Source organism: Xenopus laevis, chromosome 9_10S (assembly GCF_017654675.1).
Source record: "Xenopus laevis strain J_2021 chromosome 9_10S, Xenopus_laevis_v10.1, whole genome shotgun sequence".
NCBI lineage: Eukaryota > Metazoa > Chordata > Amphibia > Anura > Pipidae > Xenopus > Xenopus laevis.
Genome location: NC_054388.1, coordinates 79,799,002 through 79,871,090, shown reverse-complemented (window position 1 = coordinate 79,871,090; position 72,089 = coordinate 79,799,002).

Genomic DNA, 72,089 nt, shown 5'->3' with positions numbered 1-72,089 from the left:
GATGTGGAAGGCAAGGAGGGCATGATAACATCTGCATTTTTTTCAGTGCAACCACTGCTTTAGGGTTGCCATCTGTTTTGACCTGGTCAGCCCAGTTTTCGGAGGGGCTGTCTGAGTCAAAATCTGCCTGCCCAGTTTTCCAAAGAAGGAAGCCTGGACAGGACTCCCATTGATTGACGTAGCGATCGACCAATTCGCAAATCAGAGCCACGCCCGAATGTCACTAGACCTGCCCCCGACGTCAGCAGCCATGCCCCCAGTGAACATCCCCAAACAGTTTAGTTTGTCATATAACAACTATATTCTCTAGGTCAGACGCTGTCTCTTGTGGAGTCAACCCTACAAGTGTATGGGTATCTGTTGGGAAGTTTTATTGGTACCTGCTGGGTTAGCAATGGAGCACCACAAGATCCATACTTACTTTAAATGCAATGAAAGGTAATGGACTAAATGCTCCACGTAATCTCTTTAATAAACCACTATTTTTGTTATTTATAATGGCACTTATTTTTCAGTCAATGTATAGTGACAGCCCATTGTATCGACAAAGGCAGATATGTCTCATAAATTATGTCTCTTTGACTAATGATAGTACATTTCAGTACCATTGTGATATAATCATAGTAATAATCACAGTACTGTAGAAAAGGGGGTTGCGTTGAAATTTACAAAGTTTTAAAGTGGACCTGTCACCCAGACACAAAAATCTGTATAATAAAAGTCCTTTTCAAATTAAACATGAAATCCAATTTCTATTTTTCATTAAAGCATTCATAGCTGTTCTAAGCCCATTTAAAAGTCTCAGCTGTCAATCAAATATTGTCTGCCCCTGCTCTATGCCATGGGCATAGAGGCGGGGCAGACAATTACTTTCACTTTCCATTCTGCACTTACTAGATTTCACTGCTCTCCCCACATTCCCCCATTCTCTTAACCATTTAATTGTGTAGCCAGGGTATGGGAATGGATATTGGGTCCCCCATTCTGGTGCACAAACAAGATTCTGAGATGATACAAGGCTTGTCTTAATAACAGTGTCCACAAAATGGCTGCTGCCTGCTTGCTCTAATTTTTAAATCCCAGACTGAAGGAAACAGGATTCAAATAATTTATATAGTGTAATTAAAGTTCATTTTGCTTGACTGATGTGATAAAATAGGATTTTGAATAATTTTTTTGGGTGACGGGTCCCCTTTAAAAGAAGTCTAAACGCGGCCATGTATGTCATGACCCCTTGCAGTATCTGACTAATTGGTTGAATGGACAGATACTGTAAAAATAAGTAGGAATGTTCTGTTCTGGTCAATGGGCCAAATGACTGGAACAGCAGAAAGTGAGGAGAAGCTGTGGCTCTTTTTCACTTGCTAATGAACCCTACAATGGCAGACAGATATGATGTGATGCACATACCAAGCTTTAGCTATAGTTCATGCATATTGGCTGGAATTATCACCCCTCCATACACCTACCACACTTCATTTTGGAAAATATTATCAGTACATGTATGGCCATCTTACAGGACTAGCTTAATTTTATTCTCTCCTCTCAAACCCATTAATGATTATATTGGTGGCAAGACAAATATGGCTTACTACTGTCAGAGCAAAACCTGGAAAACCCCTAAAGGACTTAATGTGTAAAAAGGTGTAAAGAATGTGTTTATAATGCAATAAATATCCCCATATTAGTGCCATAATATGCCATATAAAATTTATATTTACAGAGCTGTGTAAGTATTGTACATGAATGTCGAGTGTAAAATTCTGGCATAAATAGAGGTGTTACTTTGAAAAAAGCCACATAACAAGAAGCAATGAGTGTTTTGCTCAGCATTTTACACCATTATTCAAAAAATGATTTCCTGTCTGAGTTTGTCCCACTGACTTCAATGGTTAAACAAGGTCTAGAGTGGTATAAACAATGCCAGAACTTTAGGCTTTAGTCTGGTGTAAAAGTAAATACAGATGTTTATAGAAATGCTGCCTTTGTAACTTGTTGTAATGGATGACTTCTTTGATTGCGAAGCATGACAATAAAATAAAATGTTTTTTGCATAATGAAAGAAAATTTAATATATTTCCACTATAGATTAATTAAGGGCGTTGTTTGTCTTTAAATTAACTTTAAGTATAATGTAGAGAGTGATATTCTGAGACAATTTGTATTTGGTTTTAATTTTTTTATTTCGTTTCTTTTTAAAATTTTTATTTGGCAGCTCTCCAGTTTGCAATTTGAGCAATCTGGTTGCTAGGGTCCAAATTACTGGGATAGAAAGATGAGCAAACAAAAAGTAGCAATAACAATACATTTGTTACCTTACAATGACCCCATTTAAAATCTGCAAAGAGTCAAAAGAAGAAGGTAAATAATTGAAAAACTATTAAAAAAAAATGTGGACCAACCCAAAAAGTTGCTTAGAATTGGCCATTCTATAACATAGTAAAAGTTAAGTTGAAGGCGAACCACCCCTTTAAAAAAGTTTCATTGTAAATACAAGTTAATTGTAAATACATTTTCCACTGAACGCAGTATCTGTCTGGTTGTTTATATTCTCTGCACTGCTGGTTCTAGTCCAGAAACAATGTAGCAAAAGCCTAAATATTAACAGACTTCTGTTCCATTGTTTCAAGGTGAAATAATCACAAGGTTTTAGTGGTTGTAAGGCACTTCTACCTACTGATGCACTTCAGCTTAAACCAACAACGGGGCCAATGATTTATAAATATCTATAAACAGAGATAGAAAAATATTTGTCAAAGACAAATTACATCTACAGTCAACTGCTCTCTAAATGGTCCGAATCACCAGGGAAATTTGTTCTGTCAATAGCCATGCTTGTTTTATGCTATTTGTGTTAGAGCTCATCAAAAAACCTCAGCAGAGTCCACTAGGATTGGAAAGTACTAGATGTTCCAGACAGTGCAGACAGAACACATCAATTTCACCTTCCAGTCCTTGCACCCAACCTGGTGTGAAATGTCACCATAATGTGATACTGGTTATCTCTGACAGCAATTAACTAAGGCTGGTTTAGTGCGACCCAGTTGTGAAGTGAAACAGCTGTGAAACAGTCAGATGAACAAAAGAAAATGTTTTTACCTTTCCCCTTAGGAAAAATCCACAGGGATTCCGGACTTGCTTAAAAATGTCTAAATCTCAAGTAACAGGAGAGGAATCCCTGTGAATCCGTCTCCGAGCAAGGAGCTATGTAATAGGCCAGATAAGTCAGAGGTTAACCCATCTTGTGCTGCAGGGATCAGGGTCATCTTGCCGACTCTGCTGGTGGTTAGAATGTTAAATGAACACAAGATGCAAATATGCCCCCAAGAAGTTATCACATTTCGAGAATGTCAACAGGGACAGGTTTTTTTTTTAAATTTTTTGCCGTTTCACAAATTTTTCGGTTAATCAAACGGGACAAATCATCTCACTAAAAATCAGTTATTAGTTGCAGATCCAGTCATTCACTCCCCTGCCATCACATGAGAGTGTCGCCTGCCCTTGCGCACATGGGGCAAACCATTGTACTAAAGCTACAAAAAGTGCATTGACTAGAGATGAGTTGTCTATTTTAAGATCCCTGGTGAACCTTACCTGAAGGACCACTACAGGTTCTAGTGACCTTGTTTGGGGTTTAATAGTAAAATATTCATCTATGAGGAACTTCATCATTTCAGTTTGAGTCTGCACAATAGTTGTTCTCTAAATACAAAAACATTTCTTTTTGTTCAGCAAAGAAAGGGACCATCTGAAGATCGTTTCTTGCCTGGTGATAAGCAAAGCAGTTGAATCGCAAACCTGGAATCTATATCCATTGTTATACATACAATGTGCGGAACACTGCATTACCAGTGACAGATTTGCCTAATGAACATGAAGGAGTGTGTTTGTTTTATTGATGTCAACAAGACATTTTTATTCTGCTTGTAACAGCCAAGGAATATAAAAGTGGCAGGAACAATGGAAATATGTGTTATGCATCCCTTCTGAGGGATAAAAACATTTTCGAATTGCAATTGGAATCGCTAAAAAGGAAGTAAATATATAATTACTAATTGCAAACTGAAATATATGCCCCTTTATATAATAATTGTTTTGGGTTGTCTGCATTTACATCCAAAGAGCAAGGCCTCAGTTCTACCACGGAAGCACTGCACTATGGACCCATCCAGTTGTGCTGGGGAACATGCCTTATAATTTAATATACAAGGTTCCTTTGCACCTTTCCCATTTAGTTCCATCCGTTTGTCAGAAAGTGAAATTACAGCATTATTCCTCAGAGAGCATGGTGTTTTTGTTTCCCTTTATGGAAGTATAAAAGATACTAGATATAAAAATGTAATAAAATCACAACAGGACTGTCAGGGAGCCGGGAGGTCCCTCCAGGGAGGTAGTCAGGATCGAGGAGGAAGCCCTCTTGAGGGAGCAAGGTTGCGGTGTCCAAAGGGTTAATCAAAAGAGTAGTCGGGATCCAGGCAAGAGTTCACAGGCAGGCAGATATCAGCAAAGTCCAAAGTCCAGGCAAAGGGTCAGGATATAAATCAGGAACAAGATTTAGCAAAATAAGCTCACAGGAAACCCAGGATACACTTAGGGAAAGTATTCCTATACTTGGGCGCCATTCTGGCATCTAGGTCGCGTTTTTATTTTGAATTTGGCGCCATTGTGACGTCACCGACGTCCTGACGCCGGCGTCGATGCGCTGGCGTGTTTGCACCGGCGCCGCTACCCACGTGGCGTCCATGGGCGCCGCCATTTTGGGAGCGACGCCGGAAAGGATAGACGCGTCGCCCGGAGCTCCTGGAACTGCTCCGGGCGGCGTTCGTGACAGTACCCCCCCCCCACGGGGGGCCACTGGACCACCAAGACTGGGCTTCTGGGGAAACTTAGAGTGGAAATCCCTCACCAGACGAGGAGCGTGCACACCAGAGTGTCCTTCCCAGGAGCATTCTTCAGGGCCAAAGCCCTTCCACTTGATGAGGTACTGGAGAGAGCCCCTGGAAATTCTGGAGTCAAGGATCTTTTCTACCTCATATTCTTGTTGACCATCCACAGAGATAGTAGGAGGAGGAGACTGGTTCACAGAAAAGCGGTTGGAGGTAGCGGGTTTCACCAAAGAGACATGAAACACGTTGGGAATTCGCATCTCAGGGGGAAGCTGAAGTCTGACAGCCACAGGATTGATCACCTCCGAGATGGAGAATGGACCCACAAACTTCGGACCCAACTTAGGAGATGGCACCTTCAACCGAATGTTCCTGGAAGACAACCAGAATTTATCACCAACCTTGTAGGGAGGAGAGGGTCTACGTCTACGATCTGCAAACGTCTTGTGAACCAGAGCGCTCTTCTCCAAGTTCGACTTGGTTGCAGCCCAAATAGCAGACATGTGGGCTGCATGGTCATCAGCAGCCGGAACATCAGACAACACAAAATCTTGGGGGAAGGCTTGAGGATGCTGACCATACACCGACATGAACGGAGACCTTCCAGTGGAAGTGTGGCATGCATTATTATGAGCAAATTCCGCCCATGGGAGGAGATCAGACCAGTCATCTTGACAAAGGGAGACGTGATTCCTCAAGAACTGTTCCAACGCTTGGTTTACTCGTTCAGCTGCTCCTTTAGTCCGGGGTTGATAAGCGGAGGAGAACTGGAGAGTAATACCCAGGTCTTTGCACAGGGAACGCCAAAACTTAGCAGTAAACTGAGAACCTCTGTCAGAGACCACTTCCACAGGAAAACCATGCAGACGGAAAATATACTGGATGAAGAGCTGAGACAACTCCACAGCAGAGGGAAGCTTCCGCAGGGGAATGAATTGGGACATCTTGCTAAAGCGGTCAATCACCACCCAAATCACAGTGTTACCACTAGAGGGGGGAAGTTCAACAATAAAGTCCATTGCTAAATGAGTCCATGGACGAGATGGGATAGGCAATGGTTGTAATAACCGACTGGGGCGAGAATGGCTAGGTTTGGATGTAGCACAAACGGTACAAGCAGCAACAAAGTCTTTGACATCTTTTCGGATAGTCGGCCACCAGACTAAACGTCGAAGGAGTTCAAGAGTCTTTTCAGGACCAGGATGTCCTGCTTGCTTGGAACAGTGGGTCTGTTGAAGAATGGGCAGACGTAACTCGGAGGGAACAAACGCCATCCCAATGGGGGTATCAGGAGTAGCAGAAGATTGACCAGCCAGAATTTGATCAGCGAATTGAGGGTACAAGGAAGCGACGATCTTGACAGGAGGAATAATAGGCTCTTGTCTTTCAGGAGTACGATCCACCAGAGTGAAACTTCGAGACAGAGCATCGGCTTTCCGATTCTTGGAGCCAGGGCGAAAAGTCAAGACAAAGTTGAAGCGGGAGAAGAACAAGGCCCACCTGGCCTGATGAGGATTCAGTCTCTTGAGAGAATGTATGAACTCCAAGTTCTTATGATCAGTGTAAATCGTGACCGTGATTGAAGAACCCTCTAGGAGGTGACGCCACTCTTCGAGAGCAAGTTTGACTGCCAGAAGTTCTCGATTCCCTACATCATAATTCTGTTCTGTAGGAGAAAACTTTCTGGAGAAAAAGGCACAGGGGTGCAATTTCCCATCGGCAGAATGTCTCTGGGATAGAATAGCCCCAGCACCTACTTCAGATGCATCCACCTCAATGCAAAAGGGTAACTTAGGATTCGGATGACGGAGGACTGGGGCAGAAGAAAATGCGTCTTTTAGGGACTGTAAAGCTTCTACAGCAACTGGAGGCCAGGACCTGGGATTACCCCCTTTTCAGATGAGAGTAAGGATAGGTGCAATACAGGAAGAAAACCCCCTGATGAATTGCCGGTAGTAGTTGGCAAATCCGATGAACCTTTGAATAGCCTTGGTGCTCAAGGGAAGGGGCCACTCTTGGATTGCTGACACCTTAACGGGATCCATCTCGAAACCTTCTGGGGAGATGATATAACCCAAGAAAGGAATCTTAGACACCTCAAAGACACATTTCTCCAACTTGGCGAAGAGAGAGTTCTTTCACAAACGAGAGAGCACTTCTTTCACCTGGGAGCGATGAGATTCAAGGTCTTTCGAGAAGATTAGGATGTCATCCAGGTACACGACCACAGACTTTCCCAAGAGGTCCTGGAAAATGTCATTCACGAGCTCCTGAAAGACAGCGGGGGCATTACAGAGGCCAAAGGGCATCACGAGATATTCATAGTGCCCATCCCGAGTGTTGAATGCCGTCTTCCATTCGTCCCCTTCACGGATGCGGATGAGGATGTACGCCCCACGGAGATCTAATTTAGTGAAAATCTTAGCCCCTTTCAATTGGTCAAAGAGTTCAGCAGTCAAAGGCAAGGGGTACCGGTTTTTAACAGTGATCTTATTAAGGCCCCGGTAGTCAATGCAAGGACGTAGGCCTCCATCCTTCTTTTCCACGAAGAAGAAACCTGCCCCGGCAGGAGAAGTAGAGGGGTGGATAAATTCCCGCTGGAGATTTTCCAGAATATAGTCTTTCATAGCGGAAGTCTCAGCCGGAGAAAGAGGATAGGTGCGACCCCTAGGGGGCATGGTTCCTGGCAGGAGATCGACAGGACAATCGTATGGTCGATGTGGAGGAAGGAATTCTGCGGATTTCTTACAGAATACATCAGAGAATTCCCTGTAGAAGGAGGGTAGAGTCTTCAGATCAGACATAGAGATATTCACCCTCTGGAGGGGTTCAGCAGGAAGACAGTGCTGCTGGCAAAATGGGCTCCAACGGGAAATCTGTCCTGCGGACCAATCAATGGTGGGATTATGCAGGCGCAGCCAAGGGAGACCCAAAACAACAGGAACGGATGGGCAGGAAATAATTAGGAACGATAGTCTTTCTTTATGCAGCGTCCCAACCTGCACAGGTAATTCCCCAGTCGTCTTAGAGATAAATTCAGCCTCCAGGGGTCTGTCCTCAATGGCAGTAACACGAAGCGGAGTGGACAATGGGAATAAGGGAACTTCCATGTGTTTGGCGAAAAGGGCGTCCATGAAGTTCCCAGCAGCTCCAGAGTCAATGAACGCTGAGCCAACAATGGTCTTAGTGGCTAGGCGAATCTGTAAAGGAAGGAGAAACCTGTGAGTGTTCTCTTGAGACTTCGGAGTAGTGCCCCCTACATGAGTTACCCTAGATATACCTCGGGGAACAGAACTAGTGGGCTTCACCGGACAAGAGTTCGCAAAATGAGACTGTCCGCCACAATACAGACATAAGCCAGCCATTCGTCTACGGAGTCTTTCTTGTTCGGAGAGACGAGCCCTTCCAACTTGCATCGGTTCCTCTGGAGGAGAAGGAGAAGCTTGAGCAGCTGGAGTTTGCAAGAGAGGTCTCTGGAAGCGAGGTGCCAACAAGGGTTGAAATCTTTTACAACACTCCCTCTCTACTTGATGCTCTCTGAGACGAGTGTCCACCTTAATGGATAGTGCAATCAGATCTTCCAGCAGATCAGGGAACTCCCTGGAGACAAGATCATCTTTAATGCGAATAGACAGACCTTGATAGAATACGGCCTTATAGGCATCGTCATTCCAGGAAGTCTCAGCCATCAAAGTTCTAAAGTCAATAGCATAGTCACTGACACTGCGGTTTCCCTGCCGGAGTTGTAGAAGACGAGACGGAGCATTAGTGACCCGACCCGGGGCATCAAACACAGTACGAAATGCTTGAAGAAAAGCCTTGGCATCAAAAGTCAGTGGAGAATTCTTCTCCCAAAGCGATGTTGCGCACTCAAGCGGTGTGCCCACCAAACGAGACATCACATAGCCCACCTTGGAACGTTCATTGGGGAAGTGCGAGGGTTTAAACTCGAACTGGATCTGGCACTGTGTAGCGAAACCTCTGCAGGCCTGTGGGTCCCCACTGAAGCGAGGAGGCGGCGGAATACGAGGCTCACCAGACGAGAAACCTGTGGTAGACGAGACGACTGTCACGGGAGGATTTACAGCAGCTTGGGAAGCAGAAGGCGCTGGAGGCACTCGAGAGAGAAGGTTATCGAGTGCCTGCCCTATGCGGTACTGCTGGGCTTCATATTCCTCCATGCGGGATGCCAGTCCGCGGAGCGCTCGTCCGACATCAGGCGTAGCTTCCTCAGTAGGATCCATGGCCCAAGTATAATGTCAGGGAGCCGGGAGGTCCCTCCAGGGAGGTAGTCAGGATCGAGGAGGAAGCCCTCTTGAGGGAGCAAGGTCGCGGTGTCCAAAGGGTTAATCAAAAGAGTATTCGGGATCCAGGCAAGAGTTCACAGGCAGGCAGATATCAGCAAAGTCCAGGCAAAGGGTCAGGATATAAATCAGGAACAAGATTTAGCAAAATAAGCTCACAGGAAACCCAGGATACACTTAGGGAAAGTATTCCTATACTTGGGCGCCATTCTGGCATCTAGGTCGCGTTTTTATTTTGAATTTGGCGCCATTGTAACGTCACCGACGTCCTGACGCCGGCGTCGATGCGCTGGCGTGTTTGCGCCGGCGCCGCTACCCACGTGGCGGCCATGGGCGCCGCCATTTTGGGAGCGACGCCGGAAAGGATAGACGCGCCGCCCGGAGCTGGAACTGCTCCGGGCGGCGTTCGTGACAAGGACACATACAGCACCATTTCCATTCTCAAACAGAAAAACACATGGATGATTGAGATGATTCCTATCACTGAGTTTAGAGTTCTGTTGCTAAAATGTGACATTTTTTCAGTTAGTTTAGTGCATGATAGAAACACGCGGCAGTCCAACGGACTAGAGACACAATAGTGCAAAAATCGAGGGTTACTAAAGGGTACATTTTCTATGTCATGTTAACAAATGATGGACTGGCTCCAAATTTGATCAGCACATGGTGCTGTGCGCTTAAATGTATATATAGTATATTCCTTGAAGAGGTGTATACCACACTGCTGGAACAAAGTTATAAAATTCACATACATAATATATAAGAATATATATTTTAAGATCAAAAATCCCTAAAAATGTTGCCTGTAGTCTCCGAGATGGAGAATTACCCCAACGTTTCGGCAAGGGTGTCTATATCAAAGGGGAGTATCCACTCTCATATTTATGGGCTTTTTGTGCTAGGTCAGGGGGTCCCCAACCTTTTATACTTGTGAGCCACATTCAAATGTAAAAAAGAGTTGGGGAGCAACACAAGCATGAAATAAAATTCCTGCGGGTGCCAAATATGGGCTGTGATTGGCTATTGGTAGCCCTTATGTGCACTGGCAGTCTACAAGAGACTTTGTTTGGCAGTACATGTTGCTTTTATTTAACCAAAACTTGCCTCCAAGTCAGAAATTCAAAAATAGTCACCTGCTCTGAGGCCACTGGGAGCAACATCCAAGGGGTTGGTGAGTAACATATTGCTCACAAGCCACTGGTTGGGGACTGTAGCTAGGTGATATGTATATGCTCTCTTTTGCGAACATTTTCATGGCCTTGTTTAACATGTAAATATGATGCTGTATATATGTTTGGATAAATATCCTTCTGTGTTTGCAATGCGACCTTTGGGGTAAATGTACTATCCTCCGAAAATTCTCCAGCAACGGCTTCGCTCACATCGCAACACTTCGCCAGGCGTCCAGGGCACCGAACGCAGGTGAAGTAGCACTAGTGTTACTGCGGCAAGTGAAGAGAATTTGCGCTAGTGTTGCCTAATTTGCATACGGCGGGAAGTTAAAGTTGAATGGACGTATGTATATGTTGCAGCCAATACATTACACCACACAAAGCCGGGAAACCTTAATAAAATAAAATTGAGTTGTTATATTGCCCTACACATGAGCCCAGTGTATAGTTTATGTGCCATATGTTAGGTAATGTAGGGGGGGAAAGCCGGGTACCCCAGAAAAAATCTACGATCTTTTGCAGCCTATCACCCTGAAAAATGAAAAGTCGCCAGCGTTTTTTGGACTATTTTGAGAAAATCCTATCTACTCTATTGCACTTCGCCTGGTCTGAGGTGGCGAAGGCAAATCTGGCACAAGAGGTAACGTTGAGTAAAATGCACATCTTAGTAAATTTGTGTAGTTACGTCCATTCACCAGAGCGTAACTTCGCCAGGCGTAAGGGAGCGAAGTACCGCTAGAGTCTATGAAATTATTGATGTGTGAGTATGGAAGTGTTTGGGGTAACAAGAAAATGGCTTCGGCCCAGAATAACTTTTGCACAGATAAGCTAGAATATTAATTTTATGATAAGCTGTTCATCATGTAAGAGCGGGTATAAATTGCAAGTACAAAATGAGTTTACACTTCACGGATGGGCGAATTTTTTTGCCTTGCACGCATTTTTTCGTTGACGAGCATAAAAAAAATTCGCCACACGTCAACATGTTTTTTGACTTTAATGGGCATCGGCTAATTTTTGCATGCTCCAAATTTTTGCCGAATCAAAACGGGTCAAATTCGCCCATCTCTACTAGCCATTATTAAAACTGTAAGTTATCAGCTGCCATTTTCGGGCAGGCATTTATCAAGGCAAAAATAATGAATACTAAATGCTATGCCCATAAATTATATGGGCCTTTGTTGTGCATTAAATATAACTTTATGCCAAAAACAATTGAGTGCAAACACATATGTTTAATCTGACAGGGATTTCACAAACAAGCAACTTATCTAAGGGTAAAAGTGTTATTTTAACTTATGGGTGCAAAATTGCTTTTACTGGCATAGTGCCAGCTGCAATGGGTTTCTGGTTCATCATAAATGTTGCCCGTGTAGTTATGTAAACCTCCACTGACTGCCATCATCAACATAATGCTGAGATAAGAAGCTAAAAGCAAAGCAGATGTACAAAAAGGAACAGAATTATTACAGCGTTTATAACTGAAAGACTGGGAACACTTGGCCCATTACCTGACAATGCATTTTCAGCTTTTAGATTGCATATTGGACTTGGATTTGCCTGGAGAAAATGTTTTTGCAAAGTCTAATGGACATGGTCCACATTATCATTTTGCATAGTGAAGCATAAACCATGGGAGTGTTAGGTCAGGGAAAGTACGTTTCTTCTCCATTATGGATGCAGTTTTCCCTGTGCACTTACCTGGGAACAAATTAGGGACCGGGGGTAAGTAACAGCAGTGTTTCATATGTATTATCACCTGACCAGGTTTTGGCAGGGTCCCAGGTTTGTGGTGTGTGGGTCACCAGCCATTAGTCTACTCAGAAAATATTAATTTTTGCGAATTATGAGCAAATGTAGAGGAATGACATTACTTCTAAGCACCAATGCATGAGGCATTTATAATTAGTGTAAAATTCTCTTGATGCTACCCAGTTGCGGCTATTGTTGCAGCCTGCCATAGGGAGTACTGCCATGTTCTGGATTATGGGAAGGCCATCTCCCATAGAATCTATATTAAACAAATAATTCTGACTTTTTAAAATGATTTCCTTTTTCCCTGTAATTAAACAACAGTACCTTGTACTTAATCCCAACTAAGATACAGTATTATTAATCCTTATTGAAGGCAAAACATTCCTATTAGGTTTAATTACTGTTTATATGATATTTTAGTTAACTCAAAGTATGGAGATTAGTGATGGGCGAATAAATTTGCCAGACATGGGTACATGGCGAATTTCCTCGTTTTGCCGCCAGCAAATAAATTTGCAAAACTGCGGCTAAAAATTCACTGGCGAAAAATCCGCCGAAACAAAAAAAATTGCTGTATACATAAAATTTCGCACGTCAAAATTATTCGGACGCCCATTGACTTTAATGCATTTGGACAAAATATTTACGAGCATAAAAATTGACGATTGCGTCAATATTGACGCCCATTGACTTAAATGCATTTTGCAAATTTTCGCCGCTTTGGAAACTATTCTGCAAAGGGAAATGGGACAAATTCACCCTTATCCATAAAGATCGGAAAGATCGATTATCTGGAAATCCCCAGGTCGCAAGCATTATGGATAACAGGTCCCATACCTGTATTCACATGGTAATCCATGCAGAAAATTTACTCTATCTAAAACAGACAATCTATGCCAATTTGTACAGACCACAAAATAAATCTACAATTCCTGATCAACCAGTTTCCCAAGCACAAGCCATTGGGCCCATTTTCTGACCTGATTTACAATGGTGCTAGTAAAATAATAAACATTTAAAGGAAACTATACCCCCAAACACTGAAGGTCTCTATAAAAAGATATCACATAAATCAGCTCATATGTAAAACCCTGCTTCATGTAAATAAATCATTTTCATAATAATATACTTTTCTATAATATGTGTCATTGGGTAATCATAAATAGAAAACAGCTATTTTAAAAAATAAGGGCCGCCCCCTGGGATTGTACGATTCACTGTGCACACAAACAAACCAACAAACCATACATGTTAGGTCACATGAGCCAATTAACAAACAGAGTTCTGTCTTTTGCTTTCACACTTCTTCCTGTTACAGTTAGAGTTGTAGTATTTCTGGTCAGGTGATCTCTGAGGCAGCACACAGACCATCACAAAATGGTGGCTCAAGGCAAGTGATGTAAAAGCAAAGGGGGGTTGTGGGATCACTCCTAAGGCTAAGTAAAAATGTATTAAAGTATAATGGAAGTGCTACTGACTTGGCCAAAATAATCAGTGGAGAGGTAAAAGGGCAAGATTTACTTAAATATATAAACTAGTTTGGTAAGATTCTTTAATATGCCACTTAATATGATGTAAACTATCTGTTGCTTAAGTGTTCATTTTGGAGGTATAGTTTTCCTTTAATAACATTATAACATTGCACCTATTACAGTCAGTTGTTTAAGTAATGAATACACTAAGCTGCAAATCAACAGGGTTGCTACCATTCCATGCCTCGTCAGTGTTAACATTTGTGTCTCTTTAAATGAAACCTTGCCACTACTGTAATCAGTATGATGGGGCATATTTATAAAGTAAGTGCTCATGTCAAAAAGGGGGTATTTTTACCATTAAAAGGTGTGTTTTTTTGGGGGGGGTTTTACCACCAGACTAATGTTAATATTGCCTGACATAACCCACAAGTCGGTGTGACAATTTCCGGCAACACAAAATTTCTTCCATGAGAAGAAGTGTAAAATACTACAGTATGTGAAAAGCAATTGCCTTTAAAGCTCCCTTTTCAATTCTTTAACTAATGTTACATGGGGGAACACATTTATAAGCATGATTTGACACAACGTCCCTTGGCATCAAAGTGCCCTTGTCTTGTGTGTTTCATTTCCGTTGTTTTCCGCACCTTTATAAATATACCTCTACGTCTGCCTCCATCTTCAGCCACAAAGCTGGGTCTGATTACAGTCTCATTGGCAGTCCTTTCAATTTGTTTTTCCCCATATGTTTTGCATAAGAAATTCTTGTTTTTCACACATTATTTCAAATGCTTAAAATTGTATGCAAACATAAATTGTTTTATGTTTGCCAGTAACGCCAAAAGTGAGACACATGCTAGGAACCGTTGTTTAAACTCTCTAAATGCAACACACAATTTATGGGACATACAGAGGGAGCCATCAATGTCTCAATGTTGATTTCTCATAGCTGGAAAGTAAAAGCACATGCTGGTAATTGAACGTATGTAATATATTATATTGTGCACTCGAGTATGTTTTTATTTAACAAGGCTCTAAATTAGTCGGTGAAGGCTGGCAATGCCAGTAGTTGGTGGTTTTGAAATTTAAAGCTAGTGAAACAAAAATATTTGCTCAATTCTCTAAAATGATATACTTTGAATGAGTCAAGGCCAATTTGGTAAAGTGTGAAAACAAAGGCAAAGAATAGAAAGCAGTTCTGAACTTGGGCTAATGTCACACAGACTATGTTGTTCACAGTGGCTAGAGAATGTTGCCCTAAATGTGACAAGGAGCAAGCCAAGAGCGTGTTCTCAACACAAGCACCAACGTCCTACTGACTTGTTAAAGGAGATGTAAATGTTAACTAAAGAAGTAGGGAGGAAATGTTGAACATTATGTTTTAGGCTTCTGTACCAGCCCAAGGCAACCTCAACCCTTTAGCAGTAAACATCTGTTTCATGTAAGATGTCCCAGTAGCTCCCCATCTTCTTTTCTGCTGATTCACTGCACATGCTCTGTGCTGCTGTCACTTACTGAGCTTAGGGATCAATGCACAATATACTGAATCTATATCATATACATGTCACAATATAAAGCCACTAACAAAATCCAAGATGGGAATCTCCTGTGACAACTTGAAAGTCCTGGATAATTACTTGGGTGCTAAATCTTCAGGCTGGTTCAATAAGTTCAACATATACAATATGGCCTTTCTAGCCATTGACAGTTCCAACAGCAACTAAATATTCAACTATTGCTCTTCTCCTGCAGCGTAATTTTATTTATTATTAAAGGGGACCTGTCATCTGTCAAGAAATAATTCCAAATAATTTTCTATCATGTTAGTTGAGCAAAATAAAATTTACTTACACTACATTTAATATTTAATAAATGTCTTGGAATTATACAATCATATCAAGCAGGCAGGAGCCATTTTCTGGACACTGTTATTAAGACAAATTGTGTATCACCTCAAAATCTTATGTATGCACCAGAATGGGGGACCTAATGCCCATTCATAGTACCCTACCAAATTATAGAGTGTTAGAAAGGAGGCGGAATGTGTGAGGGCATTGACATCTAGGAAGTGCTGAATGGAAAGTGACTGCCCCACCTCTATGCCTCAGGCATAGAGGCGGGGCAGGTAATATTTGATTGACAGCTCAGATATTTAAACCCTTTAAAACGGGTAAGGATGCTTAACTGAAAAACATTTTTTAATGTTTAATTTGCAAATTACTTTTATTATGCAGCTTTTTATGTATAGGTGGCAGGTCCACTGTAACATATATTTATATAGGGCCAACATATTGCGTAGTGCTGTAAAGTAAATGTGATTATACAACTAAATCACATGAATTATATACATAAAACATATGGAGTTACATACATCACAATCAATACCGGTACAAAAGGTGAGGAAGGCCCTTTGCAGAAAGAGCTTACACTCTAAAGGGAAGGGAGTAATACACAAGGTGGGGGTGGGCAAGATCGCCATTTCTAAGCACTTATGAAATATTAGCACTTAGGAAATGTTAGCACTCGTGCCATGCCCCAGACACGAGAAATAGTAACAAAGACTTTTTCGTGTACTTAGCATCTGGCTAGGGCCACATAACCATATTTTAATTTGACCTTTGTACCTGTCTAATCGAATCAGTGGGTTAAACAGGATCTAAACCCCAAAATATCAATTACTGTAAACGTATTTAGAGTCATCCCCTAAACAATTTTTTTTAGAGAGATTTATGCTGCTAGACAAACTGGCTCAACAGCTCTCTTTGATGTGCCAGCCTAACTGTCTATGCATTGTCTATGCACGTGTTGGATTCAGTTAACCCTAGGATTGCTGACTCTCAGTTGAGCCAAAAGTGGCAGTCTAAAAATGCTAATACATTAAAACATTAAATAGAAAATTATCTTTACAGAGAAAAAGTAATTCATTCAAAAACACAGAATTTTAATTTCCATTGGACACTATGGGAAATGTATTGCTAGTTAATGTTTTGTATGGCTGTGGGCATTTTAAGTAATGGGTTTTTGGATAAGAGATCCAATTTCTTTTTAATATTCCCATTTCTGTATACTTATTTACCATTCGCTCCCCCACAAGCTTCTATCGAGAGTGTGCCAGGCACTTGGACTTGGCCAAATCCTTCTGAAAAAGGCAGAATTCTGGCTGAATCCGGAGCATCCCTAATAACAATACAATGTGTCTCAATAGAAACCTATAATCAGTTTTCACCCACAAATAATTGTGATAGCAAGGCACACTTGGGGGCATATTTATGATGCTGCGTAAAATTATATTTGACGAAAAAATGGTATAAAAAGCTGTGAGAAATAAATGGAATTTAGCAAGGTGTATGTAATTTTACGCCATGCGAATGCTACATTTGCTGCCATTATTTGACATTGCTTCCGGTAGAAGTTATTCTAAAAAAAAAACATGTAAGAATTTTACACAATTTTTTTACACAGCGAGGCCTGGTTTATGCGTGGTATATTATCCTGCTGTTTTTTTTTTTACACACCATATGCCCCTTGAACTTACTGTAGGTCATCATAAATCATATCCTTTTATTCAACAGTAATAACAAATAGTAGCTGGCCAACCTACTCAAATAAAATATTCCATCAAATATTATAAAAAGCAAATATATTAATATGCATAGCTAATGTTCTCAAATGTACTAGTATTGAAAATTTGTGCTGCTTAATAAATAAAAAAAATATATATATACTGTATACAGTATATGCATTATATATATATATATATATATATATATATATATATATATATATATATATATATATATATATATATATATATATATATATATATATATACACACACACACACATACACATATCCAGGGAGAGATAATACCTGGTGCTGTATAAAATCCAATTCCTCACAATAAAGGCTAAAGTCAAATTAATATGTGTTGTATTGGATGTCTGTGGGCATACTAAGTAACGGGTTTCTGGATACAAGATCCTATACCTTTTTAATATTAATAATTCCATATCTGTATACTTATTTGCTATTCACTCCCACCCCCAGCAACATGGGTATTCCCCTATACTAATCACCATTATGTGGCTGCTGTTGTATCATTTTCTGAAAACATATGACAGAACTTTCTACAATTGCACCGAAAATTGCTGGCAATAAATCAGATAAATCAGATGTAGGACTATAATAAAAAAAGTAAAAAAAAAGAAGTGAATTATCAGATATTTAAGGGCCGTTTCATTTGGACTTGAGTAGTTATTTACAAAATGCTATGCCTTTAAATTTACAAGTATAAAATGCCATTTGGGGCTCAAAATGTGTCCAAAATCATATATTTGCCTTTCTGTTTCTTGTTACTCATCTCACCCAGACGATGGGCGTGGTAGGAAAGAGCAGCAGGAGGGACTGAATACCAGCTGGACTTAAAAAAAAGAAAGATTAACCTCCTGTGGTAACAATCCCTGTTTATATTACAGCTGTCAATCTACATTTCAGTCCATACATTCAGTATCATAGTGTACCCTACTGCATGAGACATATCCAAAACGTTAGGAATAATATTGAGGCTATTTCCTTTAATCTCAGTTGCCTTGTGTAGCCCAGTTCACACTGAAGCAGGTTAGGGTACCATTTATAAAGATGTGTATTTTTATACAAATATATAAAATAAATAAATAAATATAATTTTGACCAGGCACTGAAATCACATACATACAGTAATTGATTATAAAAAAAAACCAAGCATAGCATTTGAAAGGGTGTTTTTAATGCCAAACTAAGGGGGGTATTTACTAAAACTTGACTTTTTCTTACTTTGATGAAAAAAGAAATTCAGTCAAACTCCCAAACCTGAATCCCCTTAATTTACCAATAATTATTCTTGGAAAAATCGGTGCAAAAAAAAAAAAAAGTTGTAACAAAACTGTGCATCTTTTTCGATTTCACTAGTGATGCGCACATTTATTCGCCAGGCGTGAATAAGCAGCGAATTTGCCGCTGGCGCATAAATTCGCTAAACTGCTGTGAAAATTCGGTATTGCCAGCGAATTTGCACCGGTAACAAAAAAGAGGTGCCGGCGTCAAAATTCATGAATTTTTTCGGCGCATCAAAATGCGGCAAATTCACCCATCAAAAGATTTCACGCTTGAAACGTAACATTTTTTCGAGTTGTTGCCTCAAAAACTCAAATTTATTGGATTATCAAACAAAAACCAACGCAAAGAGCCTGAAACTTTCGAGAACCATGAAGGCATAAAACATGCTCCAATTGTTACAGGGACCATCTGCCATTGACATTTATATGATTTTGACAGGCTTAAGATGGATTATTTTCAGATCTGAATTTTTAGCAGCTTTGGGGTGTAATAAATCTCAAAAAATGTAGTTTTATTTCTTTAAAAATGTAGAGGTTTTTGAAGAGGAGAATCTTGAACAGAAAAATTCTAGGTTTAATATATAGACCCCTTATACCATATCATGCCATTATTTTAAGCCACCTTAAACTGGTTCTACAACCAAAATGCTTCTAGCAGCATGGTACTTTTTGGAACATAAAGTTTTTAAATGAAGTTGTGTTAGTTCCTCAAACATGTCACACTAGGGGGCCTGTCCATAAGATTCTGGACTTTAAGATAAAGCAAACCTCTGACACCCTGAGAGCTTGTTTTCTTGAATGTTATTGAATTGTATGTGAGCTAAATGATATAATTATCAAGAGTACTTTTTGTACATTTAAACTTTTTTTATTCCAACCCCTGCAAAAAGGAAACTTTTGTTAAGTCTTTTTTCTTCTTCCATACAAGTGTGCTGTGTAGATAGATACATATAAAATCCTTTTTTGTTTCTACGTGGCATGGGATACAGCAGCTCTATACTGATATTACTCCTACTCAGCACCATTGTGTAATATATATAATTACAGACAATACTTTTTCCATGTGCAAGGAGAAGCTCAGGCCACCCATGAAGGAGTGGTAAGGAATAACTTAACCACCAGAGAATGAATGTCTGGTTAACATTCTTTTTCATAGATGTTAAATCCAGCGCCGCCAAATCATTCAGTATTATTTTTTCTCAAAGTTGATATAAATATTGAAATGTTGATCATTGGCTGATTTTCCTGCATTTGCATGGGAAACGCATTCCTTTGAAACATTGTCACTTTCAGGTGGCATCTAGTCTAATTCAGTGATGACACTTCAGGACCAATGCCAAACCTTTGTGTACTTTTGCCCTCCAGTTTGTGCCTACATGTTATCCTCCGAACATAGGTTTAAAGGAGAAGAAAAGCTACCGAAGCAGTTTATTGCCAATAGATTAGCCACAATAGTGCAAGCTATAACACTATATTTATTCTGCAGAATGCTTTACCATACCTGAGTAAACAGCTCTAGAAGCTCTCGGTTTGTTTAGGATAGCAGCTGCCATATTAACTTGGTGTGACATCATTTCCTGCCTGAGTCTCTCCCTGCTCACTCATAGCTCTGGGCTCAGATTAGAGCAGGAAGGGGAGGAGGGAGGGGGAGAGGAGCAAACTGAGCATGCTCAAGCCCTAGCCCTGGAGGTTTAAGCTGAAAACAGGAAGTCTGATGATGACAGAAGCCCATGTGTACACAATAGAAGGAAAGAAATGCAGTGTTTCTTTTGACATAGGACTTTACTGAGGGTTTACTCGTGTATTTATATAGACCTTTCTGATAAAGCTTACTTAGTTTTAACCTTTCCTTCTCCTTTAAGATTTAGGGAGCAGGGATGCCCTTCCTACTATGTTTCTTACTAGCACTTAATCTCAATATAGTTATTATACTGCTTATCCTCCTGGTGTGTACTTTTCTTTATTGTAAGATTATACAACGCTGCATATCCTTGTAGCACTTTATAAATAAAGTTATACATATATATATCATGGGAGAATCAGGGTCGGACTGGGGGGGGTCAGGGCCCACCGGGGCTGACAAATCACTCCCCCTCCCAGTAGCAGGGCCCCTGTCGCCGAGCTCCCTCTGTCCTAACCCCCCCTGCCAGCGCTCTGCCCTGCCAGCGAGTACCTGCTCCTTCCTGTGCGATCTGGGTAGGGAAGGTCAGAAGCAGCGGCTGTCCAGCGGGGCCCACAAGGGTGGGGCCTGCCGCTCCCCCTCCCAGTAGCAGGGACCCACTGCCAGGCTCCCTCTGTCCCTCCCCCTTCGCCAGAGCGTACCTGCTTCACGTATCACGCCTTCCTGCATGATCGGGGGAGGGGAGGTCAGGAGCACCTGTTGTCTGGCTAGTCTGGGCCGGTGGGTTTTTTCCCCAGTGTCTCGCCGGCCCAGTCCGATGCTGGGGAGCACCATATGCAGTGAATATGTTCTACGTTCAGTGATAAGCATCAGATCTATTTCTAATTCATTTAGATTGTAAGCTCTATCAAATGACAGACAAAAAGGAATGTATATCTCTGTGTGAGGTGTTAAAGTCAAATATAAGGGGACATGCAAGGGACAACCCAATAAGGTACAATATAATACACTACAACAAATGTACCTGGAGTATTCTTCACTATAATACAGGCTTGGACTGGGATTCAAAATAAACCCTGGTATTTCAAGAGCAGAGAGGCCCAAAGAGCTCTCCACAGGCCCAATAAATAGTGATTGTCTATGGCATCTTACAGCAACCCCTCTGGCATTTGCTAGAATCCACAGATTGTTTTACACAAGCTCCATATATCGCTCTTTATAGAGCAATGAAAAATAACAGCTACTGGGTACTTACTTTATCTATAGAGTTAGTTACCATTATTTTGAGAAGGTTACGTTAAAACAGCTACAGTCTACACACATAACTATGGTTCAAGCAAGAGACCTTACTGACAACAGGGTTTATTTATGAGCACAGTGCAAAGTGCTAATTTTGTATGCAAACTGCCACGTTTCTACCCACAAAGCCGAGTTTCCAATAAAAATAATCATACGCCCATCTTCTGCAATGGAAACAATACTAACTTTGCAACCTTTTCTTTATTTTCTTCAGCACTGGTCTTACTGATCTTCATCAAGCAATTTGGTTTGGCAATGTTTAAAAAGGTGCAATCCTTCCTCTTAAGAACAAACATAGTAAAGTTCACCAAAAAATCTAAGTAATGCAAAAAGTTAAAAATAAAATAAATCAAAGTAATACAATAGTTAAAAACTAAACTCAATACATTAATATGTAATACAAAATAAATATACTTTTTTTTTTAAATCGCACTACTCGATTGATAGCGATTGATGAATTTTCAGGAGTAAAGCTGAAAGGGAAATTCTGTTTAACAATACATTTCCAAATAAACTTTTGAGACTTTTGAGGGAATGTAATAAAAGTCGATAATGGAAAACCTTTGTGAGAACTAATTTTCCTTTGCACAAATTTAATACAGCTTTTGGAAACCGGGAAACTGTTTTGCGACCACTTCCGACAGTGGAAAAAGGTGCAAATGTTATAGTTTGCACCAGTGTGCAGTGAATATAATAAAACTTCTTAATGAAAAAGTTGTTATGTTTGTTCCAAAAGATTACAACACCTTCAAGTACTTTAAAATTCACAATGCACAATTAAAATTAGCAACAACAGTCTAAGGAAGCGTATCATATTGCGAAATGCTAATTTTTCTTATTTATTCAAATTGTTCTCTTTGCGACTTTTATTACATTCCCCCATTAATGTTTTAACATAAAAACAATGCAGAGTAGAACAAGTTATCTGCATAGAAATTGCCCAGTAAAAGGAACTGGTCACTTTGAAAGACCTAATTGTCAGTTGCTCCTGCCAATAATTACAAGCCATTGACCCCCTGTTGGCTATTCTAATGCACTCTAACCTTTTCCAGCCCTTAACAGATGACCAGTGGTCATGGTTGTTAACACTGAAGTGCACAACAACATCACAATCACCAGTTATCAGCTTTCTTACTGGTTAAGCTATGTGATCAGTGCATCAAAGACAAGGACTGCTCTCAATGCAGGAAGTGACTAGGTGCCTTGTTTGAGCACCAGACTTACCATTCTGTATAATGTTGCACAATAATATGATTAAGACATGTGTGTGTGTGTGTGTATTTGTGTATTTATAAAAATCTATCTATCTATCTATCTATCTATCTATCTATCTATCTATCTATCTATCTATCTATCTATCTATCTATCTATCTATCTATCTATCATCTATCTATCTTTTTCTATCTATAATGTCACTAAGCAATTCCATAACCATATAAAAGCACAAGTCCAGTTTTACGAGAGCATATTATTTAAAAACCAATTATAAGGAATAACATGAATGCTATATTGATTACAAAGTTCTGCTTTTGTTACGCCTTATATTCAAGTGTCAACAGAATGAATGTGCAGTGGATATACCCCTTTCATTGGTGAGAAAGGGATAATATGTTTGCCCATTATGATGAAGGCAATTTTGCAGAATAAATAGAGAAAAAGCCATGCTGTTTATGCACACACATTTTTAAATCTGGAAGCTCTGTGCTACTAAAAGAACAAAACCTTCCTTCAAGTCACACCCTGTTTTTTATCCCAGCACATAGATCTTTTCAGCTATTCTTCTCCCAGCAATAAAGTCCCCTGGCCAAAAGGGTTTCTCTGCCCAGGATATTTAATTCTGTGTTTGTTGGCTCCAAGCAGAGCCCTGATTTTTTGGACAGAGGCCACCGTGCAAATACATTCAACAAAAGGCTGCAGTGATAGAGAAAATATGAATGTTCACTGGATAGGGATATAGAAATCTCCACGAGATTATTACACAATTTATGTGAATGCAGCAAAGATCAGAGCATACATCCTGCAGTTAACCTCTTTGTGTCAAGAGACAACTCATTGTAATGTAAATATAGACACAAAGCTATGACTTTTGCCTATAGGCAATAGAAAGTCACACTTAGATTTTGTCTGATTTGGTTAATTGCATCTAAAGCAGTCCTGCTGCTTTGCGTCAATCAAAATGGTAAAGTGTCTAGTCAGCTTGTACATTTCATAGACTTAAAGGAACCTTGCATTGAGATGACTGTCTTGCCAGGAACTGAGATAACATTGCTTGTGGGAAATATCTAATGTGAAAAAACATCTATACACAGTGTAGGCAATCTGTAAACCAAGGCCGCTTGCACACACCCTATAACTCTCAACTGTCAAGGAGACAAGCAATGGAGCAAATTAAGGGCTGGTAAAATCTATAAATAACAAAAAACAAAAGCCTACATAAACCACTGAAAAATACACCCACCATAGACAGGCAGCCAAGGAAACAATCTTGTAGGTTAAAGTAGTCAATGCAGCAAAGTAATTAGCTATTACTGGGATAAGGATAATATATGGCTCGTGTGCTTAGTGTACTCATCTGTAAAAATACATTTTCTACAATAGGACAGCATACAGCCTGAGTATACAGCTATATTTCCAGTCTTTAAAGGTGGCCATACATGGGCCAATAAAAGCTGCCGACAGACCGTGTCGGCAGCTTATTGGCCCGTGTATGGGGCCCCCCGACGGGCTTCACCGATCGAGATCTGGCCGAAAGTCGGCCAGATGTCGATCGCATGGGACAGAAAATCCCGTCGGATCGCGGCCGCATCTATTCGTTGCGGTCCCGCGATCCGACCGCTCGTTAAGGCATCGTTAGGATCCGATCGTTGGGCCCTAGGGCCCATGATCGGATCAGCCCGATATTGCCCACCTCAAAGTGGGCATATCGGAGGGAGATCCGCTTGTTTGGCGACATTGCCAAACGAGCGGATCTATCAGTGTATGGGCACCTTAAGGCTAAGACTTCACGGGCCATTTTGCAGTGATCTGATGCGCTGCGCAAAATCGCAGGCGTCACTTCAGATGCAATGGAAACAAGGTAATAAATTCAATTGTCGCATCGTGTCGCATTGTTGATGCGACGCGTCACGACTGTCAGATGCAGACGCTGCACGCTGCGTCTGCTTCCGACAGTCGTGTCACATCGCATCAACAATGCGACACGATACGACACTCCCACTACTTACCTTGTTTCCGTCGCATCCGACGTGACGCCTGTGATTTTGCGCAGCACGTCGGATCGCTGCAAAATCGCCCGTGAAGTCCTAGCCTAAGTCTCAGAGCAATCTGCACCCCAAAAAGACATGCAATCAGTTTTTATCTAAATAGAACCTTAAATACAGTCCATGACTCCTGATATATTTAATCAGCTGTGCCAGCCATAGGTTACATAATAAGTTTTTTTTTTGTAACGGGAACTGAGACATATGATGAAAAATGTGTCTGCTAATTCAGTCTCAGATTTCCTCATACACTTTTGCTGAATTTTTATGCGATGAACCAGGAGATAAGTTTGTTCCCACGGAATCTGGTCCATGTTGTGCAGACTAACTTTGTGTTTCAGCAGAAGGTTAATCATTGCTTACAGAGATGATGAGGTGTTGTCCTGACAAGTTACTCTTGATGGGGCCATTGAAAGAAGCAGTAGTCTGAATGAAATATCAACAATAAAATAAGTGGAAATATGCAGACTGAAAAATAAATGTAAATTGCAAATGTTACAAATGTCACAGACACCCAGTCACAATGGTTATATTCTATTCAGCCAGTTGGTGTTGGCTGAAACTCACAGATGTGTCACAATGGTACTATGATCCTCATAGAGTCAGCTGTTGATTTTTCAATGTACATTACTGGAAGTGTGAATTGTTGTGAAACCGCCAGGATAAAAATGTCATCTGGATGAGTGGTAAAACATTTCAAGAAAACTCAGAAAGTATGATAAATGTCTTGAAGAAAAAATAAATATACAATTAAGTCTACTGAATTGATTGCCCTAATGTCTTTCACTGACAGATAAGGTGGCCATAGACGCACAGATAATATCGTACAAAACAAATTTTCTTACGATATTCGGTGCGTGTATGGTGGGAAAAGAGCCGACCGATATCGGCAGAAGACTTGAATATCGGTCGGCTCGTCGATCAGGCTGGACAGAAAATTTTGATCGGGTGCCTTTGAAGGTACCCGGTACCCAAACATCGGCCATTGTTAGTGCTGGATTCGTCAGATACAGGTAGAATTCTATTGTTTCTACCTGTGTAGCTACCTGTATATCTGACGATTCCGATCGTAATTGTTAAGTCTATGGCCACCTTTATTCTCTGGAGAAGCAGATGGATTTAAAGTGGTGTTTCAGTTAGCACTATTAGGTAATATAGTCAATGGGGCAGATTTACTAAAGGGTGAAGTGACTAATGCTTGCGACGATTCACCAGCGTTACCACTTTCAGGCACTTCGCCGATTTACTTTCGGGCGCAGGAGTAACTTCACTAGCGAAAGAGACAGAAGCTAGCGCTCATTCGCACTCTATCACCAAGTGAATTTTCACTCTGGAGAATGGACATTACTCAGCAAATTCACTAAGATGCGGATTTTACTGAACGTTACCTCTGTCGCCAGACTTGCCTTCACCAGCTCAGACCAGGCGAAGAGCATTGGAGTGAATAGATCTTCCTCAATCTTCTGTTACTTACATCATATTTTCAGTGGAAAAAGTTTCTAAGTCCCAAAAAACACTGTCATCTTTTCCTTACTTCAGAGTGATAGCATGCAAAAGTCCTTAAATTTTGTTTTGGGTAAATGGGTTCCTCCATACATTCTCTAACATATGGAACATAAACTATACAGTGGGCTCATGTGTAGGGCATTATAACAACTCTATTTTCTTTATTAAGGTTCCCTGGACTTGTGTAATGTAATGTTTTTGCTGCAAAATATAAGTCCATTCAACTTAATTTCCAGCCGTCTGCAAATTAGCTTGAGCGAAGACCTCTTACGAAGTTGCGCTAGGCAGAAATAAACGCCAGCGCATCTTCACTTTGATTGCCGAAATAACGCTAGCGAAAATTCGCCAGCATTCAGCGCCCTGGATGCAACTTCACATTTTAGTAAATGAGTGTTCTCCTAGGGAATTTTGCCTGGTGAAGTGTTGCGATGGCTGCGAAACTGTTGCTGGCGAATTTTCGCTGTTTAGTAGATTTACCACAATAACTTTTCTGGCCATTCAGTTTTGGAAACAAACTTCATCCTAAAATGACATGCAATCAGTTTTTATTCAAAAAGGTCAGTGCTCCTACTATATTTAATCATCTGGATCAGCTATAGGTTACATAAAAAGCAACAACAATTTTTTTGGAATTCTAATTTAGCCTCAGATTTCCTTAAACAGACTAGCTGTATTTATATGGGATAAGCTTTCTCCACTAAACTGAATCTGGTCTGTGTTGTACAAACTAAGTTTGTGTTTCAGCAGACGGTTAATCATTGCTTACAGAAAGATGGGGTGCTGTCCTGACAAGTTACTGTTTCTGGGGCCTTAGAAAGAAGCAAGCATCTGAATGTAGCTTAAATATGAACAATAATATAAGCAGACAAATGTAGAAATATAAATTGCAAATTCTGCAATATAACATGCTAGAAAACATATTTTCTCAATTTTTCTGTGATAAAAGTACTACTTATAAACTACTGTATAGGCAAGGGCGTTTTCTGCTCTAGTACCAATTTAACAAGTAGCAACACATCAATACTATTGTTATAGCTTTATCAATGACAAAGATGAGGTAAGAAAAGCAAGTTTGTGCCTCAGCTCCTGTTCATGTCACTGTATATCATGTAAATCATAAAATTCTGTGATGCAAATGAGATTCGGGTTTTAAACTAATATTGCATACAAAGTCTCTGTTGTATCTTCAGGTTTCTTGTTCTATTTCTGGGGCACACACCATCTGCTTTGGGTGGATAGCAATGCTGCAGCCTCCCTCCTTTGTTTCTGACCACAAAATCTATGTTGGCCAGGGCACTAAGGTGATGGCACTGCAAATGGCACATCAAGGCATAGCTATGGGCAATTTCTCTGCCTCTCTGCTCCGCCTGAACCCTTCACCCTGTCAAAAGACCCTGAAGTTCAACTTCAATGGTACAGCCCATATAACAAATTGCTGCTTTGCTCCTTAAGAGATAAGATTTATCTACTGCAAATGGGATTAAAGCATTCTGGGGAACAGCTTGATGTAATTAAAGCCCTGAACATTTGCTGAGTATATGTATAGATGGTACTACCTATATCCACCTCAGTACTAATCAGAAGCAGATCATCAGCCCATTGACAGCCTTTAGGTAGCCTTGATATACAAAACCCATAAAGAGGCCTATGAGGATAGAGAAAAGGTCATTTGAAGTTCTCTCTGTAGCAGACATCTGCGCACAAGTCACATTATTTATTTTAGGAGAGTGCGTTTTTTAATTTCAGGGCTATTAAAAGGCCCGGATTTGTGGTAAGGCAACAAAGGACTGGGCCTAGGAAGGCAGAATTTCAGGGGCCGCATCTGAATTAGTTGCTAGCACTGGAGACACATACAGGAAGGGAGAAGAAGAAGGAGATGGTGCTGGGCGGGGGGGAAGGGGAGGAGATGGTGGCGGGCAGGGAAAGGAGAGGGGACAGCACTGGGCAGGGGAAGGGGAGGGGATGGCGCTGAGCAGGGGGAAGCAGTGGGGGCGGAACCAGTGGGGGTTGGGGGAAGGTGGTGACGAGAGGAGTCGTCTATGGACTGCCTGTTTGTAAATATAGGCCTGGCTATTAAAAAACATATTTGCTCTTTTAAGAGCACAACATTTGTAGATCTACAGGTAAAATAACATAGACTACTTGATCTGCAAAAGTACATATGAAAAACTGTGGTGAGGCATCTTTCCTACAGGATTATAAATGCCTTACAAACAGAAACACAACCTGTTAGGACCTCCATTCTGAAAGCATGTTCTGCACAAAGGTCATATGATCAGCCCTGATGTAAAGTTCATGCTCCTACTACCATAAGATATACCGGCTAATGTACATCCAACACTCACCTGCCCACCATTTCAAATAAGCAAACTCATCTGCTCATAGGTCTTGTAAATAAACTAGAAACCATTACAGATTTATGTTTGAAAAGTTTGCCTGCTGATGTTGCATGAGAACCATAATATGAAGAGTACGGTTAGAGACGGACCACAATGGACAAGGATCATATTGGATTTATTCATCCTTACCTTATCAATACGATGTCTAACCACCAGATCTATACCCAGTAAATGAGATGCAAACTAAAATTTGATCCAGAATTGATGCAACCTCCTCTTTGAAAATATTGAAGCTACCCATAGTAATGAGGAATTGCCCAAAAGGGAGGCAGCAGCCAAAGATACAGATTTAATCTTCACTTCTCACCTGTAAAATGTTGAGAAATTACTCATGAAATATAAACACAGGCCATATTGCTTGTCCTAAGTATAAATAACTGTACAGGTCATTAGAAAACAGAAAAAAGCAATAGGTTTGAGTATTAGAAAAAATAGAGTTTCAACAACTTAGAATAAGCCTGCAGGTCTGTACTGATCTCAATGTTCTTTTTCTATTTACAGGCAGATCATTGAGAAAGCTGCTGAGTTCCCTGGTTTCCTTCAATTACTACTGAATATTCATCTCTGATTTTACACATTTGCAAAGGGGTTTATTTGCTCTTTTATTGCATTTTATAAACACAATAAAAAATACTTTCATTTTTCCAGTAGGTTCTTCTCATAACTGCACTTTTTAATAAACAGAATCATACAGTTAAGCCAACATTATTCATTTTATGCAGATGCTGTTTTTTGCTGCTGGTAAAAATATTCACAGCAATAATAATGAGGCTAACTATAAAATCGTGATGGTGAATATTAATTAAACTGTAAAGGATTCATACTGGGCAATATTTTGTCCTGAACGGGCCCATTAAATAAACGTCTCTCTGCTAAACTGCACACATCTCACTTACAATGGCAGGTAATAACCCTGGATGTGTATGCCTGTAATATATATATATATATGGGGACAGACTGGCATGGCACGTTTATTAGAAATAATAATTTTTGTTCTGACCTTGGCGCAATTGATTAATTAAAGTTGCCCCCTCCCGCGTGTGACATTACCTAGTTTACAGCCACCCAACTGTAATTTGGAAGTAGAAAGGAAATTTGTTTCTGAAAAAGAGCACATAAATTTCATGTATCTTATCCATGTGAACAAGTGGCTCTGCAAATACAGAAAAAGAGTTTTCTACAAGGCTATACACTGTGGCCAACATGATCCACTTAAATCACTTTCATATTGAAAGCATTTCTATCTAATCTTTAACGGGGTAAAAAAAAGGTCTGTGCTTTAGCACACTTGCTTTTAAGTCTGCAGTGTTGTTGGGATTCTTAAAAAAATGTGGCACTCAAGTACTTGCAGACCAGTGGACAACTGCATTAACAACTAAAATGGGTCATTTACCATAAGCTCTGCAGTGTGGAATTGTATGCAGCCTGTGCTTTACACCTTAGACAAGTGTATTGTGATGTACTGCAGGTGCAACACAGCCCTGAATTTAACAGCTGTCATAGACAAGTAATAAGTACATGGCCTCTGCAGCAGCTGCCCATAAGGGGTTGGATAAGGGAAGTCCCCCAATGCACCCCTTATGGGGAGATCAAATGAAGGCAGTGCTGTATTCTTTATGGAGATACAGGTCCTTATGCTTGAGGGCTGCTTGCTTTATAGTTTTTAGAAATCCCCCCTCCCCAGCCACTACACTACACAACACTCAGGGTCTCAGGGTAGGGGCACACGGGGAGATCAGGAAGTCGCCGCGTCAAGGCGATCGTCCTTGTGCAGGAAAGATTTTGCTACTAATCTCTCTGTCTGTGTGCTGATTTTAGTACATGCTATTTCTTCCAGATCGCTCCAAAAAGGGCATTTTGGAGCTACAGACGATCGCAAATTGTGATGTGTGCATAATAGCTGGTGATTTGCATGAACCTGCATGCAAAGACAAAATGAACGACTTGTCGCCAGAACTCGCTTTTAAAAATTGCGGACTACTAATATCCCTGTGTGCCCCTACCCTTAAGGTGGCCATACACGTAGAGATCTGCTCGTTTGGCAGATCTCTCCCCGATATGCCTACATTGAGGTGGGCAATATCAGGCTGATCCAATCGTGGGCCCTATCATGATACAGCCAATACGGGCGGTTGCATTGTGGCCCATTGGAGGTCCCCACACACAGGCCAATAGACTGCCGACTCGGTCCGTTGGCAGCTTTTATTGGCCCGTGTATGATCAGCTTAACCTTCTCCAGTGCTAGACATGGCAGGGGAGCAGGGACATGGCAGGGAACGCAAGCGACTAGAGCAGGCGGAGAACGGTCAGTTTGTAATTGTTTTTTTGCACTTTATACCATGCCCTGCAGATAGTAAATGGGTTGAGTGCAGAGGACCTCTTGTGAATTTTGTGGTTCGAACCTCACAACTTTCCCTTGTCTGTGTATGTATGTATGTATGTATATATATATATACACAATAAGTACACAATAAAATAACTTTGAATTTTGCACATAATGGAGTGCAGATCTTTTTATTAAGATTATATGCAACACTTTGGATCCAGCACCCAGATTTGATTGAAAGATTCCGGATTGGAGTGCGGCTGCCCTTTTAGGCATATATATAGGCTGTGATTTTTAGCTGCCTTTTCTATTCCGGGTTTGTCTAGTGTATGACCAGTCTGCTGCAATCCAGCCAGTGCTTAACAACACCCACTCTTTTCTTCAGCAACCCACAAGATTATCATTTCTCTTGGCAAGCTGGCAAAATGTGACTTATTTACATAAAGAAATGCAGAAGTATATTTCTGGAATAAACCTTATGTGTGATTTCTAACTTTTAGCAAAGACGTAATTACAGAAGTAATTTTATGTTCTCTACTCTTACAGAACAAAACAGGTGGAAATATTAGGCAGGTTAATTTCCAAATGAATAGGAGACCAAAGCGTTGTGCATCTATGCTTCATACGTAATTGCACTTGTTCCGACTGCCCACATGTAAAATGTATACAATCACTTGCAGGGGTCCTTCATTTGATTTACCAAGTGCTAGCAGTTTAAGTTTAGGCAATAGCACAATAACACTAGAGTATACACGGCGGTCAGCACCGTGGCGTGGACTGTACCAAAAACGCTTGGCAAATTTGCATGTGTATCCGGGGCCTAACAACATGGAGTTAGTAAAACTAACCTGTGATCCCAGATGAGCAAATTTAATGTCACCAAAGCCAAGGCTTCACACATGACTAAAGCTGGCTACACATGAGACAAGGCATATCTGAGTGTATGATGGCTGCACATATGGACGGTCTAACAATACTAATGTGATCCATAGACGGTAGCTTGACATATAATTCATGATGGGCGAATAAATTTGCCTGGCACGAATTTGCGGCGAATTCCCCCCGCGTTTTGCCTCCGGCAGATAAATTTGCGAATCTCGTGCAAAAATTCACCAGCGTCAATTTCCGATTTTCACGATTTTTTCATGAAAAGGTTCGAATTGCTCGATTTTTTCATGAAAAGGTTCAAATTGCTCGATTTTTTTGTGAAAAAGTTCGAATTGCTCAAATTTTTAGTGAAAACGTTCGAATTGCTCGATTTTTAGTGAAAACTTTTGAAATTCACATTTTTTTGGTGAACTTTCCAATTTCACGGTTTTTGCCGTTTTGCGAATTTTGAAGCGGGAGAGATTCGCCCATCACTACATATAATAAGCCAAGCATTTCTGGGTTTGCCAATAACTTGAGAGGAGTCAACCTAATCAGGCCATCAGTCAGAAAACATTTTTTGTATTGATGGATAGACGTTGTTCAGCAAAATTGATCTTTTTATAAGGCCCACACACCTCATTACACAAAAATGGATTGAACTGCATGAAAAATGTATTTACCTGTTGCCAACGTAGGTTTCCAGTAAGCAAGTTCATATGATGCCCCACTAACATCCTTGTAATGTAATGCATTTTATCACAAAGCATTAAAGTTCTTTGTATTGTAGACTTATTCAATTAATAAGGGATTTTTAATTGAATAGGTCTGAGACATGGAGTGGGAAGACATGGAGTGGGAATATATTTAGGTCATAGAAATGAGTAGCTATCCACCATTTTAGAGTTTGCACCATTTAAAATTTTTGTTTTGCTAGTTTTCGCTCATGTGACCTTGGAGGTTCGAGGGTACACTAGTTATTAGTTAGCTAGTTAGGGTTTTAGGGGAGGAGGCAGGTACATTTGGTGGAGCATGGTTCTGTTGCATGGTAGTGGTTTCTGATTCGGCAGGTCCTTGTCAGTCTGCCAGTGGGGGATCTGTCCTTGTACACCATAGAAGGTTGAGACAGTGCCCCGCCGGGCCAGACCCCCTCTCCTGATCTCCTGGCCCTACAAAAAAAAAACAACAATTTGTGGCACCACGTAGCGCCGTTCACGCATGACCGTGTATCCTTTTGTGCATACACTGCGCCGAGGCTCCTTCTGTGCATGCAGGACATTATAGTAGGGGATCCGGAGGGGGGCCCTGGACAGCGGTAGAGGGTCTGGATTGGCTGTGAGGTTCTCAAAGATGATATTGCATCTCAGTGTTGTGGAAGGATAAACTGATGGGTTCAGGAGACAGTGTTTTTACTGTAATGTGTCTTCTACTTGTATTATTAATGTTATGTATTGCTTATATATTGATTGAAATATGTGTTGATGTTTGCACTGTTGTAACTTATAAAGCTGTGGCCATTATCATTCCAACAATGACTTTAATTGATTAGTTAGATGAGCGAGTATGATGTATGGATCAAATAAAGTGTCAAAAACTGTACAGCTTTTACACCCTACAGAAAAGCTGCCAAGGGAAATTTTGAAAATGGCGCTTTAAAATGCCCCATGTGGCAATGGACTGAGTGTGACTACACAATGATTGCAGTCACATTGCCTACTTTCTTTTTCGTGTTTGTGCAGTGAAAAAATAGCCTATTTCTGTTCTGAGGTTTAGCGAGTCCTTACATAAATAAACGTTTATTTTATAGTCTTCTGATTCAATATAAGGAAAAAGTGCATGCCTGTACCTTATGCACTTGTTAGACCAAATTTACCATTGCACCATTTGTGTGACAACATCATTCTAATTTTTAAGGGTACCAAAATATCTGAAGTGGAATGGCAGAGCTTCTCCTATTCTCAGCTTGTATGTGTAACACAGGATGGAATTCAGTGAGCATAAACGAATACTCAGTGTGGACTGACCCTCAGAGCTTGATGTATTTGCAGCTCGAACCTTTCTTGTGAAACTAATTAACAGCACAGTACAGTGTTTCAAAAAGGATTTCTTTTATCTATAGCTTCACTCTCCTTACTTGCAATATTACAAATTATTTTAGAAAGGATCTGGTTTTCTCCCTTTACTACATGGGTGTGAATGAAAATTTATTTTTTCAAGCTTTGTCTCAGGTTTATTAAAAAAGAGAGTTTTCTTTTTACTCTGGGACTGTAGTTTAAGCTGTGCTGTGAATCAGGCTTCATGAGCAGAGGAACAGCCCAAGGCTGTGAGAATAGAGAATCAGTTTTGTTTAAAGTAGTTGTTAGCCATGGAATTTTTTTTTTTTTTTAAAAGGTTATGTTTTATTTGTTTTAATAAACATTACAACAAAAAAACATTAATAGATCAATAAACATGTGTACAGTTAAACTCGTGTCACTGGCATTTGATGATTTACTTTTGAAAGTTTCAGCTTATTTGGACGTTGAATTAGTCTTTGAATTTATTGCAGGTGCCTTTGAATTAACTTTTTGTATGATGTAGAAAGTGATATTCTTAGGCAATTTGCAGTTGCCTATAATTTGTTTTCATGTATTTTATTTAGCTTTTTATTCAGCAGCTCTGCAATTTCAGCAATCTGGTTGCTATGGTCCACATTACCCTTGCAACCTTGCATTTTATGAATAAGAATATGGAATATGAATAGGAGAGGACCTGAATAGAAAAATGACTAATAAAAAGTAGCAATAACAATGAATTTGTTGCCTTACATAACATTTGTTTTAGGTGGGGTTAGTGACCCCAATTTGAAAGCTGGAAAGAGTAAGAAGAAGGCAAACAATTAAAAAAATATAAAAAAAAATAAAAAACGAAGACCTATTGAAACGTTGCTTACAATTAGCTATTCTAAAACACACAAAGGGTCAGATTTACTAAGCTCGAGTGAATAGTTCGAATTTTGAAGTATTTTTGTGGGTACTTTGACCATCGAATTGGTCAAATTCAATTGAATCAAATGATTCGAACGATTCGAAGTAAAAATCGTTCAACTATTCGACCATTCGATAATCGAAGTACTGTCTCTTTAAAAAAACCTTCGACTTCATACTTCGCCACATTAAAGCTACCGAAGTACAATGTTAGCCTATGGGGACCTTCCAGAGCACTTTTCTAAGTTTTTTTCAAATAAAAATCATTCCATCGATCACTTAAAATTGTACGATTCAAAGGATTTTATAGTTCGAACGAAAGATTTTTATTTGATCGAACGTTTTGCGTTAAAATCCTTCGAATTCGAATTTGAAGGATTTTACTTTGAGGGTCGAATTCGAGGGTTTTTTAACCCTCGAAATTCGACCCTTGATAAATCTGCCCCAAAAAGTTAAATTAAAGGTGAACCACCCCTATAAAGCTGGCTACATGTTATAATAAAAAAATTCCAATTTGCAGTAACTTATAGCAACTAATAAGATGTTTGCTCTTAAACAAGGGACCAGTAAATGCTATCTGCTAATTAGTTGCTTTAGGTGACATTATTATATAACCACATTAGAAAGCCTGTGTTTGCTTGTAAATGCCCCACATCCCTCACCACATAAGCCATGTCATGTATAAGTGGCCAGTTGCTTTTTTATTCTTGAAGAGGCAACAATTTATTAAGCAAACAATATCACCATAACACCAATGTTTAATCTACCATCAGGGTCATGGCAGTCATAGGCCATATCTCCATGCCCTGTGTGTTTCTGAGTGGGTTTACTCTGGTCACACTTGTTTCTGTTAAATACATTTGGAATTGGGCAGACAGCATATATGTATGCTACAGGCATGGCATCTATTTTCTTGAATGCTAAGAAGTTTTCCAGAAAAGGAGCATTTCCATAATGTAGAGCACTAAGGTATTGCAATATGTTACAGGGAAAAAGGCAAATCGAAAAAAAATATGAATAGTTTGAATAGTGCACTATGGACAGTGCAATTGTGTTTTTAGTGCTTTATAGAAATAAAAAACATTGCTATATTATATACCTTGTACATGACTCCTGAGGTGTGGATAATTTGTGGGGCAGCACAGGGCCCTTTTAATTTACATCTATTGCCAGGGAGTGCATATTTTGTACCCACTTTATTGTTTGCAGGATATTGCTGAGGGGCAAGGCTTAGGTTTCTATCACATGTTCCAGTCTACGCCAAGTATGTACTTGAACATTAATGGAGTGAAATCTGCCCTGTGTGAGCACTGGCTGGTAGATGCAATTACTATTGGTGCTAAATGAACACCGGGTACATTTGTCTGTGCCACTGTTTCAGCACATTAGCCTATAGGGATCTATTTGTTATATACTTGTATAAAGAGGGGCATTTTCTTTGAAAGTTTGAAGGATTGCACACTAAGAATGCCTAATGACACAAGGGATCAAGTTGCAGGGGATGAATAACTTCCAGACACACCATGGAGTGGGAAGAAATGATGCAGGAGGGAGAGAGAAGGAGGCCATCTGCAGAGTGAAGGTTATGTCTAGGGATGTACTTGAGGATTAAAGAAATGATCCAGAGACAGGGGAGCATAGTTGATAGCTTTGTAAGTTTACACAAGAGTTTAATGTATGGCCGGAAGCCATAGTAGATATGAATATTTTGAGAAGAGCAAGTAGGCATCTGCAAAAATTTGACTGCACTGGTTTGGAGGTGAATTTGTCTGCATAACAGATGTTCACAGAAAAGTGTATTGTGGTGTACTAGATGGGATATGGCATGAGACTAAAAAAAACCTGTAAAAAAACCTGTAGTAGCAAGCAATACATGTGAAGAAGGGTTGAAAACAGGCAATGTTGGTAAAATAAAAATAGCCAATAGGTATTGGGAGAAGCTAAATATGGAGAATTACACAATAAATTGACAAATGATTGACAGACTGGAATGTTTTCTACTGTAAAACATTTGACGCAACACAAGTGCAGAAAGTATAAAGGTAAGTTGTTCGGTTTCAGCCATAGTAAGTTTTAAGCAAAGAGGCAGCATAGAGAAGGCAGTTTCTAAGGAGGAGGTATGTCTGTATCGCAAGTAAGCAACATGGAGAGATTATGAAAACCAGGGTATATTCATATTATTCTTGTTTGTGTGATACTGGTATGCAAAGAATTTGACTAAGTATAAAAGAGATCTAAGAATGTAGTATAGTAAATACAGAGAAGATCATTGTGGGACTAACAGCCCATTCAGCCAATAGCCACCTACAAGGATCAGTGCCATTCACTAATGCATTCATTGCCTGAACAATTTTAATCTGCCAATCATCAACATATTTAATTTTAAAGATAAAGATAGATAGATAGATAGATAGATAGATAGATAAATAGATAGATAGATGGATAGATAGATTGGTAGCGCTCTACTGATACCATTTAACTCTCTGTGGCATTTTCAATTACATATGTGCTAGATACAGATAAAGAGTAGTTTCTTCCAGGTACATCAAAACCATACAAACAAGTTACCTGGTTTCTGCTTAAATAGATCCTACTGCATAAAACTGCATAAAACGGAAAGCTCCCTGAGACATATGATATGCGTTTTTTACTTCTAGTAAATTGCCACCTACTCAGAGGAAGGGAAGCTGGCACGGTCATTTGAAAGAAATCATCTGTTGTTTTAAATACATGTGTGTTATATGGCACATTAATAAGTAGCTGATTTGTAACACACGGGTGCAATCAACCTTAGATTTTTGTTTTGTTTTGTCATTCCCTTAACCATGGGTGCTGATCTGTGGTGTCATTAAATGTTTAGCAGGACTAAGTTGACTTATGCTGATTAAACATACATACATGAAATATACATTTATCATTGCTGAAAGTTTTGTGGGTTTGCACTTCCTATACATGTAACAGCAAGAACTTCAGTTTTTCCTACTGCTGCAAATAATTTGTTCAGTCAAATCAAAGAAGTCAGAGGAATGGTACCAGCTTCTTGTATAGCGTAGAAAAATGGGCAATTATAAAGAAGAAGCAGCAGTCCATTGGTAACAATGAACAATGTCCTTGGAACTGTGCACTACTGTCTAGTTTGTCAGAAGTTAAGAGGTATTCTCTGAACAGCAGGACGGCATTTTTAGGGAAAAGGTTGTGCAGAAGATGTATGTTCTGCTCTACAGTAGCATTGCATGAAAGAGAAAGAATATATTTATTCAATGTGATTCATTGGAAACTCATTGGAAAATAGTCTAGCCAGTGAAGCAAAGGTTTGATTATTTAGACAGTTTGCTTTACGTCCCAAGGGTACACCAGACACAGACATTTTTAACCCACTTGGCAGGATATAGGTGGGAAGGAGATACGGATTATTAATTCCTATGTAACTGTACACACAAGGTAAAGTAGAATACTGCAAAGATTTACAGCTTATGGGTAACCGCCGCTGACCGGTTATAATCACATATAAATGTAGAGACAGCCTGTTAACCTGGTATAATGAAACGACACATTTGATGTTTGAGTACTTTAAAATTATCCTTATTAAAAAAACCACCAAACTCACAAAGTCGTAGCTTAATGTGTAATGTTTAGAAGTCTTAATATATCAGTCGTCTGCAGAATCTGATAGTCAATGTATAATTAAACAATCATCTGCTTCTCCTACACCTGTTCTATCTCATTATTAGCATTAAACCTCTGCACTTTGTGATTACCAAAGAAAGCGTTAGAATGTTAAATGCTGCAATGAACACACTTTACTGAAGAACAATGTGAGTTGCTTTTTTCTATGGATAACTCCATTTTTTTCTGTTGTATTAGTGACTGATTCATCATCCGTGACTTGTTAGCACTTTTCCTTGCTTTAGATTATGAGAAAAATGTCTTCTGAGTTATATATACGCTTTATATTTGTTTTCATATTATAGAAAGCTGTCTTAAGAATGAATTGAAGCAGGTAAGAGAGAAGACTGCCGCTGTGGGCCTTGGGAATATTTTTAAAGGAAGGATTATTAACATCACTGGGACCATGTCACATAAACGACGCTGCTCTAATAACAAGGCAGTTAGAGGGGCACACTTCTAAAGCATAGAAATATGAAAGTAGGTTGTGATTTGCAGGTCTTAAAACTTAATTTTGATGAACAAAACACAAACCAAAATCTGGCTAAATCTCATTATTTCCTAGAGGAAAAGGTAACCAAGGCCTAAGTATTCTCTGCTCTGTGTGTGTATAACTATGATTATTGAATGAAATGTTAAATTAAATTTCACCTAACTACATCATTAAAGCCCTCACCAAACAGTGTAATATATGCCTTCAGGGTTTGGTAGAAAATTTGCCTTGCTGAGTTTACCAATAATACCACTGAACAAAGTGTTATGGATAAATGAAAAAAATCTATACTTTCTGCAAAACAATTGGACTTTTTTGCATACCTTAAAAAACCAAATGATATTTGTTTCTTTGTTGATCTCTACCAGCCATCTCCAGCATGTTTGCTTCCTCTAGGCCATTATATATCATGTGCAAATAGGCTGACAGCAAGTAAACAGTTTCCTCTGGTTTTCACAGGTCAAAGAGCAAACAACAGGAAAATTAAATTTTATCCATAAATGTAGCAAGGACTGTTTTTTAGATTTAAAAAAAAGCTGATTTTATTAAAAGTAGCAGAGCAATTAAAATAAAAATAACATAGCCATTGGTAATTATTCTGCCAGTTGCTAACAAGCTCTAATACAATCAAAGGTATTAGTCTGACAAATTGCGGTGTGTGGCTCCTCAGGGCGATTCAGGCTGGTGATTACTTGATATATATACAATGCTGCTGCTTCGAAGTTGCAATCGTTTGCATACTGTCTGTTTTCCTATATAAAGTTTAGTTTTTATTTTAAGACAAGGAGTTTTACACAGTGAAGATGTCTACTCCAGGGCACGTGCAGAAGGAAATAAATATTCCAGTGCAAATGCAGCATAAATACAATATGCTGCTTGGCTTTTTGTCGACTCCTAAGTACTGATTTTAGTACAGTTATAAGATCTTTTATCTGGAATGCTCAGTTTTCTGAATAAGGGATCTTTCTATCATTTGCATCACCATATATTACATCTCCTATGAATAATTTAAATATGGGGAGGCTGATTTATCAACAATTTTATTTTACTGGTTTTAGAGGTTTTTGAAACTAAACTCACAAACTCTAAAACCACGAATGTCATGGAATAATCATATTTAAAGTACGAATGAAAAGAAGCACTAAACAATGCACTAATGTACTACAAATACCTCTAAAAATTTGAGTTTTTTGGACAATTCCTAGCAAAAAAAACCCCCAGAAAACCTCTTGTCTAATTTTCAAAATGATCATATGTAATAGTTTTTATGTGCGCAAAATTTTATCTCACTCCAAATGCTTAAAAGTCAATGGCCGACTTTTTTGTCTCAGTGACAATTTTTCGCAGTAAAATTCACAAATGGCAAAGTGCGGAACTTTGCCGCAAATCCATTCATTTGCTCATCAGTAGTAGCCATAGAATTGCAGTACATTATGCCTTATGTAATGTTTAGTAGGTTTAGGGGCAGATTTATCAAGGGTCGAATTTCAAAGTGGAAAATACTTCGAAATTCGACCATCGAATTGAATACTACGAAATTCGAAGTCTAATTCGTAGGATTTTTTGCATCGTACGAACGTATTACGATCATACTCCCATCGTACTTCGGATTGTACGTTTCGAACTATTTTATAGTCCGATTTTCCTTCGAATACAAACAACTTAGAAAAATGCTCTGGAAGGTCCCCATAGGCTAACATAGCACTTCGGCAGGTTTAAATTGGCGAAGTATTGAAGTAGAAGTTTTTTTTAAAGAGACAGTACTTAGATTATCGAATGGTCGAATAGTCGAACGATTTTACTTTGAATCGAAGGTCGAAGTCTAAGTCGTAGTAGCCTATTTGATGGTCGAAGTATCCAAAAATTACTTAGAATTTCAAATTTTTTAACTTAGAAAATTCCCTCGATTTCACTTCGACCCTTGATAAATCTGCCCCTTAGACATTAGATAAAGAGATTTGTGTTTTGCCATTAGTGTTATTTCCATCTTTTGTAGGCATCATCTAGAATGATCTTGACTCAGAAGACAGACCATTAATACAATGTATGGAACAAATGTCTGAAACCCTGCCAGGGCATTTATAGGTCAGACTCAGCACTTTTTACTTGCATCTAAATCTGCTCTTTGTAATTCCGTATAGTTGCACTCAGCACCGGTCCGTCGTTTTGTTTTGAGTTGAACACTGAAGCTACTGTCACCTCCTGACCAGGCAATACTTCCAGGGTTCCGTCAGTGCATTGCATCAATCACTAACTGTGCCTTAAATATCGGGCGGAGATGTTATTAGATGCAAGACAATTGATCGCATTGCTCCCTCAATGATGCATGAATTCTGGAGTAAACAGTGCATTGTGGTGAAAAAATGGTGCATTGTGGGGGAAAAACATGGTGATTGCTTCCAAAATTTCACTTTGCTCACTGCGTCAGGATAAAAGAGTGTATCCTATTCATAATAAACTTTCAGATTCAAGTCAATCAGCTTGAAAAAGAAACTGAAATTATGTGAAAGCTCGTTGTGCTTATCATCTTAAGTTAACCAATAAAGCTATACACCTTATATTATATATGTGATACTTTATTGAAAAAATGCTATCCTGTTCTTTGTTGGTGAATAATTATAAGGGATAGCAACAAATCCCCCCTTTCAGTTACCTCTGGTCCATTTGTACCATGTGGTTCAGGCAAGAGTCAGTTTGAATTTATTCAGCCATTGCGACTCCATTGTGAGCCACAATAATGTTTATGTTATAAAAGAACATAAGCCACACATATCATATTTATTTGGTAATCAACCCCTTACTCTCATTAAAAACATTCCTTTGCCTATTGTATACACAGCAGTTTACTATATTTATGAGAATAAAATATAATAGAACTTTGTTATTAAACACTTGTTTTATTATATTTTATAACTCCGTGATGCATGCAAGTTTTCAGTGCTTAATATTATTTTTCTGTTTTCCACAGACATGTATTTAAGCTCCAATGATACCACTGTGAAACACCATACTTCAAAAGGAGCAAGTGTATAATATGAGTATGTACCTTGTCACGTAACATTCAGCTGGAACACAAGAAAATATTGCAAATTTTCAGGTGTAATTATTCCCTATGGAAACTGCAAATGTAAGGTCATTTATAACTACAATTTTTTTCTAAACCTTGATTTTTTCTCCTTATTTTCTAAGTCCTAAAGTGCCTTGGAAATAACATTAAATAAAACTTTCTGTTATAGGAACCCCTGCCGAACAAAATCATGATGCCCAGTAAATCACAGTGATTTAACCTTGCAGGGATTCCAGTATAAAAAGCTGTATTTTATGGTACTGCCAATGCATCACCATGGAGGAAGCTAAAAATGCTGTCAATTCACATCCAATTTTTTAGGCTTGGCAATAGAGTAAGTGTCAATAGTGTGTGTTCAATGAATGGGAAAGAAATTGAAAGTAGGACAAAGCTTCCTTCACCATGAAGTTTATTACAGACCCAACTCTATACAACTTCAGAGTGGCAAATTTATTTTAATATGTGATTTCAACAGAGATTATTTGAACCTATGTTTAGTACATTTAATGGCATTGCAGAAAAAATTGTATGGAAATATTCATTGGAAAAATATAATGATGGGTTTAACTGTTTGCATAAACTATTTCCCTTGGAATAATTATATTAATAAAAATACTTAAATTGTTGTGCTATATGCTTGTATTTAAAAAGATACTGTGCTCTACAATTAAATTTTGTCCAAAGCCAATATGAAATACTTAGTGAATTTGAGCAGTGTTGGGTAGAAAATGCAGATTAATTTTAATTCTTGAAAATTTAAAATGACCAATATCAGGGCCGCTACTGGCTGCCAACTTTTCTGCTATTGACTGAACAGGACCATTGGGCCATGGGTCAACATATTTCCCCCTCATATTTGCTTAGGACTCGGTCAGAGATCAATTGGGAAAACTGAAATAATTATTGTGCCAGGAACAAATTGGGACCTTGATGTGGTTCTCTCCTGGCAAGTCACAGTGTTGGCCAAATTAGTAAATATGACAATGTGTCATTCCCACCCACCATTTTGCTTGCGGTCACTTAATATACACAGGGCTTTCTCACAATGCACAAAATACAATTCCCTTTAAAAGAGTTAAGGCAGCAACTGGGGAGTTGGATTTTACTACTCCCTTTTATTACGACATGCTCTTACACATTGGAGGTTTTCTTTGGAACTTTTATGCCAGTGCATATGTATTATTGTTAGCTTTTTAAGCATAAGCATAAAAAATAAAAGCTGCCATGAAGGAACATTTTCTCTTGCTCTAGTCCATGTAACTTTTCCCTGTAACTCTCACGAGGAAGCTTACATTCTTAAGAATATTTATGGCCACAATATCGCTACCAATATAGTTGGAAATTCTCTGCAATAACTCAGCATGGAGAACTGCAAACTGTTCTGCAGAACACAGCATTAATCTTCAGAGGACCAGTGTGAAAGATAAAAGCCTTTCAATGATTAGAGGCTACACAGAAGTATGTGTAACGTCTGTCTATGCTATTTTCATTTGAATAGGTCAACATGGGTTGCTGGGGTTATTGCTGTCATGTACACTCCTGTTTTCAAGTCCATGCTGCTTTTGAAACTGTGGCCTACTATTTATAAGATATTTCCTGGACACTCCATGTCATACTTACCGGGATAGCCCCGCCCCAGTGCTCCCATCAGACGGACCCTCCCCAAAGCTTTAAAAGCCCAACCCCACCCCCCAGTCCAGTGTCTTTTTTTCCTTCTGCTTCAGTTTTTTTTTTGCTCCTGTTAGAAGCAAGTTTTCTTTTTAACCTTGGGGAAGCAGTAGGGCTGCTGTTAGCGTCCTAGGGACTCGGGTTGGTCCTGGTGATCTTTTACCCCTAAGCACATTACCTCAGGTGGAATCTTCAGTGTTTAAACATCTGGATCAGGTAGGCACAGTTTTTACTGTGGCTAATATCATTGCTTTCCTTGATCCATGTGCCCTCCAGCCTGATTACATCCAGGTCTGTGGCAAGTGCTATGTCCCCCCATCCGTATGCCTACCTGGGCATGTCTAAAAAGCGTCCAGCGGCATTGGGGTATATGGCTCATACACCCTTTATGATTTTTACGGATGGGAGAGGGAGGTGGCAGTTAGGTACGTTATTCTGATGACAAATATTTAGTTAGCGGCCTGAACCTTATGGCCTCCTTCTCTTTTTTCCCCCACATGGGGGTATTATTTTTTTCTTCTGGAGGAATTTAGGTGTCAGAGCCAGCTGCCTCCCTCAAAAGACTTTCCCAAGGTTGAGGTAATTGGCAGCTTCCAGGGTTAAATAAAAGAAAACCCTGAGGTCTTAAATCTACTGGCAGTTAAAGCTAAATTTAAGCTGAGAATGCCACCTTGTTCCAGAGTCTCCTAACTCTTAAAAAAAGTATGAGCCATGTTGGCCATTGGAAGAACTGTGCAGCTGCAAGGGTGATATATACGTTATATGAGCAATGATAATGCAATGCAGTGATAATGCAAAACTGTTTCTACGTGCTGAGAGCAGCTGAGAGCAGTTCTATGCAATGATGATCTGCAGGGTCTGAAAGCAGCATTAAGGCAAGACTTGTCTATATGTGATGTGAATGTTGCAAATACAATGTTAGCCTTCTTATTTGAGCGCTGAGAATACTATGTTGATCTGCAGGTTCGGTTAACAGCAGCTGCAGGTAATTGGGTAATTACTCTGGAGGTCAGTGTTCAGGTTCAGTTAATGAACAGGTAGATCCCCTCCCAGCCCCTCCCTTAGCAGCTCAGATTGATTATCTGAAAAATAAGGTAAGGTTCTGTGTTACGACTCTTTCCTTTATAGTATAGGTTTGTGAACTAAATTAACATGTACTTCTTCTACTCTGCTTCTGATTTAGCTAGCTTAGAAGCTTAGACATTGCTGTATGGAAGGAAGTAAACTGTTTAGCCAGTATATATATGTGTTTATATATGTGTGTATATGCGTGTGTATATGTGTGAGCATGTGGATACTGGCTAGCTGGGATGGGCAGCCAGAGAAAGGGGCCTCTTTACTCTTGGGCCGAGTGCTCTGTCTGCATTATGTAGGAATTCCTAGTCCTGGCACTACTGAATATTGCAACCAAACTGACTGTTTGTTTCAGTGATTCTAGAGCTGGCTTTAATAACCAAATACAAATGCATGTTATACATTTATGGGCCTGTCGCTGCATAAGGCAGTAACCAAACTGTCTGTATATGTGGAAACAAAATGTGTATGTTATACATTTATGGGCCTATCACTGCATAAGGCAGTAACCAAACTGACTGTATATGTGGAAACATTTCAGTGATTTTAGAACTGACTTTAATAACCAAATACAAATGCATATGTTATACATTTATGGGCCGGTCACTGCATAAGGCAGTAACCAAACTGACTGTATACGTGGAAACATTTCAGTGATTCTAGAGCTGGCTTGAATAACCAAATATAAATGCATATATTATACATTTCTGTGTCTGTCACTGCATAAGGCAGTAACCAAACTGACTGTATATGTGAAACATTTCAGTGATTCTAGAGCTAGCTTGAATAACCAAATACAAATGCATATGTTATACATTTCTGGGCCTGTTGCTGCATTATGTGGTAACCAAACTGACTGTATATGTGGAAACTTTTTAGTGGTTCCAGAGCTGGTTTTAATAACCAAATATGAATGTACATGTTAGACATTTTTGGTATAGGCACTTTTTAATATTACACCAAACTGAATGTAGATGGGGTAACATCAGTGGTTCGGAGCTGGCTATAATAACCACATACTAATGCACATGTCATACATTAATTGGGCCAGCCACTGGTCACTACTATAACCTTACTGTATGTATATGCTTAAACATTTCAGTGGCTTTGGTGCTTACTAAGGTTATAACTAAAGTAAATGAACATGCTATACATCTCTCTGGTTTGGACACCAATCAATAGAACAACCAAACTGAAGGTAAATGTTAAACTGATGAGTAATGGGTGTGGTAAGGTTCTAGGCATTTCCGGAGGGTGCCTATATAACCTTCAGGTTTGTATGTAAGCATAGTAACACAAGTTAAGGCTCCAGTATCCCTGGGTCATGTCTGTTTAAAGTAACTTTGATTTAGGTTATAAGCATGGATTACTCTTGCAAATAAGCCAATAGGGTAACGTATGCTTGCTGATAACAGCAGCCAAGACTGACTTAAAGGCGCTAGCCAAGTCAGATATAGGTATTATAAACTTAATTAAGTACGTCAGCTGTGTTGCAGATAAGTATTATACCCTTATTTACAGCAGTCCATAATGGCTTAGGGGACTGTGTCCCGGTAAGTATTCCACAATCGGTATATGGGTTACAGATACAGTAAAGGTGGTAACTGATGTAGACATGTATCTTGTCTAAATGGATTGGCTAAGGCCAATTCTGATTCATATAAATGCTATGTAATATATAGGATTATGCACCGTTACAAAGATGGTGTGAGAGTAGTGGCCAATTCTGGTTTAAAGGTATACGACTATATTGCATATGGGTGTTATGCAATAGTCAAACAGCAGGTAGGTATTATACAATGGCTGTATTATAACATGAACTTGTAGACCACAACTTTGAAGTCAACGTGGTCCATATATTTGCTTACATTCAACTATAGGCTGTTGGAATAGTTATCAGTCTTAAGGATCTCACTAATTAGAATCTATGTTCTACGACTGGACTTATTCCTGCTGATTAAGAAAATAAGATAAATACGTATCCTGCTTCTGCGATAGGATTGGCCTGGGGCTAAATGGACGTAGACATGTATACAGTCATATATACATTTAACAAGGATTCTAATATCGCCACAGCTGGATATCAGGCAAGATAGATGTTCTGTATATTCCAATGATAAATCAAGGTCTATTTATAAAACTGGTATGATATTCATCAGGATCTCTTTCTTGGTTACAGGAGTGCAACTTATCTGGTCTCAGTCTGGAAGACAGTGGGTGCATCAGTCAGTGCAAATGTTTGGTTAAATCACATACTGTATACTGTATTCACTACTGCCACAGGGTTTTAGAGCTTTGCAATGAGGTATTTTATAGTACAGACCTATTTAGTTTGTCTCCAATACAATAGGGGTCAGCTCTTGGACTATATATTCATGGGACATATTATATTAATGGGTACCATATAAAGCTGGCTGTTAAATTAGGTATTCTCCATCAATTCAGTTATAGCTAAAAGTTTTGATCCACAGGTTCGTTATAACAGGCTATTCTGTAATGTTAATCCATATGGTGGACAGGAAGCATGCAATCTTGGCATGCTGGGTTTTCTAAAGGTCTATGTTACTCTGGGTTTAGCCTTTTACACCACCATAGACTGGCCTGGCTAGTTGAGGTAAGTATCATAGGGCTTAACATCAAGCTATAAAAAGGGTCTTATATACTTTATCCTTTTAGACCAAGGCTGCAGTATCGGCCTTAGGCAAGGTCCTGGTTATTGCATCTCTTGCCAACAGGCTTGGACATGCATGTATGGTTAGTAGGGGAGTTCCATTGCAGAATAATAGGTAAATAATTATATCTCCATACCTAGATTAATTTTAATCTTGAACACTTAAGGATGGTACTGTCCATGTCCGGGGATTTGAGAATAACCAATCTCTAGCAGTATTGTTGGTTGTAATACTTCATTGAGTCATTCAAATTTCTTCCTATATGGTAAACTCATGGGAGCAGGCCATACAGATTGTTTATAGGCCCAATCTATGGGGTACAATAACTCCAGCTATGTACAGGTCACATCTGTGAAGGCTCGAGGACTGTATCATAGCAAGGTTATGCATATCTGCAGGCATTTCTTTTACCTGGTCTACTCCAGGGCACGCTGATCTTTAATACTATCCAGTCTTGTTTGGTGTTGGATCATGAGCTAAAGATAAAAACAATTTCAATCTGTACAGACTGCAGAATGCTTCTAGATACCTCACAGGGCAGGTAAGGTATTCCCACATTGGCAGCACTCCTTCTCCATAAGTCATTCTACGGACCTCTCATTGAGAGGTGTATTGGTTATGGTCTAGAATAAATACAGGTTCCTTAGTATTTAAGAGACTGGGAACTACACTAGGTGATGCCATGTACCGGTAGTGTCATACAGAGCGGGGTCATGTAGAATACTAGTGATGGTATTTTTCCTTCCCCCTACTAAATCCTCTTTTGTAGGTACCATGCTTTTGAGCCATTTCCAAGAGTGCTCTTGTGGATGTTATGCGGTTGGAATAAACGTGCTGGTATGTAGTAGGAGTAAGACTATGTAGAAGTGTTACTCTGGGTTCCTATCCGCTTCTATTTAATAAGAGATAGTTCTCTCTTTTTAAATGTAATTGTCATGCTGGTTTCACACTCGGTATCATTACTTTGGTGTGGGTTCCTTTAAGGAGTACTATTTCCTTTTATTCTCTTCCAGTCCATTTCCTCTGAAAATAGAGTTCACAGATTTCCACAAGGTGATTTTGGTCCACCTTTGGGGGTTTCATTCTTCTGAGTTTTATCTGGTATAGATTATACTCGGCCACTTCCTTATGTGTAACAAATTCCCTCCCATTGGGATATTAGCTTGCTAAGTCCCGGTAAGTATGACATGGAGTGTCCAGGAAAAGGGAAGATTGTATCATACTTACCGTGATCTTCCTTTCCTGGACAATCCATGTCAGGTTTCCCATCCCTTTTTCGGTAGTTTCTAGAAGCTTATTACGAGACACCGGACTGGGGGGTGGGGTTGGGCTTTTAAAGCTTTGGGGAGGGTCCTTCTGATGGGAGCACTGGGGCGGGGCTATCCCGGTAAGTATGACATGGAGTGTCCAGGAAAGGAAGATCACGGTAAGTATGATACAATCTTCCCTTTTCTCTTTCCCTCTGCTCTAGAGAAATGGATGGTGGGTTAACAGTTTTGCCCTTATTGCTTGTGTCTTATAATCTGTACAGTTGCTCCAGGCACGTTCAACCAGGGTTGTGGCTCATGGGCGTTTTATAATTACCAAATCTTTGCAGGCCACTTCTCAATGGCTACATTTTAAAAATGGCCAGAGCTCTTTGTCTGTTAACAATGCTTTTCTCTGTGTTTCCCTGACTTCTTTCACTATAAGGAGTCCATATTCCTGGCTCTGGCTCTGTTCCTATAGATTGTTCTCAGTATCCACTGGAGTGTTTTTCTATTTTTTGTTTGTTTGTAGAGTGTTCTGGTCAGCCTTTTGATTGTGGAATTTAAATTATGCACATATTAACACATTAATATTATAATTGAGTTGCCTCTGTGTAGCAATCAATCATCACATAATCTTTTATAACAGTTTGCTGCATGTCTTGTTTCTTCTTGGTCTGCTTTTCCTTTCAGGGAGTTCACTTTAACCTTTGTCATCACACCAGATAAATCAATAGAATGCCTACCGAACATTATCTATCTTGCTATTGTTCAGTGCAGGCATAAGTAGGGGTGGGAGCAGATAGTCTAGTTCACTGAAGGCAACTGGCTGGAGGATGGAGATATAATGTATTAGGCGGTGCTAACTGGACCTTCCAAGGTCAAGGTTTTCCTTGATAGACTAATGTGATTTGAGTGCATAATGGGCTTCACCCATGTATAACCCTTATATTGAGCAAATGAGGGAACACTGTGGGGCACATTTACCTAGGGTCGAATATCGAGGGTTAATTAACCCTCGATATTCGACCGTCTAAGTAGAATACTTCGAATATCGAAGTCGAAGGATTTTGCGCTATTCCTACGATGGAGGAAATTCCTTCGATCAGGAAATTGTTATGAAGCCTATGGTGACCTTCCCCATAGGCTAACATTGGCCTCGGTAGCTTTTAGGTGGTGAACTAGGGGATCGAAGAAATTTTTAAAGAGACAGTACTTCGACTATCGAATGGTCGATTATTCGAACGATTTTTATTTCGAATCGTTCGATTCGAAGTCGAAGGTCGTAGTCGAAGTAGCCCATTCGATGGTCGAAGTAGCCATATTCAACCATTCGAAATTCGAACTTTTTTTCCTCTATTCCTTCACTCGAACTAAATAAATGGGCCACTGTGTGTGGAGCCTGTCACAAAGCTTTCTCAAACACTGCTCTGTGCTAGGTGGGCATATATTATAAAATACACTCGTTTGGCAAGGTCGCCGAATGAGCAGATCTTTCCCCCAATGAAGCCATCAAAGGTGGGTGATATTGGTGGGCGATATTGGGCTAATCTGATGCAAAACTATTGCATTACAATATTCCGACATGAAAATCAAACCTGCCCGATTGACATTTGTCCGATTTTTGGTCAGATTTCAGCCGGGTAGCTGTTTCAGAGAGCCCAATACATGAACAGATGAGCTGCCAACTAGGTCTAAAGGACTTGAAATGCCAGTTTGAATCTGCCAGTGTATGACCACACGAGTTTCCAATCCTCATGAACAACTGACAAACTAAGGGCCACAAGCCAATTGATACCAGAAGGATTAGACAAAAAGTCAGTAGGGAAGATTCACAGATCAGGGCAAACATAACATAAACAACAATAGGCTATATGAGTTCATTAACTAGAGATTCAGAAGAGCACAATGAACATATTTCATATATTGGAGGCCTAATATTTCCATAAACTCTACATTTAACAAGCTGACAAATTGTACTGCATACGCTTTTATGTATTTATAGCACTAAATAAAAGATGCTGATTGTTCAATATAGACAATGGCCAGTTTGCAAACTTCAGTTGTTGATTGAGGTATAAACCCCATACCATTTGTGTAGTTCACAGTAGAGCTGGAGGTCTACATTTAAATAATTTACATCAAAAATGGTACAGAGTGAAAAATATACACTGAAATATATACCATAGCTCACTTTAAACAATGGGCCATTGGGTGGAGCCAATGTGATAGTTTTAATAAATAGTAGTTATCTAAATCTCTCTGTAACTTCCACCAATACTGTCATTCTATTTACCCTGTAGTGACAAGTATCACAAACATGGCAGGTGCAGGTCATAAGTCTCAGAGGATCAGAGCAGCACCTGTTTTAACACCTGCCCCCCTTTTGCAAACAGTTTGTCAGCAGGCCAAAGTTATATATAACAATGGCACAGTCCATGTTTTTTACCCTTTGCAATACTGTTCTGTTATTTATTCTGTAATAAGTAGTGTACAATTTAAAATGAATGCACACACCTTTATTAGTACCAGTGCTTTATATATATATATATATGTGTGTGTATACATTCCACTAACACTACTGAAAGCTTTTGCATTATTACTTCAGCTGATAAAGGAAGAAACATTTGATCTAAGACTAAAATACATTTATACAAAAAATATCAGTGTGTGTCTTCGGCAAGACATTTTAATTGGAAGAAAATAGACCGTGGACTGCCACCTTTTAGCATGAGAGCAGGGACATGCCCTTTTGAACATGAATATAAATTAGATGGCTTTTTTGTTGATCCAGCGGAGAAGCAGCATTGAACTGACAGTAGGAATCTCCAGCACTTACTCCGTCTTTCATTAAGATTCAAATACCAGGGGCACTTTGCCCTGTAGCAGTTTTTCCACCTTCCCTTAGGCTCCATATGGATTCCTTTTCAATACCCTTTTACCGCTTTTACTTTATTTTTTGTATAATAAAGCACAAGAGACTGCACAGTTGCTCTTTGCCCTAGAATGCAAAGGAATTTTAGAAGTAGGTGTTCTTTTACATGTCAGTCTAGAAACATCAATGATTATTAATATACAGTATAGGAGCAAAAAAAACCTCTCTTATTCTGAAAACTGAAAAAGATGTTTGATGCGTACTGTGTTCACTTATTAGTTAATTATGTACTGAGGTGACGGTTAGATGCATGTTAAAATACTTACAGATTGAGACCTTACAGATAAAGAGTTGATGTTTTGCCAATGAACCTTACTTCTATAGCTTTTGCAGCCCCTGAGGTTGGCTCTGCCCATGGAGAACATCATTTATATATCACCAACATATTATGTGGTGTTTGAGCAGACACAAAACACTTCCAAATGAGAAATTACCACAGTTGTTTTCAAGCTACCAGTATAGGCCCCATTTGATAACGTAGATAGCCAAGCACTAAAAATGTTACTTATAAAAAGCAGATTTTATACCTTTGTCCAACAATGGGGGAGACTACCATTGTCTGAGTACAAGGCCTAAGTAAATGCATAAAGGGAGGAAAGTAATAAAAATCATAAATAGAAAAATTTATAATTTCTGTAAACAATAAGGGGCCGATTCACTAAGGGTCGAATATCGAGGGTTAATAAATCCTCGATATTCGACTGGGAATTAAAATCCTTCGACTTCGAATATCGAAGTCGAAGGATTTAGCGCAGATCGTACGATCGAACGATCGAAGGATTATTCCTTCGATCGAACGATTAAATCCTTCGAATCGTTCGATTCGAAGGATTTTAATCCAACGATCGAAGGAATATCCTTCGATCAAAAAAACTTAGGAAAGCCTATGGGGACCTTCCCCATAGACTAACATTGAGTTCGGTAGGTTTTAGATGGTGAACTAGGGGGTCGAAGTTTTTTTTAAAGAGACAGTACTTCGATAATCGAATAGTCGAACGATTTTTAGTTCGAATCCTTCGAGTCGAAGTCGAAGTCGTAGTCGAAGGTCAAAGTAGCCCATTCGATGGTCGAAGTAGCCCAAAAAACACTTCGAAATTCGAAGTTTTTTTACTTCGAATCCTTCACTCGAAGTTAGTGAATCGAGAACATGTATTTCTTTGGGAGTACCATTTTTCCCTTTGGTTGATAGCAACCTTATCTGCCAGTGCAAGAAAGAATGCTGAATGCATAGTTTGCACTAGTGTAATAAAACTTCTTAATGAAAATGTAATGGTTTTTGCACAAAAATAGTACACCACCCTCAAACAGGCCTTAAAAATGCACTATGCATAATTGAAATAGGTGATGTAATAACTGCATAATAAAGAATATTACATTGTCAAATGCAAATTTTAGTTCTTATATGTGCATTTTTCCCCTAATTAACATTCTTATTACATTCCCCCCAAACCCTGTAAAATGTAGTTGAGAGGAACAGTGATAGAGTCACAATATCATGTTGTCTGTAACAAACTGCTTTGTGAATCATGTAAATAAAATTTTTTACGTCCAATCAGTTGGTGAAACGTGTCAGACTTCAAAGTACTTGGCTGAAGAGTGCTCTAGTATAAGCATTGAAAGAATAAGATTATTATATACAAACAATTACTGGAATAACAGTATGCAGCACTTTCTGAAAATATATTTCCGTATCAGAACAGACACAATCCTTTTGTGCAACCTATTCATGCTGCACATGATGGACAGATAAAATATATATATGACGTATGGGATGTTTTACACTTCAGACCACACAAGAATAAAGTATAAACTTCAAAGCTTTGGTCCCAGTTGGGCTCACACGTTGTGTTTTCATTATGTAACACTGAGCTTTTTCCACATTCCATGAGTTGTGTGCATGTGCATCGTTTCTAGGACTATAAATGCACACTTCAAATGCTAAATGGGACACGTAAAAATACAAACATTTAAAAGAAATTTCTAAATACAGCAAGCTAACAAAATGCAAGTCCTTAAGAAACATGTTTTGTTATGGGGTTCTGGAAATAACAGAAAACAAGAAACACCCTATACAGCAGTATTCCCATAACAGCCAAGTCATTATGCAAAACAGGTATCAAATATTAGATAGATAGATAGATAATATCAATTGATAAAGATAGATTTTAACAAGACATGTTTCAGACAAAAAGGGTCTAGTTTATAAAAATTTGAATTACCACATTTTACCACAATTCTTTTTTTTTTTCTGCACTAAAACTCAAGAATTTGCATTATGGTGCAAAAAGCTTGATATTTATTAAGCTAACAATTTGAAAAACTATGAATGTAAGACTTTGGCACCTAAAATCTTGTGAGTTCATGTAGAAGTCAATAGGAGTTGTCCTAGGCAAAATTTAAGTGATTTGTTTTTAATTTGACTTTTTTTTTTTTTTACTTTTTTTAAATTCTTAGAGTTTGCGAACCCATTGAAAATCATTTAAATTTTGTAATAAATTCAAGTTCTCTAAACGAGTTAGAAAAAAAATCTCCCCGGACAGCTACGTGTGCCACCAGCCTTAAGACTTGTATCATGTACCTTCCCAGTGACAAATCTCCTCTTCTATGGGCGACTAATCTCCCTTAAAGGCTTTCCCGCCAGCTAGAATGTGAATCTCCGGTGGGATGGCAATCGTATCGATTTATTATCTGAAGTCACCTGAAGTTGCCTCACTATGAAACTTTGGGCGACTTTGGAAACCCATCCCACTGGCGATTCACATTCTAGCTGGCGGGAAGGTATTTCAGGGAGATTAGTCGACCGAAGAATAGGGGATTTGTCACTAGGTGATAAATCTCCCTTGAACGCTATGTGTGCCACCACCTTAAGAAAGGGTTTCAGAGATAGGGTGTTAATGTGGACAATTCTGATATGGGAGGTGAAAGTAACAGATTGTAGGAATCCAAGATATTGTTTAAACTGTAGAATTTAAAATCTAAAAAACAAATAAAAAGTATATAAAAATACATGTAAAATACAAGCTATGATTTTAATATATATTAATTTTGAGATTCCATATTGAATCTAAAAAGCTTCTATTTCCTAAAAATCCTCTAAGTCAATGCTAACCAAGTTATTTGCCTTTAATCAAGGTATTGCACAACTTAAAGGGCTCAGTTTACATTACAGTGACAAATTACATTCGCAGAGGACAAAGCCAGCAGAGATTAGTGTCCAATAAACTCACAGTCCAGTTAATGCTCTCCAGACAGAACTACCCCCCCCCCCCAAGCAACTGGTGAATGCTGATCAGGAGTGTATTATTAAGCGAGAGTACATCCTATGTTATTTAACCACTGTTAAACAGGCTTCATTTTCAGGCTGCCAGATCCTTTCAGGCCAGTTTCAAAAATATGAACTCGTGCCAATACCAGAAGTGTGTGTCTGCTTTTATACATAAAAAATCGACAGAGTTGGCATTTTCCTATGCACCAAACTGTGAATGATGTCCTTACAAACTACAGGTAAGGGATCCATTATCCAGAAACCCCAATACCCAGAATTATGGGAAAATTATTTTCTCTGTAATAATAAAATGCCACCTTGTACTTTATTCCAACTAAGATATAATTAATCCTCATTGGAAGCAGAACAATCCTATTGGGTTTATTTTATGTTTAAATAATTTTTTTGTAGACTTAAGTTATGGAGATCTAAATTATGGAAAGATCCCTTATCCAGAAAACCCCAGGTCCCAAGCATTCTGGATAACAGGTTCCACTCTCTCTGCTGATGGCCCCCTGCCTCCCCTATGCTGCCTTTTTCTCACCACCTGCTGTTATGCCTCACCCTGCAACCCTCATATTCTGATACAGCACTTGCAGGATGATAAATCCTTTAACCAAGAATCATCTTGATAAAGGTCTTGGTTTAGAGTAGACCAAAGCGTCAATTTCACAATAAAAACTTTTTTAGTTTTTTTTCAAATCCTGTACTATTACATATTGTGACTGAAACATTGGGCGCTAAGTAAGTACATGGTAAAGAAGACAGAATTCACAAAAGGACCAGCAACACTGGGATTTTTGTAATCATCAAAAACAGAGTAGTATTCTTGGTACCCAGTCAGTTAGGGACATGATTGGAAAGCTTAAAATGGCTGCTTGCAGCAGGTTTGATGTTTTGAGCCAGTAAAATCACAGGATATAATTGTCCCTTTACCCTCTTGCTTTAGGATTTCAAGTATACATCCTTGCACTGAGCTAACTCTAAGCTCAAGAAGCAGGGTGCCAGTTGGATCTGAAATCTGAAGACATTGGGTAATACAAGAAAAAGCTTTATTTATTGTTTGGACTTTGGGACATTGCTATTGGATGAGTTAAGGCAACATAAGCATCGGTTTTCAGAATGTAACACAACACAGCTGCTGCAACTCTGCAGTCATAACCACAATTATGTAGACTGGTGGTGAATAGTGTCCAGCAGAAAAATAAACCGATTAGGAAAACAATCTTTTGGTATGCTGAGAATACAGGGGAAAGAAATCCAGTGTAAAGCTTTCAAACCAGCCAATAAACTAATGAAACTAACAGAAAAATCAGTGCAAGTTAGTGGCAGAGGAGGAAATATAGCATGTAAAAGAGCCCTAATTGGGAAAATAAATGAGCAGGTTATGTTAACCTACTGGCTACCCTAAATTAACTCATCTGAGGCACTTGAATAGTTAACATAGATGTTTAAATACCAAATTTAGAATAAAAACAGTCACCTTCTTTTTCACTGAATTAATGAAAACAATTCATCTTTGTTATACTGATCTTCTTGGAATTAATGGCACTAATAAGTAATGCTTGGATGGTGCGCCTCTTTTTAAATTAGAATAACTTTTTTTTTCTTGGCATGGGGTACATAGTTTTTTTTGGCCAGAATTGTCCCAGATCTTAAACATCTTGTTCTCGGACCAAATGTCTGGATGCAGTCTGACTGGAACATTTTTTATAAACATTTTTTATACTCAAAAAAAAAACCAACAGGGCAAACTATTCACTGATGTTCATGGCTCGTTACTAGCTATCTCAGGGGGACTGTTATTATTGTGGTACACTGTTCATACATGTTGTGGGCCCATTTACTGCCCAATAGTTTTTTTATGGTTTATTTTTAATACACATTTTTAACTTTGACCTGCAAACACTATGGGGCAGATTTACTAAAGCTCGAGTGAATTTTCAAAGTTAAAAAAGTTCGAATTTCAAAGTAATTTTTTGGGTACTTCGACCATTGAATAGGCTACTGCGACCTTCGACTTCAATTCAAATGATTCGAACTAAAAATCGTTCGACTATTCGACCATTCGATAATCGAAGTATTGTCTCTTTAAAAAAAACTTTGACTTCATACTTCGCCAAATTAAAGCTACCGAAGTGAAATGTTAGCCTATGGGGACCTTCCACAGCACTTTTCTAAGTTTTTTTGGTCAAACAGAAATCCTTCGATCGACCGCTAAAATTGTTCGAATCGTTCGATTCCAACGATTTAATCGTTCGATCGTATGATTTCTATTCGATCGTTCGTTCGATCGATCGAATACGCTAAAAATTTCAATTCGAGGGTCAAATTTCGAAGTTTTTTTAACTTCGAAATTCGACCCTTAGTAAATCTGCCCCTATGGTGTAAAATGTTTAGCCAAACTCACAGTGCTGTATGCCAAAGGCACAAATAAATGTATTTTTCAATAGTTTGACCATCTACTTAAAACAGCAGAGTAATTTTGTATATGTATGATACAAATCCCCAGATACATACATATATCTGGGTATTCTACAAAAATAACTGCTAAATGGCTGTCTTACCTCTGTTAAACATACAGCTCAGAGCAATGTCAACTTACATCCGGACAGCATGGCTTTCAAGCACCCCCTTCACCCCGATATTTTGTGCTATAGTTTAAGTTTAAAGATAAGTTAAAGTGGACCTGTCACCTACACATAAAAAAACTGCATAATGAAAGTCCTTTCCAAATTAAATATGGAACCCCAAAAATGTTTTTCATTAAAACATCCATACCTGTTATAAAGGTGTTTAAATATCTAAACTGTCAATCAAATATTACCTGCCCCGCCTCTATGCCCGTGGCATAGAGGCGGGGCAGTCAATTACTTTCACTTTCCATTCAGCACTTCCTACATGTCACTGCTCTCCTCCCATTCCCCCTTCCCTCCTCAGGCTCCATAATTGTGTACAGCACTGCACATGGACATTAGGTCCCTCATTCTGGTTCATACACAAGATTTTGGGGTGATACACAATTTTCCTTAATAACCGTGTCCACAAAATGGCAGCTGCCTGCTTGCTGTGATTGTATAATTCCAAAACAGAAGGAAACAAAATTTAAATATTAAATACAGTGTAAGTAAAGTTTATTTTGCTCAACTAACATGATAGAAAAGAATTTGAAATTATTTCTTAGGGTGACAGGTCCCCTTTAAAAAGTCACCAGAATAATAAATATAACAAAATATCTGTATTATACTGCAAATGATTGTTAGACGTGTGTAAGGAATACAAGCAAGGACAAATTTAGTCCATGAAGCCAAATACATATAATATACATTTATCTTTATTTAACTGATTTGATAATTAAGCACTGCCTTCTAGCATTATTACAGACATTTCAGTGTTTTCTTCTGAAAGCACCACAGCATACCATAGGCCTAAAGTAGAGCTACCAAACCCCTAGGCTATTAAGCTGTAGTGAGTATAGAATAGAATATGAATAGAATAGAAATATTATTTGTGTTAACTATAAATAAAATACTACTTATGGACACTTGAATGAAAATGAAAGAAAACCAAGTTGTATTACTCCCATAATGAATTGTGCCATTAAATACCTGGGCAGGGATGCATATTGCCTTTCCATCCCTTCATAGCACAGACGTGAGGCTTCAGGGCTTCTAACAGGTACCTGAAAATGAAAAAACAAATATATGTATAGATATCTACAAGATAGTCCCTAGGTTTAAAAGCTATGAGGACTATGAAAGTCAAGTCAGATCACTTACACCACACACACAATACAACACAGCAGTGGATGTTTCTATATTGGCTGCTAGAAAAGGGGACATTACTCAGCACAGTGAGGCCAGTACTGGCAGATCAATGCAGCAATTTCATTCCCCCCCCCCTTAAACTATAAGCGTGAACTTGATTCAATGAGGTGCACACAAAGGTGAAAGCCTTGACAGGCAGGCAGAATTCATTAGCGAAAACAGGTAGCATGCAGGCTTAACTGCACTGTTCTGTCAGTGCCTAAAATCCTTACCGAATAAGCGCTTGTAGTTTACTTTCTCTGCACGAACACACACGCACACACCTAGAGTTTCAAAATCAGCAATAAAACAGAATATGCTGTCTACAAAAACAAGTTGTCTAAGAGGTTGGTAACTAAAAAAAAATTTCAAATTTAGGAAAGTAACTGTATATCATGGGTAAAACATCATGTTGAATTGCGTCCAAAATTGCACACTTCACTAATGGTTGTAAGTGAGCTGTTATATTTATTGAATGTATACACTGTAATCCCTTTGTCTCAGATTTAACCAAATACAGCCCACTGATATAGTCATTACTTCCAATTGGTAGAAGACCATCTCGCCTACTTTAACTGAATGGAAATGTTTAATGCAAGATAGCTGGATAGTGAATAATAACGAGATTATTTCAAAGACAGATGATCATTTTTAATTTATTATAATTAGAAAGTTCCATATTTCCATGAAGTGAAGTGTATATGCAATTATTATTTTCACAATCATTATGATAAAATTGTTACAAATACATAAACCCATTAAATGTTATATCATTGACTGTTTGTGGCTAATGTTGAGTTACAGCAAATGGTAATGCCACCAGCCCTGTCTAAATCTAGCTGCGTGTGTTCAAAGTCCTATGTTTTAAATAAAAGATTTATGAAACCTTTCTCCAATTTACAACCAAATGGTCCACGTTTGAAGAGCTGTTCCTTGAACAACTCTTCAAAACCATCATAGATTAAGACCTTTTGGAGGCCATCTGTGTTTTGGTGTAGGCAGACAGTCTCCTGCTTTTTGACCACAGGTGCTGCAGCAAATTGATATACCATGGTCATTATAGCAGCATCAGCAGCATTGTTGCCTTACCATTCAGTTAAAGTACTGCCCCAACAAATCAAGTGCAAAGATTTAGCAACGTATTCACTTACCTCTCCTACCCAAATGCCCATAGACCAATATCTCTCTGTTGATGGTAACCACTGCTCTGAAAATTATCAGTCATGATAAGGCGACGCTATTAAGGATACACTGGGGCTCATTTATAAACATTGGGCAAATTTGCCCCGGGCAGTAACCCATAGCAACCAGTGATTAGCTTTTTTCAGCCAGCTGGTTAAATACTGAAAGTAATGATCTGATTGGTTGCAATGGTTACTGCCCAAGTACAAATTTGCCCAGTGTTTATAAATAACCCCCACTATAATTTTCACATTACCCTCATATGAAAATACTGATCCCTTATAGCAGTGATCCCCAACCAGTAGTTCATGAGCAACATGTTGCTCACCAACCCTTTGGATGGCATCAATGCAGGTGCTTATTTTCGAATTCCAGGCTTGGAAGCAAGTTCTAATTGCATAAAAGTATACTGCCAATTAGAGTCTCCTGCAGGCTGCCAGTCCACATGGGGCCACCAAATAGCCAATCACAGCCCTTATTTGGGGCTTTTTCATGCTTGTTTTGCTCCCCAACTCTTTTTTATATTTGAATGTGGCTCATGGGTAAAAAAAGGTTGCGGACCCCTGCCTTATAGGATCGAAATCCCCATGATCTGATCCAGAAAGGTTGCTGCAGACAAGCGGTTCACTTGCAAGCATAACTTGTGTATAAAGCACAATAGATGTATTCTCTCTCTCTCTCTTGCAGGAGATAATACACACAGCTAAAAAAGGGATATCAGGGTGAAAGCACTTCAGCTATTAACACTCAGCTAGAATACCAGAGCGGCACTTTGGTTTGTTTTCAAGGGGTAACCTTCGCTAGCCGCTGCATAATGCACTCTGAAAAGTCTCACACAGGGAGGGCAAACAGCATGACTAGAGATGCTTTTAGGCCACTTTTAGCTCTGTTCCCTACTTCACCTACACAACTAGAGATGAAGCTTTGAGTGCCTAGTTAAAAGGATGCTATTAGTCTTCTTTTCCCCTCTGTAAATGCGATTCTCCCTGAGGCAATTTCTGTGTCCATTGCATTAAGAACTGTTCCTGAGTCTTTGTGTTTTTAAAACCTTAAGGCAATGTACAAAATATGCTTAGAGGCCTTTTAGCCACCTCCCATTTACCAGATTGAAGTACCAGTCTCATTAACGCTATACACTGAGTGCATTTATAAAGCTCCAACATATGTCCCGGCTCTGTGCAACAGAAGGGTTTATACATGAAAAAAACTAAAAACATCTCCTTGGCAGCTTTCCTAATGCAGGTTATGGAAAGAGAATTATGTTGTGAGCAAAGAAAAGAGTAGATTTTCCTAAGCCATAATTATGATCAATATCTTGTTTCATTGTATAAAGCAGAAAAAAAGAACATACAGATATGTGGACAGAACCGAATGGTAGCATATTAGGGAATCCTCATATTAGTGCCCCTATCTGCCATTTTTAGTATATTATTCTTTACCGATATATATGTGGGATCTGCCAAAAGCAACCACTAAACTCTTAATTATAGATTCCTCTCTGAAACTGTGGTGCATTACCAAACTGTCATTTATATTGGCTTTCTTTAGTGATATTCTGAAATTTCATAAATAATTAGTATAATGTAACTGTGTGTTGATTCAGTATACAGAAATAACAATAGAAAAGAATGGATATCATTCAGTTGCATAGCAAGTTACTGTGCCCAGACAGTATAAACTTTATAGAGCCCAAATTACCTGGAAAAAATCAGCTGTTTTCCACATATATCAAAATATTGCACCAATGAAACATCAGAAGCTGCTGCATCTGTTCTCTCTGTCGCTACATTAATATTATTAATATTATTGTTTTGTATTTATAAAGTAAGCACCAACATATTCTTCAACACTGTACAAGAATAATTTAGTATATTTCTGGAACATTATTATGAGCCTGGCTGTCACAGCTCATTGTTTAACAGTATCATGACATATGATCATTTGACTTACCTTATGCAAAGTTACCTGAGGAGTTTCAAATGGGTGCTGCTGGGAGAAGCAATTTAGTGGGGGAAGGGAACAAGCTCTAGGGACATTAATTCTTAGGGGCATATTTATTACGCTGTGGAAATTGAAATTCACCATAAAAACGGTGTAAAAATCTGTGTAAAATACATGCCACACCTTTTGTTACCAGACTACACTAGAGCAGCATAGGTAGTATATCCCTGGAATAGAAAAAAACACAATAAATGTAATTAATAAACTCCAAATGCATGGGGGGAGTGTGAGATTCAGCTGTTTAATGAAGGGATTAGTGATGGGCGAATTTATTCGCCAGGCGCGAATTCGTGGCGAGTTCCCGCGATTCACCGCCGGGGAATAAATTCGCGAAACCGTTGCGAAAATTCGTTGGCGTCAAAAAAACTGACGCAGTTTTGGGAATTTTTCGGCAAAGCGAAACGCCCCAAATTCACCCATCACTAGAAGGGATTCACCGAATCCAGGATTTGGTCCAGGATTCGGCCAGGATTCAGCCTTTTTCAGCAGGATTCGGATTTGGCCGAATCCTAATTTGCATATGCAAATTGGGGGCAGGGAAAGGAAATCGCGTGATTTTTTTGTCACAAAACAAGGAACTAAAAAAAAATGTTTTATGCAAATTCGGATTCGGTACGGTATTCGGCCGAATCTTTCAAGAAGGATTTGAGGGTCCGGCCGAATACAAAATAGTGGATTTGGTGCATCCCTAGTTGTAATGTAATATGAAATGGAAACAGTTCCAAATGATTTGTTACCGTGACTTTTTATTGGATATTTTATATTTTTAAGTGCCTGGTAATAAAAATGCCCTGGTGTTTAGTTGTAAACACATAACTCCAACTGCTTCAGTGGAACAAAGGCTGATGCGAATGAGGTATAATTTCTGCTAAACACTGTGGAATATGTTGGTGATATATAAATAAAGGATAATGATATCTGTCACAATTCATTAGCTGATTGTAAACAAAAGCAACACTACATGACTATGAAAGACCCTACTGACTGCCATAAGGGGGTTACCCTTTTTAAATTACTGGAATGACTTTAGTCAATCCAGTTACTTTAAAAGGGAATCACTTCTGCCCCCAGGCACATAGACACTTGACTGGTGCAGTAGTGCTCGAGACATTTAATGCCTCCTGGGTACTGGTGGAAGGAAGCTTCTAAATGAAGGCTGTATGACCTATAGAACTTTAACACAATGTGACATTCACAAATACTGGGTGACAGGAAAGCTTTTTGAAGAAATGGATCAAAGTGGAACCACAAAGTTAAAATACAAGTTTTGCATGCATTGTTTGCACAAGGAATTTTATTTAATCAAGTACTCCATTCAAGGTGCTGATTACAGTGTATATCTATGTTAGGTATAGGAGGTGCACTGAAGCGAACTGTGATGTTTGTTTCCAATAAGATATTTAAAGTGATCAGATGATGACAATGCCTTACTGCTTTACCTTTGGGACATCACGCCTTAAAGTACAACTAAAAGGCCAGTGATGCAGAAAACACTGAAGTGTTAGGACTATAAAATTGAAAACGAAAGAATGAAATGTTGTAATAAACCGTATATCAAATGCATCAATTTGTTCCTTATGTGACAGATATTCAGGTTTGGGATCTAGAACTTTAATTATAGGAAGTAGAAGGAAACACTGATATATACAGGTATGAGACCTGTTATCCAGAATGCTCGGGACCTGCGGTTTTCCGGATAATGGATCTTTCCGTAATTTGGGTCTTCATGCCTTAAGTCTACTAGAAATTCATTTAAACATTAAATAAACCCAATAGGCTGGGTTTGCTTCCAATAAGGATTAATTATACTTTATTTGGGATCAAGTACAAGCTACTGTTTTATTATTACAGAGAAAAAGGAAATAATTATTTGGATAAAATGGGGTCTATGGGAGACAGCCATTCCATAAATTGGAGCTTTCTGGATATCGGGTTTCCGGATAAGGGATCCTATACCTGTACTTGTATGTAATCCAAATCATATTATACAGATATAAACATAGATAAGAAACTCTACTTTTAGCATGAATACTTAACCAACAGGGGTTAATGCATATTATAACAAGGTTATCATATAATAATAGATTATAATGAGGTTATTATAATAGGTTACCTATTGCCATATATATCAGTAAATATTGTCCATTTATATATTTTTACCTTGTTCCGCCATTTTTTTTGATGGTCTGTGTGCTCCCTGGGCGATCACCTGACTGGAAATAATGGAGCTTTAACTGTAACAGGAATTAGTTTGTGAGTAAAACAAAGCTTTGTATCCACTGACTGGTTGATGTAACCTAACTTGTATGTGTGCCTTGGTTTGGGTGTGAGCACAATTGGTACAAGCCAGGGTGATGCCCTTAGTACTTAAAATGGACATTTTCTAGTTGAGATTATCCAGCTGCACATAACTACTAGAAATGTATTTTTGATGTATATTGCTTATTTAAATAAATCGGTGTTTTACATGTCAGCACTTTCATACAATATGTATTTACAGAGACCTGCACAGTTCAGAGGTATAATTTCCTTTAGGGCTATTCCACACGGGGAGATAGCGACGCGTTTGCGGTCGCGGCGACAAAGCGCCGCGACAGTCGCCGCGACCGGCCCAGGGGACAGTTTTGTATGGGCGCCTATGTAAAAACGCCTGTGCTAACCACACGAGGCGATGCGCTTTTCAACAGTCGCCTGAAAATGCCTCGCCAGGCTTTTTCAGGCGACTGTTGAAAAGCGCATCGCCTCGTGTGGTTAGCACAGGCGTTTTTACATAGGCGCCCATACAAAACTGTCGCCTGCGCCGGTCGCGGCGACTGTCGCGGCGCTTTGTCGCCGCGACCGCAAACGCGTCGCTATCTCCCCGTGTGGACTAGCCCTTAAGACTCTTTTTTAACAGAGAGAGAGATCAATATTTTTGAGGACTGATTGTTAAAAGATAAAATCCAATTTAGTTAACTGTACCCATAGTTAGAGACTTGCCCAGAGCACAAATGATGTTTTGATTGGACACTGGAAATAAGTTATAATAATGATATATCTCTGAAGGCAGTACCTCTACTCTATGGCAATACCAGGATACTAGCATAGCATCATATGGGTTGCTAATAAACTGTAGCATACATGTATTGTTGCTATAAGATGTGTTTAATAAACCATATCATCATTCTATAAGTTCTGGAACTCGGAGAATGAAGCAGACCGACATACTACACCAAAATCTCTGCTTTTCCCACAAAAGCAGATGTTCATGAAATGTAAATCCATAGACTCTACATATAAAATCAGGCAAGTAAGGCTGATGGATGCCGAATGTTGTAAAAAAAACGAGCTGCAATATTATCATAAACAAGTCATAAAATCTATTTGGAATTCAGAATGTTCTAAAAGCAGAACATGTTGGCAGTCTGTTCTTGTGTAGTGCACAAATGGAAATTAGAATGCAGCACAAGTTATTTTATTTGGGATAACACAAGGCCGAGTTCATAGTAATTTTTTTTATAGCTTGACCCCATACTTCTAATGTCATGCATAACACTGAAGTGAATTTCCGTTGATCTCATGTTGTGACCTTTCCTAACACACACAGCATTGTAAGCATTCCACTTTCTAAGAGTACAGCTTAAAGTTACACATATTAGAATTCACGTTTCACATCCGGACTGTATAAATATATCTCCTACCTCTATGGTAGATAAAGAAAAAACTATTCTTTCGAACAAAAAGCATTTAAAGACTTCCCAAAGAAGAAAAATCTTCACACAACCAACTCTAGATAAGGGATGGGGAAAATACCTAGAAATCCTGGGTCTTGCTGTCCAGTTTACAGACAATATAAGAGGATTTAGAGAGTTTTTTTTGACCAGACATATTTCTCACAGACTGATTTCTGCTTGTGGTTAAAAATATCACTCTCCTGGATGAAAAAAACAATGAACTTGTCTAAAAAGCAACACTTATTTTATGTCTAGAAAAAAGGAAAATTGCTTGCAAATCCTTTCTTTGCCTATTTTCTGCAAATTTAGTGGCCCCATAAAGTTAAATAAAAATTGCAAAGCACAAAACCATTTGCAAATATGTGGGTTTTTTGTGCTTCTAGTGACCTTTTCTATCCATAGTGAGGCTTAAATTCCATTTCAGATGCTTAATTGCTAATTCGAGTTCTTTTGACTATAAAAAAGCTCAACGTTTTCGGCATTTATTAAAGCCCAGTGCTGCAAAAAGTCTGAATCCGAAAAATTGGCATCTAAGACCTACCGAAGCTGTATATAAGTCAATGGGAGAGGACCCTATCCGATTTGGAATTTTCTGTGGTCTACGCTGGAATTAGGCCAAAAATCCGACTATTTCAGACTTTTCAGCCAAAAATCCAGCAAATTCTGGCCAAAAAACAAATTGAAGGATTAGGGGAAAAAACTCATACGATTCGGATTTTCACTTGATTTTTCCGTGTTTGTCCCCAATCTGTCCCTGTGATGTTTTATTAATAAATAAGGTCCAATCATGGATTCTAGTTTAATCTGATTTTTTAGATTGAAAAAAATCAGAAAATTTGGACTTAAATAAGGCACTTCATGTTAATTACTTTAAAATGCTTTAATTTGTTGGTGTTACTGTTCCTTTAATCACAGAAAGTTCTGTTCTCATGTTACTACTAAGACCTAAGATTTCTTTATTTCAGGCTAATGTCAAATAAGGAAATTTTTCTTGTTTTTACCACGACGTAGACAGTGTGTCTGATTTGCTTTTAATATGAACTACCCGTTAAAGGGGACATTTTTATCAAAGGGGTAATGTAGTTACAATTATTTTGATAAAAACAATATTCGAAGTCAATCAGCAGTTCGTCTATATGTTTATTCTTTCTGTTTTATAATCATTTATGATTGGTTTATGGTTGTTAGGGTCCCACTAGCACTAGCAACAAGGCTCAGGCACACTCAAGTACAGGCTAGAGTGACAGACTGGAAAATAAACAGAGACACATGAATGATAAAAAAAATCTTCTTGCTTGTAGTTACCAACCCCAGAGTAAAGTTAGGCCAATGGCACACTAGGCCACCAAGGCTAAAAAGCCTGACAATTGATCACAGATTTGATCTGTACATCTGCATAATTTTTTTAAAGAAAAAAAATACCTGTCCTGGGGTAGGCTCAAGCATAATTTGTTATCAGTAATGTAACTAGAGGGGGGCGGGCCCTGGTGAGGGACGCGCAGCCGGGCCCCCTGTCCCCCTGCGTACGTGATTTTTGGCCCACTCGCACCCCCTGCTCCCCCGGTAGTTCCGCCACTGTTTGTTATTTCTAAAAATAATTACAACAGTAATGAAAACAATGCATATTATTGGTGAAAGTAAAACAGATCCTTGAGAATATTTAGTACAAATCTAGGGAAAATAAGATCATTGCATGATAATTAATATATTTATTTATGTGACATTAAATCAACAAAACTAAACTTCTTTCCACTGATTTCTTTTATGTTGTCCTTGTTTGCGCATAGTTAATTCATAGCAAAGTATAAACTCTTGTTTGAGGTCTGTTTCGCTAATTCAAATTAATTTGCCTTAAATCTACTTTAAAACTTATTTAGGTCTCAAAACATATTACTGAGCTGTGACATCTGTGCAAAAACAATAAATTATATTTCCAGCAGAAACAAAGAACAAAGAAACAGTAATAAAAATGTGTGCAGCACCTGTTTACAATGTCAGATAGATACACTGACAATCTATAGAACATGCCTGTGTAATGTAGTTCTCTATAGAACTTTCTTTTGTCCTCTGTAGTTCTCTGCCAAGATTTACTGGCATTTTAAAAGGGGTGTTCACCTTTGAATTAACTTTTAGTATGATGTAGAGCAGTGATCCCCAACCAGTAGCTCGCGAGCAACATGTTGCTCCCCAACCCCTTGGATGTTGCTCTCAGTGGCCTCAAAGCAGGTGCTTATTTTTTAATTCCTGGCTTGGAAGCAAGTTTTAGTTGCATGAAAACCAGATGTACAGCCAACCAGAACCTCCTGTAGGCTGCCAGTCCACATAGGGGCTACCAATAGCCAATCACAGCCCTTATTTGGCACCACCCAGGAACATTTTTCATGCTTATGTTGCTCCCCAACACTTTTTACATCTGAATGTTGCTCACGGGTGCAAAAGGTTGGGGACCCCTGATGTAGAGAGTGAAATTCTGAGACAGTTTGCAATCAATTCTCATTTTTAATTATTTGTGGTTTTTGAATTATTTATCTTTTCATTCAGCAGCTCTCCAGTTTGCAATTTCAGCAATCTGGTTGCTAGAGTCCAAATTACCCTAGCAACCATGCATTTATTTGAATAAGAGCCTGGATATGAATAGGAGAGGCCTGAAAAGAAAAATGAGTAATAAAAAGTAGCAGTAACAATACAAGTTTTTTAGATGGGGTCAGTGACCTCCCGTTTAAAAGCTGGAACGAGCGAGAAGAAGTAGGCGAATAATTAAAAAACAATGAAAAACATAAAATGAAGGACAATTAAAAAGTTGCTTAGAATTAGCCAGTATGAGCAAAATGTGACCTTTGGTCAGACAGAAGCAGTTATAATTATTCACACATATTAATAAAGGATCAGCATACTCTACAGCACTGTACAGTAGAAGGTTGTATATACTCATTCAGTTACTGATCAGTACTGGAGGTACAGTGGTTCTGCTCAAAGAGCTTGCAATCTAAAATTTGTTTGTAAAAATAAAATACTGTATATCAGGTATACAAACAGTTAGATAAATGGTACAGTTATCGTATGTTGGAAATGAAGCCCAGTGTAGCCCATATATTGCGTTGGATAATGGACAAAGCTGCAAAATGCAGAACGCAAGTCCAAGATTAACTACATTCATTCAACCTAAGAATGCCTATGTTCCATCACTTTTTAAAAGTTGTTTTGTTTTTATTTTAATTGTCAGTTCCATAAAAATCCCATTTAAGTCCACACCATGGGGCTTATGTACCTTAAAGGAATAGTTCAGTGTGAAAATAAAAACTGTGTAAATAGATAGGCTGTGCAAAATAAAAAATGTTTCTAATATAGTTAGTTAGCCAAAAATGTAATATATAAAGCCTGGAGTGAACAAATGTCTAATAAAACAGCCAGAATCCAACTTCCTGCTTTTCAGCTCTATAACTCTGAGTTAGTCAGTGACTTGAAGGGGGGCCACATGGTACATATATGTTCAGTGAGTTTGTAATTGATCCTCAGCATTCAGCTCAGATTCAAAAGCAACAGATATGACCCATGTGGCCCCCCTCAAGTCTCTGATTGGTTACTGCCTGGTAGCCAGGGTAACCAGTCAGTGTAAGCTAAGAGAGCTGAAAAGCAGGAAGTAGTGCTCTGACTGACATGTTATATCACTCCAGCCTTTATACATTACATTTTTGCCTAACTAACTATATTAGAAACATTTTTTATTTTGCACAGCCTATCTATTTACCCAGTTTTTATTTTTACACTGAACAATTCCTTTAAGAAAAAAATCTAACATGAGGGGCAGAACACAGCTCCATAGGTTTCGAGGCAGCCTTATGCTTATGGCAGGCAGTAAATACAGGGATTAATTGCAGCCTAAAATTTAGGGATTGAGACTGATTTAGAAATAAATGTGTTCTATTACAGCATGTATAACATCACAGTGGATACTCTGGAGTAGAGCATGATTACACTGCAACCCTCTCTTTCAGCTAGTGTTGCGTGGAGGAGGGGAATGGTGTTTTTTACTATGCTACAGATACTTCAAAATCAGATTATTAGTATGCTGATGGCACTTAACCATTCAAAAAGGTTTATTTGACAAAGTAAATGAATAGTACTCACGTAGTACAAGGTTTCAGTTGAGGTAGACTAGTTATAGTGACAACTGTGGGATGGGACTGGATGGATTCAGATCCACTTTAGTGGTGGGTCCCATCCAGTGAATGTCTCAGAGAGTAGAATCTAGTGTGATGATTCCCTATTTAGCTCATAATCTCTTCACTTTCAGGTGGTGTATCACCTGGGAGAGCTACAGTACCTCCAGTACAAAATGTTAGATGGAGCCAAGTACTGCTTTTTCTAGCTTGTTTATCTGTCTTACACCTTTGAGGTGTTTTATTACAGGTGGTATTGCTGTCACAATCTAAATACATCATCCACAGAGTCCCTGTTCATCCCTTGGCACTCTTCTTTAAATTTAACCCATTTCCATTCTTATACAGTAGTTGAGTGTCCCAGTCTGCTGTTTTAGTTACTGAAGGATATTTTTTACAGACTCAGGTATCACCAAGCTATCTTATTGTCTATGAAAAATAAACTTATCATGAAAAAAACGCTGCGAGTAATGATGATTCTGAGTCTAGTCAGTTGTATCATAATCTCTCCATGGCACCTAGGCTGCAGGCAGGTTCAAGGAATACACTGTTTTATTTTTGTCTGATGACAAACAAAGTAGAAAGGTTCCTGAAAAAGAGAACCCTTCTTTGAAATGTCTTCCTTTTGATTACTTTTCCAAAAGAAAATAAAAAAGGGCATCTCTAGCCAACTTTGCTAGGAGATGGAGTTACTATAGAAACAGTGATTGGGATACAATTTTTCATGTAGTCAAATATTATTCCTTACATCTGACGAGCACTCTGTAGTATGGGACTGCATTCGAGATAGTGCTAATGATGCATTAGTGGGTCTGAAAAAGCTATTAGGAACAACACAGGAAAACCCTTGGCTACAACCTGTGCCATTGATGAATGAGGCTGTTCATATTATATCATGCAAATAGGGAGGGATTGATTTGGACTGGGTGGAAATGTTGGTTTTTGTATGCGTGTGTTTAAATCACATCACTCATAACAGACAGCTTACAGTTTTTTGCCCTGTAGTCTGCAAATTCTGTATGTTTGTGCATATAGACTTTACTGGGTATTATGAAGTATTATTATTTCCTGAGTTAAAGCTGTATTTCCATTATTCCTGGAATGCCCTTTTGACTGTTGTGCATAATAACAATACAGTAATACCTATAAAAAGGAAATGTCTACCTTTGTAACATACATAGTAACATAGAAAGGTAAGTTGAAAAAAAGACACATGACCATTAAGTTCAACCTTTTAAGTCTATATATAACCTGCCTAACTACTAGTCTATCCAGAGAAAGGCAAAAAAACCCATTTGAAGCCTCTCCAATTTGCCTCAGAGGGGAAAAAAATCCTTCCTGACTTCAAGATGGCAATCGGACTAGTCCCTGGATCAACTTGTACTATGAGCTATCTCCCATAACCCTGTATTCCTTCACTTGCTCAAAAGTCATCCAACCCCTTCTTAAAGCTATCTAATGTATCAGCCTGTACAACTGATTCAGGGAGAGAATTCCACATCTTCACAGCTCTCACTGTTAATAACCCTTTCGTACATTTAGCCGGAAACTCCTTTCTAATAATCAGAATGGGTGACCTTGTGTCATCTGGAAAGACCCACTGGTAAATAAAGCATTAGGGAGATTATTATATGATCACCTTATGTATTTTTACATAGTTATCATATCAGCACTTAAAGGGGTTGTTCACCTTCCAAACACTTTTTTCAATTTAGTTGTTTTTAGATTGTTCCCTAGAAATAATGACTTTTTCCAATTACTTTCCATTATTTATTTTTTACGTTTTTTCCAAAATCTAAGTTTAAAGTTGAATGTTCGTGTCTCTGGTGTTTGAGTCTGGCAGCTCAGTAATTTAGGTGCAGACTCTGAACTGTTACAATTTTGCAACATTTAGTTGATACATTTCTCAGCAGCATCTCTGGAGTATTAGCAACAATTGTATCAATTCTAACAGCTGCCTGTAATGAAACCCAGAGATTCTGCTCAGCAGGGACAAAGATAAGAAATGTATCAACTAAATGTATCAATTTAGAACAGTTTACAGGATCGGCGACCCCCCCTCCCAGAGCTGCTTCAGAAGGAGAGAAATGACACTTTATACTTCAATATTAGAAAAACCGTGACACATAGAAAATAGAAAGTCATTGGAAAAAGTCGTTATTTCTGGTGATCTATCTGATAACAACTAGTTGTTTGAAGGTGAACAACCCCTTTAAGTGCCTCTGCTCCAGTGTGAACATCCCCAACTTGGCCAGTCTTTCCTCATAGCTAAGATTTTCTATACCTTTTACCAGCTTAGACTTCTTCACTTCACAATTGAACAAGGTTTGGGAAGAGTTGGATTACACTGTGAGGCACATTTATCAAGGGTTGAATTTACAATTCCTGTGAGTTTTTAAACTCCCATAAATTTGACTAATCGAAATGTATTA